The following is a 72,089-nucleotide window of genomic DNA, read 5'->3' as shown; positions in this document are numbered from 1 at the left end:
CCTTTGTTAACCAAGTGAGCTTGATTAACACTAAACTTTTGCAAACTTCTCTTTGGTGCTTGAGTTCTTCTAAACTTGGCAAACATTGGAATGCTTCGTAGACACAAGAAACTATCTTCATCGCTCGAGTGAGCTTGGCATACACTGAATAGTAAAGCTATGACATTTTGTGTAACATTAAAGACAATATAAAAATTGATCAACAACATGATCTTCATCACTTGATCATGTCATTACATTATTGTAATTCAATAAAACCAACATTATTGTAATACAATCAAACCAACATTATAATCTCATATTCCAATGGATTCAAGTACCCATTGAATACCATACTTATCATATCTTTCATCATCACACTTTCTTCAAATCTCTTCATCAACCGAATGATCTGGTACTAGGCCATGTTAGGTACCCAAGTACAATGCAATCTTGAAATGCAATCAAATCTCTCTACAAATGGAGAAATATGGAAAACCTCATGGGAAAAATCCTCCCCCAAAAAGAGATATATTTACAATAGAGAAGAGAAGGATCATGTGATCCCCTTGGTGAGAAATCCCTCACCCCTAAGAGATCTCACAAATGAAGATACTTGACCTCCATGAAGGGCTTGGTGAAGATGTCAGCTACCTATTCAATACTACAATGCAATAATCTACTCATGAATCAGCTCTCGAATGTAGTGCATATGAACCTCTATATGTTTGGTCCACTAATGTTGGACTTGATGTTTCTAGATTTCAATAGCACTCTAGTTATCACAATGGATGACTATGGGTCTGGGTGGATGAAATCCAAACTCCTTCAAAATCTATTGTAGCCAAATAGCCTTTGTTGCTGCATTCATAGCTCCTCGATATTCAGCCTTAGTCGATGATAAAGAAATGGTGTTTTTATTTTTACTCTACCAAAAAATGGGGTCGGAACCAAGATGAAACACATATTTTAAAGTAGACTTGCGAGAATCAAGGTCCCCTGCATAGTTTGAGTCTGTATATCCCACTAATTAAAGTCTTGTACCAGCTGCATAATGTATCCCATGTGTATGTGTACCTTGGATGTAATGTAGGATGCGTTTGGATACCTTCCAGTGAAGTTCATGTGGCTCTTGCATGAAGCAAGAAACCATGCCAATTGCAAATGATATGTTAGGGCCTGTATGTGTCAGGTAGATAAGGCTTCCAACCAACTATCTATACAAAGCCACATCAACAAGTGGAGTGGAACACTTAGTTTCTAACTTAACACTTGAAAGAAAGGGAATAGGTGCAGCCTTGCAGTCACTCATGTGAAACTAAGCTAGAAGATCAAGAGCATACTTGGGTTGTGATAGTGTTATCCTTGATGAAGACTAATGTATCTCTATACCAAGGAAATAGTGTAGTAGACCCAAGTTTGTCATCGAAAAGTTTTCCTACAAAGTAGCCTTAACATTGTTGATGATGGATGTAGTGCTTCCTATAATGATCAAGTCATCCACATAAAGTACAAGGAGAAAATGTGAATCATCCCTCTAAAGAATGTAGACATTCATATTGGAATGACATCTGGTGGAGCCTTTGGAGAGTAGGAAGGAATCCATCTTAGCATACCAAGCTCTAGGAGCTTTTTTAAGTCCATAGATAGACTTCTTCAATTTGAAAACCAAGGTAGCATCCTATATGAATCCCTATGGTTGCTCCATATATATCTCCTCATATAGATCACTATTTAAAAATGTGCTCTTCACATCCATCTGATGAACAGCCCATCTCTAAGCTATTGCTATAGTTATGGTCAAATGAATGGAATTCATCTTTGCCATTGGTTCAAAGGTCTCAATGTAATCCATGCTTGGTACTTGAGAAAAACCTTTTGCAACAATTTGAGCCTTATGTTTATCAACACTTCCATCCACTGCAAATTTCGTCTGATAGATCCACTTACACCAAACCAATTTTCTTCCCTTAGGAAAAGAGACTGAGTCCCATGTATCATTTCTCATAAGAGAGTTACACTCTTCCTCCATTTCTCTATCCCATTCTAGAATACCCGATGCTTCTTTAAATGATTGTGGATCTAAAACAATAGAAATATAAGCATGTGTGAGTGAGTTGTGTGATCTTGTCCTTCTATTATCTAAAGGATTCCCTGCCAATGGTCCTGTTGCATCCCATGTCTGCTTGGCCCATCTAGGTCTAGTGGAAGATGTAGTAGGAGTATCCTCAATCTCAACTGGCTAATGCATCAGTGTTGGTCGGGGACGAACATCTTCCAAGTCACTATTTTCACTATCACTCTCTCTAATGAAGGAGGAAGAAGGAGGAGTTGAAGAAGAAAATATTGGATAACTTTCTTCAAAATGTACACTCCTCTCATAGAATATATCATGTGTCTCTAGATCAATTAACTTGTAGGCTTTATGTGAGTCTGCATATCTGACAAAAATGCAAGGTTTGCTTTGAGCTTCTAATGCCTTGCATTTCTGTAGAGGAATTTTTGCCCATGTTGGACAACCAAAGACTTTGAAGTGCTTAACCATAGGTTTCCTACTAGTCCATGCTTCAAAAGGAGTTTCACCATCCAAAGCTTTATGAGGACTTCTATTTTGAATATAGTTAGCACAATCCATAGCTTCAACCCAAAAGACTTGATCAAGAGACTTGTTTAGTAGCATGCAAGTGGTCATCTCTTTGAGAGTTATATTTTTCCTTTCATCAACACCATTATGTTGTGGTGTATATGGTAGTGAATGTTGAAGGTCAATTCCCTCTTGAATGCAAAAGTCTATTAGTCTTGTGTTCACAAACTCCCCCCCATTAGTTGTTCGAAGAACTTTGATGAATTTCCCTGATTGATTTTCCACTTGAGCCTTGAAGCTGAGAAATTTTTCAAACACTTCACTCTTGTGAGCCATGAAGAAAACCCAAGTAAAGTGAGACTAGTCATCTATGAAGGTGAGGATAGAGTGAGACTTGCCAAATGTTGGCACTAGAAATGGTCCCACCACATCACTATGAACTAATTCAAGAACACATTGTGCTCTCCAAGACTTCCCCTTTTCATACACTTTTTTGGATGTTTCCCAAGTGAGCAACATGAAAAAACACCTTCTAAAAACTAAATGTGAGGTAGACCATTGACCATTTTCTTGCTACTAAGCTTCTGAAGATATCTGTAGTTGAGATGTCCAAATCTCTCATGCCATAGTTTACTTTCTGCATTTGAATATAATAATAAGGCTTGTGCATTTGATTTTGGAACAAAGGAGGAGAAAGTGTAAAGCCTTGAATCATGATTGGCTTCACCAATTGCAATCATTGAGTCATCCTTGATGTTTTTCACTACTACTGAATCTAGAAGAAATTCAACTTTATTTCCACCTCCATAGTGAGTCATTTGGTAGACTAAAAGAAGATTAGAGGTAAGGTTAGGAACATATAGGACATCCTTGAATGTTCCATTTTTCATCTCAACTTCACCTATACCTTCAACTTCCACCTTAGTATCATCACCTACAAAGATGTGTGGTACCTCTAAATGTGTCATGGAAGAAAAATCTTGCTTTGATGCACCCATATGATGTGTGGCACCTAAATCAATGATTCATTCTTCCTAACTAACAATTTTTGTGAGTAAAGCATGCCCTTTGCCCTTAGAATCTGAAGATGAACATCCTTTATCCTTATAAGCATTAAGTAGTGGAACATTGTGTTTCTTCATGATGTTCTTCAAATCATCAATTTGCTTATGCAAATATTGATGTTCATCATGACCCATCTTTTTACAATAGGCACATTTTTTCTTCTCCTAATTAGTGTCCTCCTTCTTTTTTGTATTTGAGGAAGACTTGCCTTGTTGTTGATTTGATGTTGGTGTTGTCTTTTTTGTATCCTCTTGTTTTTTGTTCTTCCACTTCTTCTTCTTGCCCTTTCCTTTGTTTGAACTTTGACTAGCTGAATTTTGAGAACCCTCATTATTAGCCACCAATGCCTTGGACTTTGATGACTTGAGAATCCCCATTATTTGTAACTTAGCTTTTTCTTCTTCTAACAGTTGAGCATAATCATCAAATTAAATTTTCATATAGGCATCCCCTAATGTAGTATTTGTGGTGTTGTAAGAAGAAACAAATGTGGAGTACTTAGATGGTAGCTTATTATGAATGAGATAGATCAACCTGTCATCTTCCATAGGACTATCACAATCATCTAGCTTTTTTCTTAATTCATTCACCTTAATAATAAAATCATGTATAGAATCAAAGGTTTTAGGATCTAGGGGGACAAGCTCATCTTCAATTTTGTAAACATCCTCCTCAAACAATTTACCATATAGGTTTTTGAGGGCATCCCAAGCTTCCTTGGATGTATTATACTTCATGGTTTGATAGATAATCTTATCTTCAACTCCCATCCTAATATCACTTAGGGCTTTCCTATCTACCTATTCCCAAGCAGTAATATCACTTTTAGATACTTGATCACTTGTTGGTTTAGGAAGAGAACCATCTACATATTGAGAAACTTCATTATGCATTAATTGACACCACATTTTAATAGACCATGTAGCATAGTTATGTGGTGTTAATATTGGAAACTTAAGATTTCCCATAATACAAGAAATGAAAGATAATAGTAGAAAAAGAGGAACACAACACCAAGAGACATCCCCCCTGCTTACCCAATCAAGAAACCCCCCCAAAATGAAAGATTTTGGCACTTTATACTTAGTGTGATTACAATAGCCACTTGCCAATTTTGGCTTTAGTGGTCTTCTGTTTTTTTTTTTACAACCTTCTTTTGAAGTCCAAATCTAAAACTAAGCAGTCTATAACAATTTTGAAGAAATACAATGCAAAGAAAAGACCTAATTCTGAAAGTGATATTTCTGTCCACACAAGCCTATAATCTAATTGTAGATATTGGAAGTAGAGAAAAAAAATTATGCACTTTCAAAAAAGATAGAACCTGATTTGGAGTCCAAATGAGCCAGTACAAAGCAATTGAATTCACTAGTACATTTGGGCTCATTTTTTGACCTTTATTGGTCAAAATTTTGACCCAATTTTTGACCAAACTTCTACTAAATTTGACCAACACATTGGTCAAAAATTCAACCAACCTACTAGTTGGTCAAAATTTTGACCAATACGTTGGTCGAAAACTTTTGAAATTGCTAGCACATTTTTTGCCAAGCATTGGTCAAAATTTTGACCAATGCTTGGTAGAAAACTGCAGGGCATTGGTCAAAATTTTGACGAATGCTTGGTAGAAAACTACAAGGCATTGTTCAAAATTTTGACCAATGCTTGGTAGAAAACTGTTGGGAATTGGTCAAAATTTTGACCAATGCTTGGTAGAAAACTGTTAGGCATTGGTCAAAATTTTGACCAATGTTTGGTCAAAAAAATGTTGAGGCTCATAGTTATTGAGGTTCACTTCAGCAATGGCCCTTCCTATGAAATTTCCATCTAAAACCTTTCTAATGAGATAATGTGTTATGAGCTCTTCATCAGTGGGATGGAACGTGAATCCAGGAGGCAGTTGTGCATCACCCATATCATGAACCATGATATGGGTGATGCACAACTGCCTCCTGGATTCATGTTACATCCCACTGATGAAGAGCTCATAACACATTATCTCATTAGAAAAGTTTTAGACGGCAATTTCACAGGAAGGACCATTGCTGAAGTGGACCTCAACAACTATGAGCCTCAAGGAGGGTTCAATTCCCTCCTTTATTATTCTAGTTAAGAAAGAATTTACTAACTACAAACTAATGCATGCATCAAAATGACAAACTTTCTGATAATGAAATTAATTTTTCAGCTTTGACATGTCATCTCGCCAAGTCACCTCACCAAGTCAGCTCACCCACATGTCCCACGAAGTCCCCAAGTCCACTCGCCAAGTTGACAATTCAAGTGCGCTCACCAAGTTAACTCTTTAAGTTTTCTCACCAAGCCCATCCCCTAGGTCAACTCTCGAGGTCATCTCGCCAAGTCACTCCCACCTAATCAACTCAATGAGTTGACTCTTTCAGTCCGCTCACCAAGTCATGTTACCAAGTCAATTGTTCGAGTATGCTCACAAAATTGACTCTTTAAGTTCACTCATCAAGTCACCCCACCAAAGCGCCTCATCAAGGTCAATCTTTAAGTCTGCTCACCAAGTTAGCTTGCCAAGTCACCACACCAAGTCGACTCACCATCTTGCCTCACCAAGTGGACTAGCTAAGTTGGCTCGCGAACTTGCCCCACCAAGTCGATTGTTCAAGTATGCTCGCCAAGTTGACTCTTTGATTTCGGTCATCAAGTCACCCCACAAAAGTGCCTCATCAAGGTCAATCTTTAGGTCCGCTCATCGAGCTTGCTCACCAAGTTAGCTCACCATGTCACATCTCTAAGTGGCCTTGCTAAGTCGGCTCGCCAACTTACCCCACCAAGTTGCCACTTTAAGCCCATTAACCATGTTAGATCGTTCGGCCGGCTCCCCAAGTTAGCTCGCCAAGCTGATAATTGAAGTATACTCACCAAGTCAACTCTCTAAGTTCTCTCACCAAGTCCGCCCCCTAGGCCAACTCTCCAGGTCATCTTGTAGTGCCTGCCCCTGGTTCACATTTTGTTACTATTGCTGAACTCTTTTAGAACTAGTTTTATGTTGTTGGTTAGCAGCATTCTTTTGAGATTATCAAATATTGTGCTATGGATTCAGTTTATTATGTGATGAGATTACTTAGACTCTACATTTCATGTATGTATGATGATTATTTTTAGTGTTCACAATTATTAATGATGATTATTACATTGCTTTCAATTATTAATGATGATTAGTAAGATGATTTATTATCATATGTGCTTTCTTATGGACACTTACCCCATACTTGCATGTGTATGGTGTGCGTGTTTGCCTTGCGTGTTTGCTTTTGTATGGCATGTCTGATGTGGTTAAGGAAGGGAGTCGTAGTCACCTGCTAGTCGGGATCTACATGATGCACCACTTCCTACCATTGTCTGTTTAGTTTAGTATTTATTGTGTTTGTACATGCATAATTTTTATGCAGGTTGCAGGTACCGGGTATCGACTTTCCTGAATTGCCAGGATGAGCGTACCCTATCACATTATCTCAATGATAAGAGAGGGGAGATAAATTCTCAAGTCCAAATCCCAACCCTTTGAGCCATTTGTCCTAATTAGAAAATTAGGACAAGTATTTGAGTTGAATACCCACCGAATGTGTCGGATGACATATTTTGTGATTTTTAACCCTTTAGATTTATTTTGTATGATTTGTTCTATGATGGGTTTTCATATTTTATCTTGGAGGTCTATGGTGAATTTTTCATTAATTAAGTCTTAATAAATAGATTTAATTAATAAATTATTTATTTGAAAAAATTAATAAAATATCATGATCTTTGATATTTTGATTGTAATTAATTAAATGTGAATTATTGGGAAAAAAGAATTAAATAAAAGAAAATTAGAAATTAAAATTAATAATAATTATAAAATAATAATAAAGTAATAAATAAAATAATAATAATAAAAGTTATAAAAATTAAAATGAAAGTTATAAAATTTAAATAGAGATTATTTAAAAAGTAAATTGGAGTTATAAGCTTGCATGGGAATTAACATGTGTCAACAACACAGGGGTTAGTGCATCAATTAAGCACAAGGTGTCTACAACTCTATGACTCATCAAAAAGGTTGGAAAAGACCCATGCTTAGTTGGTGACACCTTTCAGCGGTTTCAAAAAGCATTCCAAAAGTTTCTTGAGAGCTCTTTATATTCAGGCATTCATAGAAGCTTCAAAGCTTACATGCATGAGAGAAGATTCATATGCTCATTTATTTTCTACTTGCTTCTATGCTCCTTCTAGCACTTCTAATCACTTGGAGGATTCGATCGGCTTGGATTCTTGGAAGAATTGCGAATGATGGAGAAGGAAGGGATTTTCTATGGACTTCTGAGGCATGGCAAATTAGCATCAGTGTCCAGGTGCACTCGTGATATTCTCATATTTCCTTTGCACTCTTTCTCTTCTTGTCTTCATCATATCTGTTATATGTGTCTGAATACTCTCTGTATTTGAAATTGGAATCTAGATATTTTATTTGGATGAGAAGAAAACAATAGAAAAACCTTACTTCCAAATGAGAAAGAAATTAGATTTTAATTGGATTTGGGTTCGAATTTATATTAAATTAGAAAGACAAGATTTGGAATTAAAATAGAAATTCTAAGTTAAAAATTCGAATGATTAGATGTAATCTTTCTATCAATTATATTTTTAAATGCATATGAACAAACCATTTTATGGTTAAATTTAGAGAATAATTATTTTAACAGAAAATTCTTAATTCATCACAAATTGTCCTGTCGCTGGCCCTTGGATAGACCCGAACTTAGTCATTCATAACTTTTTATCGTGATCGAATTTATTCGATCGCTCTGGTCAAAATTGGCGCAACTTGGCCCTCTCCAACATATTTAAATTTCAGCCCGATCCAACGGTTCATTAGGGAGATATGACCGTCATACTCGGACTGTTTTATTCAAGGACAGATATTTCTCCATTTATCATAACTAAGAGTTCTTTATGCTTAAACTTCACAAAAATAATATATCAAAGCATGGAATGAATTAAAGATATTATTGAAATCTTCCCTTATTAGAATCTTATTAATATGCATTAATTTTATATGATTTATTGTCTAATCTAATTAAATCAAATTTAATTAAGATTAATTAATAGTAGAAGAAGTGTAATTAATTATTAGTCAATCTAAGTAAATGGATGAGAGAAAATTAAAAGAAAAGAGATTTTAATATAGTTTATATAGTGAACTTTTTATAATGTATATTGAATACTATTTAATATATATTAAACAATTTTAGAGTTGTTTAATGAAGATGATAATGCTAAGAATTTGAAAATTATTCATGTTAAAATCTACAATGAGTCTTATTAGTTTGTGATAAGGATCTTTTCAAACAACGTTTATATAGACAAAATATTATTAGAACAATTAAAAAATGGAGTCTAATGGTTGATTTTAATATTGATTAAATAATTGTAAGATGATAATCTATATTATGTTGATTTAAATTTAGAAACTCTGAATGATATTGGATTAAGACTGAATTATTATGTTATTGGTTAATACGTTTGAATACCTTAATGGAGTTAAGAGTTAGCCAAATATTAACTAATGAGTTTATGGAAGGATTCTATAGATCGAGTATGTATAGTTTGAGTTAATTATTTATTAATGTTTGTAAGGACTAGCAAACTATTAATAAATAATGGTTTAAATAGATATCAACAAATTTGATTAGAGTTAATCTAGTGGAGATTATTTATTGATTGAAGTTTGGTAAAAGATAATAATTTTTGAAGTTGGATTATAATTAATTTTTAATCAATTGATATTCATTGAGTTGATATTATAACTATGATATTAATAATTAAGTTGTGCGATAGAGTCTTATTTGAAAAGATTAATGATAATACGAATTTGTTAAGGGAATGTTGGTATTCTTTGAAAGATGACGAATATGGTCATTTAAGATTTTCAATAATTATTATTGAATTATTAATATGATCTTTTGAGTATTGAATTATAGTTGACTTTTATCATACAGAATTATAGTTAGTTATTAGTCAACTGATATTAATTGGAACGTTGCTATGATTATGTAATTATTAATTAAATCAATCAATGAGAGTTAATTAGATTTAATTAATAATTAAGTTAAGTAATGAAGATTTAATTGATATAATTCTTTTAATAAGATTGTAGAAATATTGATATCAAGTTGATAGGTCTTATTCTTATGACTTGAATGATGACCTTAGATATTTAATGGTGAAGACTTAGTAATATTTAATTGAGGACTATTAGAATATGGACCTATGTTAATTGATTGATGTAATTGATCATTTTAATAAAGTTATAATCTCTTATTCGAAGAATGATAATTGGTCCTCTTATAATATAACGAATAATGATCCTAAAAAAGTTGAAAGGTTAATCAATTAGAATACGGATCATGGTTAAATATAAAGGAAAATTTAATTAAGGTCAATGATGATCAGTTTAGTGAATATTTATTCTTAAGTTATTCTTAGAATGTAATTCTTAATAATGGAAGGGTAATGCTATCGGGGAACAATTGGGTTGACTTGTAGGTCAAATGTTGAAACTTAAAACACTTAAAAGTATACTTGCAAACAGAAAACTAGAAACCCCTACACATTATTCAACTATGTGAATTTAGTAAACCAAAATATGTGTTTGCATCGTGTATTTTATATGCTTCTTATTTTGGGTTTTGGGTTGACTAGTGTTGACCAGTCCTAAGTTGTTACCAGAGGCTCGGGGGTTATGAGATGTGTTGGCATGTTGATCTTATTTGGTCTCGATCTTTATAAGCCCAACCATGGTAATGTGATCATATGCTTTATGAAATGTTTGTATTTGTTCATCAGTCTTCATGTGTGAAGCTGAGATGTATGTGTACGAGACACTTAAGCTAATCATTTTTGAGTCATCGATCAGTTATCCTTGGATTATTTTCTAGTCGCCATGATGGGGCTGAAATGTTGATTTATTTCTTGATGATGTCATATTGTGACATGTTTGACTCAACCATTTTGGAGTCTTCGATCAGTATGATTTTGAGATATTCTTGGTTGCTTGTTGAGAACCAATAGATACTTATGATTATCAGTGATGCCTTCAGTTGCCAATAGAGAACTGTTGTGGTCATGATTTTCTATGGATGTTTTTCAGATGCTCATGGAGATTTGATGATTCTTATCTTGGAGATTTGATGATTCTTATTATGGATATTTGATGTTTTTATCATGGATATTTGATAATTCTTTTTATGGATTATCTTTTGGATTTTCTTTAGAGTCGCTTGTACAGGACTGTGGTGATTTATGATTCCATGAGCTTAGGGTAGGTAATCTACTTGTAGTGTCAAAAAGTGGCTTGCAATGGGGGTCGGGGCCCTAAGTGGCTGCCAGGGTAACTCATTGTAAGTTTTGTTAATAAGTGATAACATTTACACACTAAATGGGGATTAAATGAACCTAAAAAGATAGTTGTTTTGATGTTCTCGCCCATGCCTTGAGTGCTTGTACAGGCTAGGATGGGAGTAGTGAGAATGCATGGTTGCAACCGTGCATTCCGCAGTATGCCTCATCAGTATGAGAGGATACTAGTGGCCGCATGAGATCAGTATGAACCCGTGGAGTTTAGCTAACTGCCAGGGTAACTTGTACGTGATAAATGCGATGACACTTTCCCGCTTGTAGAGTAGGTTTTCTACATGTCTTTGTGTGCCTCTGGGAATTAGATGTTAGATTTTGTGTTTGGAACCTTTGAGTTAGTATACTTTTAGGATTTCTGGACTTATAGAGATTTGTGCTTCGTGAATTGATATCCTATTTGGGACTTGAGATTATCTCCTCAGCACTGTGGGAGTGGACCACTTAAGTTTCACGCGGTCGGGTGGTAGTGTATTTTCACTCTTATCATTTGAGATCCGTCTGAGACACCGTGGCTGGAGTATCCTTGGTTGGTATTTATTCTTCATTATGTTCTTGGAGCATTATGATAGATAATATACCTTATGATGGATGTATTTACTGGTATGTTTCTTATATTGATGATTTGCTTTACTTTGCATATGCTAGTTGATGATTTATTATGATTTACGTTGCATATTAGTAGAATGTTCTAGGAGTGACATTCCTACTATGTTAATACCGATGATCTCTTCGGTGCTTTCGAATGTTATGCACGGAGGGATGGCTAAGATCCACGATGGTCTAATGATGCTATTTACGGTTGGGAGGAACCGTGCACTTAGTTATTTATGTTTGTGATATATGGTTATCTTTTGTGATGGATGTTTATATCTTTTGTGAGGATGTATCATGTATGATATGTGGTTTCATTTATGTTATTGCATCATGGATTAATATTAGATGATGATGATGAACTTTATTTACTTGTATGTTTATTCTTTTAAGCTTTTCATACCCTGTGATATGTATAGTGGATGATTGAGCTAAACTAAAATATAATTACAAAAGGACACTTGTATATTGTTTAAGTACATTGGATGTATCATTGTTATTTCATAAGGATGGGATGTTAGATGAATAGTTAATTTAGATGTGATACAACGTTAAGGGATCTTTAAAGAATGTAGCCTGTTATGTATATATGTTATGTTTATTATTATTTGAATTATTGCTATTGCTTTCGCAAATGTTATGAATGGTTTTATCTTTCATGTTTAAAAAAAAAATTGTTTGGCAAACTTAGTAAAATTCTTTGGATCCCTTGGCGGGGCATTACACATCTCACCAAGTCACCCCCACTTGCCCCACCAACTTGCCACTTTAATTCGACTCGCCATGTCAACTCACCAAGCTGACTCCCCTAGTCAGCTAGCCAAGCTGACAATTCAAGTATGCTCACCAAGTTGACTCTTTATGTTCACTCACCAAGTCTGCCCCATAAGTTAGCTCACCAAGTCACCCCCACCTAGTCAGCTCAATGAGTCAACTCTTTAAGTCAGCTCACCAAGTCGACTCACCCAATGGTTTTACCACCTTGCCTCGGCAAGTTGGCTCAGTATGTGTGCTTGCCAAGTTGCCCCACTGAGTTTCTTCTCTAAGCCCACTCACCATCTCAGCTCACTTGTTCAGCTCACCAAGTCGATTGTTCAAGTACGCTTGCCAGGTGGGCTTGCCAAGTCACCCCACCAAGTCATGTCAACAAGTCAATTGTTCAAGTATGCTCGCCAAGTTGACTCTGAGTTTGCTCATCAAGTCACCTCGTTGAGTCACCTCAAAAAGTTGACTCCTTAAGTTTGCTCACCAAGTTAGCTCTCCAAGTCATCTCACCAAGTTGACTCACCATCTTGTCTCACGAAGTGGGGATCTCTACGTAGGCTCGCCAATTTGCCCCACCAAGTCACCCCTTTAAGGTCGCTAACAATGTCGACTTGCTAGGTCTATTCCCAAAGTCAACTCATCAAGTCAACTATTCAAGTATGCTCACCAAGTCACCTCACCAAGTTGACTCTTTAAGTTCACTCACCAAGTTCGCTTGCCATGTCGGCTCACTGAGTCACCCCTCCAAGTCGCTTGAAGCAAAGAAAAATTTGGTGTATTGTGCAATTCTAAATAATGCTATCATTTTATATTTATAAAAACACTTACTTGGAAAAATAACGAAGTGTTCTCCCCTTAGATTACATCCCATTTAACAAACCAAGAAAAATGCAATAGATATATTTATCAACAAAGAAATAACATCAACGAGAGTAACCATGCCATCTCTTAGCATTCTCAGTATTTCCATTGACACATAAAGAACTGGGCTACACTTCACAATGCCAAAACCTTGAGTAGAATTCATTGTGGGAAGAAGAAAGTTATGTTTCCTTGGCAGGTGTTAGCTAGCAATCATTTCATATAACATATTATAAAAGAATTCCTAAAGCTAACCACATTTTGAAATGAGATAACAACTGATATATATCATTTCAAACTCAATTTATTCCTATTTGTGCATAACATTAGCAGGTTAGTGTTATGCCAAGAGAATGGAATTTATGTATCCTCTTGACTCTAACAAAGACAAAGGGCCATTCTTGTCACTCTTTAGAGGTAAACCATAAACTCTGAAGAGACACTAAGCCAAAATTATTGGGCACACAAAGGTCAAAAAACATGGCAAATGTATAGGAAAAATAGAGTTAACTTTTATGAAAATGATAAATATCTCCTAGAAACAATTGAGAAAGGTTCAAAGCACATGCCTCCTCATACAACTTTAATAGAATTTTTGGACAAGATGTTATCACAGCAGACAAACACTTAGTTGCTGCCCTCTGAACCTTCCAGCTGATATCCTCATCATCGCTATATTCATTAGCACTCTCTCTACATCAATAGAATAGTATTCACATGTTGGTCATAAAATTCATAATTACATGAAAATAAAAGACACCATTGTGCAAAAATTAAATTTTCTCAAGCAAATAATTGTCTTAAGCAATTTTAACATACTCATCCTCCTCTCCATTACTCTCTTATGTATCTTCTTCCATATTATCAGTGTAGTTTGGATCATAGCTTATGTAGTCTAGAGAAAGTTCCAAAATCGTATCACAATAAACAGCCACATCTTTGGCACAACATAGGAAAAAACTATCCAATGCCTAAAAATTGCATCTTTAAGGTGATTATTTATAGATTTTTGAATAATCAGGGTTTTCTATTTGAAGAATGAAATTTGAAGATGCATTTCACAAAACATACATATACTTTCAATATAGATGATATGAACTTTTAAAATGGAACCATTAATGTTAACAAATAGTGTGAGATGAAAATACATAATTTCTCTACAAACAAACTCTTTTAACACCTGCAAGCTATATTCTCTTAGCTCCTCATCAGCTTCAAATGCACCTTTACAATAGTTAATAAGCAAGGGAACAGTTTCATTTAGATGCGGCCCAAACTTGTACCCAACAGCTCGACTGCAAGGGGAAAGGACATATATTAGAATAAGACTATAGCTTATATAGCTAAAGGCCATTGATGATACATTGATGAACACCTGGACTACAAGATTAAAAAATGGAAACAAAATATAGAATTGCATTTTTAAGTAACATAAAATTTCACAAATATTATATTGTTTTTATATTTTCTATATCAGTTACAATATTCAATTATTTTTCAAAAGGCCTTCACTTTTTTAGCTTCTAAAACCATTTTTCCCATAAGAACCAACCATTAACTACCCAACATGGCAATATATTATTAGTAAGTAGGAGATATTTTCCACAGCAAGTCAAATTATGATATTGCTATGCAGATTCAACTTTTTAGATTTGAAGTCAAACTCATTGACCCATGTTTCATGAGTAATAGTTCACAAGGACTCATCTCTCATGAGAATGAATGGAACATTTAGCACTCATTGCAATTAGATGATGCTCATAAGTGGTGGATAAGCTAATATTATAATTTATTAACTAGTTTCTATAGTAGAATCTATATGATTTCAAATGGACCACTAAATAGGATATTTAAAGATCAAAATTCAGATATGAATTGTTTGACCTTATACATGAGCAATAAATTAGACCTACCATACCATCTATCATCCAATGAAATACAACATACTCTACAGATAGGTATTTGGGTTTGGAGTCATAATCAAACCTCGGATCAATCATAAATCAAACCTAACTTGGGCATTAGAGCAAAACTCAGGTAAAGTCATCTTGAAGAGAAAATTGAAGGATGAGAATTTAGATCTGGGTTGTTTGAGCTTATAAATCTATCTTCAACAGCATATCAAACATATTAATTGAAATACAACCTACTACAACTGGGTGTTGGGTTTGGAGCCATAATCAGACCATAGATCAATCATAAGTAAGTCTGATTTCTGAGACCAGATCCATACCAGGCATAGGATTGGCTGGAGTAGCAAAGAAGAATCCATAATATTTATCTTAGAGGCTGGAAGTTGCATATCAGGCCTGTAGCAGCCACACGATGTAGCTCAAGAACTCAAATCAGACTTGTGGAATTCATAATAGTCATGTAGCAATTCATTTATAAGTCATCTATTGAAATGGGTATGTCATGTTATATGCAAATCATGCATTGTATTGTTTAGAATAGCAGTATTTTTCAATTTCCCTATATTTCCAGCAATTTCATTGCATAAACATCAAAACTCAAAAAATATCAGAACACATTCAAAATACCAAACAAAACAGAATATTGGAAAAATCCTAAAAACCCATAAAAGTCAAGGAAAACCCAAAAAAATCAGGATTAGTAGACATCGGATCAAAGGGGATCTTTGATCCTAACACCTTTATGTGTTTATTGAAAAACAATTTAGAAAGAACAACATAAAAAATTGTGTCCACATTGCACAAAGTTAGTTAATTGACCAAAAAATGCATCCAGTACTAGTAGATTATTATTGCAGTAACAAGAAATCAAGGAACTTGTTTTTGCAGAAAAACAATGTCTACAGAAATAACAAGTGCAAGCAGTCATTCTTGGAGGGTTGTCCCTAAATAAATAGCCCATCAAGGAAACTTAATGCTAAAAAAGCATACAATCGTTGCGATGTATTTCAACCAAAACAAAATGAGCTAATTTCAGAAATTGCAAACAAAATAAAAATTTGTATTAATACGCATCACTGATACATAATTACTTAAAACAAAGTTCTTTCATTATCCAACAAGATTTATCAAAGAATATTTTTAAAACATCATTTCTTTTTTTTGTTTTTCTGAACTGATTTGTTTTGAAATATTTTCATAGTGTGCATAAGGTATGCATCTTAGCTTGCATACTTCATAACATGTATTCACTACATTTTCTTCATTAAATTCAACTCTTACACCTCAACAACTCATTGGAATGGAATTGATTTATGTTCCACAAGTTGGGCAGGAACAAATTTAAATGTGTCATTGGCACAATCCTAAATCCAACTCGTTACACCAATACGCTATGTGTTTCTCAGTATTGCCTCAGAGACTGCAATTTATTGCGAGGATAGAAGCCTTAGAAAAGGACAGGCAAGAACCTAGAAGAGAAGAGGTTAGAGGAAGAAATCATGAAGTGAACCATGAAGAAGAAGAATTTGGTAATGCAAGACAAGAACATGAGGTAGCAGATATGAATAATATGCAGAGCCTCCCAATATCCCCTTAAGGAACCCTATTCAACTCGAGGATTCAACAACATCTTGGAATCCATTCAAGGAACTAGAGTTCAACTCAAGGATCAATAAGAAGTCTCTGACTTTAGGAAACCAACAAACACTCCTCTTGTATAGATTCACTCTCTGAATCATTTCAAGCAACCTGCCAATTCACCTTGCCTTTGTTCAACTTCCTTCTCCTTGGGAACACTCCTAATTCAACCTTCATTCCGTCAACTCTTGATCTTTATACTCAAGGACTCCCCTAATCCTTCTAATGATTCATCAACCCTCAAATAGCATAACTAAGGAGTTCCAACCCCTACCAAGCATCAGTTCTTCTCACACTTCAAAACTGCCTTTTCTAGGATTGTCCAATTACCCCTGTCCTGCAAGTAATCTAAACTTTTCTCTCAAACTTCACAAACAACCTAGCAACCTTTTCACCTTTTCAAATACCCTTTATTGAGTTCTAAAAACCCTATAAATCCCAGTCCTTCAACCTGTGACTGATGAACCCTTCTATGGCTGCTCCTATTTGCAATTAGGCCTAATTAGCCCTCCAATTCCAAAGCAACTACTCTTTGCACTCATACCCAACACTCCAAACCTTGAAAAAATCTTATAGAATCTACTCCACAACATGATTTCTAAATTTTTTTGTGCATTCATTCACCTCTAAGCATTCTTTCAATAAACCCTCCTTTTAAGGGCTTCTACCCTAGGGCTTTCTAGAAAAGTCCCTTAACAGACATTCAAACCATTTAGAAGGTTTAGACACTTTAAAATACACACCTTCAATTGTTTACAACACTTATCTAATCACTCCAACCCTCAGTTCTTTCTTTTCACCATATGGTGCTTCCCAAATGCACCCTCATTGTTTTTGTTCATCAGTCACACTGCTCCTTTCTATTCTTCTCTATCTTCTCAGAGACTTGCACTCATTTCATAGTAAACATACATATTAAACACATTTTAATCCTCTCCCACAAGTTACAGTGATAAACAAATAGTAGGAGAGGTATTATTTCATTTACTTTCAAAACTATTAAGTGACTGTCATGTCTTCTATGACAGACAGCAGAGAATTTGAAATAGTTTTGTTAAAAGAACTTGCCAAGATCTATAAACAAGATTGAAGCATACTTAGAAAATCATGACAGTCCTTCTAAGGAAAGAAAAGTAGTAGCTTTGAACACAAAGAAACTTATTATTCACCAAACTAAATCATAAAACAGTAGATTGTCTTTGTGACAATAAATTACAGAATTCCTTTTATTGTTTTCTCTTGGTACATTCACTTCCATTCGTTTACCACCTGTTGAGTCTTATACAAGAAATTTCTTTCCACATTTTTCCCACTAATCTAACTCCCAAAACTGACTCAAAGACCCTCTTTGGTTGCCAACTGTCCCTCATAACTGTCATATGACAGTAACAAACAGTTTTTTATAACTTTGGAACAACAATCATTATTTGTTTTGTGATCCTTTATGATTTTTCAAGACTAAGGACTTATGAAACTTTGTATATCATCCCTAAAGACTTATAAAAGATCTTTAAACACCTATGACCTTAATTAACCCCATTCAAGCCTAATTTGGCTTATGTTGCCAACATTGGCAATTTACAAGATCTTGCACTTTTAGTTCATTTTACACCATTTATAGCCTTATTACATTATGTAAACAATATTATTTATTTCCATCAACCTATAACTCTTCCTAGGACACTCTATCCCTTACATCACATTGATTGACTCTTGACACTTCACTTGTGCCATTTTGCCCATTCTTAGCAATACCTTACAATTTTGACAATTTCTTATTTCTTTTACAATTTGATGGCTTCAATAGCCATAATTCATCATCAAATTACTTGAAATGTCTTCATTAGGCATTGATTTCCCTTGGTACCTTCATGGTCTCCTTCATAGCTCCTGGTGTACCCTATACTTTCCTGTGTCCATTGGGTGCCCTTGCACCGAACTCCCTAACTTCAAATGTTTCCCAATCCCTGGGAAACTATGTACCTGCAAAACAAACATTAGAAAATGTATCTCCATGTCCTTGAAATGTCCTCTTCTTCTTCATGCACTTGTATTTTTCTTGTAGACACCTTGTGTCCTCTTGCCTCCTAAAACTCTTCAAGACTATTCTCTCCTTCTTCATATGCTAATCCATGTGTGAATCTACCTTCTCCAACATGTAATTCATCTACTCCCACATCCCTTTGTAATCTGCAACATGCACATTCTTTCTGCACCTTCTCTTTTTCTTTTTAGGTGTAGTACTCATCAACCAAATAAGTAGAATCAAGAAGCAATAACAGGCTCCTTCTAAAACACAACTCCCTAAACCTATATATTTTTTCAAACTCTAATATAAGAAACAATGGAATGTTATGACAATTGTCACTAATGGAGTCTATTTGCAAGGAGTAATTTTATAGAGATCAGGAGGAAATGAGTTATAACCATTTAAGACAACAATAGGATAAAAGTATAAACAATTTAAGATAAGATAACAATGCAAATCAATAAGAAAAAATAGTATAAACAAACCTGTACATCCAAATCCTAAGTTTGAAAGCTTCAATGAGCTCTTTATAGGTTGGTAGCATAGAGAAGTCTACATCCTTCCAGTTACGTATGAGAACGTCACTACAAGTGCAAAATGAAAAGCTCCAATTATTACACACTTTTCTCAGGAAAGTCCAAGATTGAATATAACTATTATCATGAAAAAATTTAAACCAATTCTACATTTTCTAACTTTTAAATTGGGAAATTTTTAAATCTTTTTTTAATGGAGACATTTCTGCTTAGGTTATTAGGAATTAGCAACATAATTGCAATGGTTAATTGATAAGAAACTATTGGTAGTTATCTACAAGTTAAACAATTTTCTTTTTTGGAGGACTGAATCTTGGTGGATGCCATTATCTCTTCTTACCATCATCTTCATCAAATGTGTTCAACCAAGTAAACTACAACCCTTTGGTAAATTAGAAATTTTAAGTAAACTCATTTACAATTTCTTATGTTTATAGGAAAGAGACATTAATAATAGTTATAGCTAACATCACACACATATATCTCTTAAGTAATATTCATATTAAACTATTTTTTGGGTATTATCTTTATGTTGACTTCAGCTTTTCAATATTAACAATGCACATTGTAGGAGTCTTTAGGTACACAGGTTAAGAAAAGGTCATTTCAAAGTGTCAAGCTATACATTGATCTCTATGGAGCCAATAACATTTCACCCAAAATCAAGTACTTGTGGACAAATGTCTCAATAATGGTGCACCAATATCCTAGTAGTAGTTCTCAAGTTTCCAAGAGTGGTGCACAAATGGATCAATCAAGAAGAAAAAAGATAAAACCACAAAAAAAAAAAAAAAAAAAAAAGATCAACTACGAGCACATATATGATCAAATATTGATACATAAAAGATTATCTAAGTGAATAGGTAGTGTATTTGACATTAAGTGAACCTTTATTGAACCAAGAGCCACCATTAATACCTTTCCTCAATTATTATTTTTTGAACTTAATGATGTTCTCTTCCATCTATATCTAATAGATCATAAAATTCTATTTGAAATGTTACTAATAAGATCTATATAATCCAAAAAATATTGATTAATTTTTATTAATGTTTATGAAAATAAAAATAAGTAGAAATTGAATGACCACCTGCACACAATCCAATTATATGGAATCCCTGTAATATTGGCATGAAGAGCTTTCTGCACATCCGCTCTATTGTACTATTTCTCAGCATAACTTTCAGTGCAAGGATCATAACCTCTCATAAGAAACTATTGAGTGAAATTGTAAAAAAATGTCATCTTTATGCTTCTAAAATGTATAAAATTATCATGAATTAAGTGTTATCTAAAATATCTAGATTTAAAACCAATCATACAATCATGTTTGATTGTTTTTAAATAACTTTAGAAACAATTCAGATCCATAAAAAACAACTAAAAAATTATAAACGAAGTTTCATAAAAGATGAGACTACAAATGTAAATATAATAATTGTATACCCTTTTCTTAAATCTTAAAGATGACCTTTTTCCATCTCCACTAGACTTGCCACAAGGAGGAGTATAAATACTATATTGATCAATGTTTCCCAACTCCTGATTCATTGCATAGTTGATGAAAGAGTTACAAGTAGCACCAATGTCTTCCAGTCTAAAATTGCAGTTTCTGATAATGGATTGATAAGTCTGATCAGATATCATGGCATGACTCCACCAGTAATTTTCAGTGCCCAAGTTGTCATAATAGTCATCTGTAATCACATTGCCAACCTGCAATCATGTTATATTCATATTTTTGTTTCACCTGATCTTTAGAATCTCCCTTATTCAACTAAGTAATGAGAATAAGGAAGCAGCAAAGAGTGTTTACCATGAATCCTTTGAGGTTTATGAAGGGCTTAATGAGTCTCTTGTTGTACTCATAGATTTTCTTTGCAAGTTGTGGGATTTAATGTCCTGCATAAATTGGAATTGAAATTGTATTTATCAATTGGTATGTAGTTTTTAGTGTTCATGTAGAATAGTTTTTGCAATATGGTTTGGATCATATTCAATGATTCATTATGAAAAGGAAGAACAATTTCAACAATGAATCACTATGGATGATCTAATTGAAAAATATATTTGAAAAAATCAATACAATAAAATATATTCTTGTATGCAAAAGACCAAGTAATCTAAATTGAATGATGGGCTAAGATAAATCTAAATGAACAATTTTATCAGCCAACATATGTAAACATTGTAAATTTGTGTGCAAAGGGCAATTGAATGATGGTTTAAGTAAAAGAGAACCTTCATATAAGCTCTCTCCTGTGATGTAAAATTCTCTATATTTGTATTGTGGGAACCTCACAAACCACTTGATCAAAAAAATCAATGAATCCTGTGCTGCGAGGGAAGAAATATGGTAATGATAAGATTGCATAACTTACTAGAGGATACTAATTAATGGTAAAAATAAAATATTTAGCTTACTAGTGCGTTCATCACTTGTATCTTGCATAACAAATGTGATGCCCTACATGCCATGAATATAGTCAAAGGGCCCATCAAAAGGAATTATAGTTTAGCATAGAGTCACTGATCCTGTAGCACAAGAATTGTATGACATCTTCATTTCTAAGTGAACCAATTTCATTTACAATAACCCTAGCCATATATATGCAAATATAGTGACTTTTCAATGACAAGTACTCTGTCAATGTTGTTCTATCAACCCTATTAAGATCCATTTCCCTTGTGTTTGTTGTATCAATGGATCTCCTGGTCTACAAAAATACACTATCAAATAAACTGTGTTCCCTGGCTTTAGATATCATCTTGTTCACTGATTTAGATGCAAATAGATGCCAAGTATTCAGAGAAGTAAAATTTTACCTAGTATGTCTTCTCAAAATCTTGTTTAATCTTGTTTGAGATCTCCACAAAGTAGGAGAAGGAACCTTGAAGTTGTTCTCTTGATTCTGTACACATATATCGTAGCTCTCTCACATTTGAGATGCAAATAAAACATGTTTATTTTGCAGCCATAATATTAGCTGAAAAAGATTCAAAATGTAAAAGCTTCCAAGCATTAATATTCACTGCATAGAGAACGTAGTAATTATAACAATAGGTTATTTAGGCCCAGGAATTTGGTAAAAATAAGAATACACTGCCACTAATTCAATAGTGTAAACACAATTCTATTTCTATTGTCAATAGAAGTAACCAAATAAAAAATTCAAACAGTTAGATACAAATGGTAGATAGACCATGAAATTGTAACAAGGAACTCTAACAAAATACTAACAATGTGCATATATGTAAATGAATTTTTTTTTAGACTACACCAATTGGGTAGCCCCCTATAAATTGTAGTAAACCAAATAAACTTTTTATGTGACTAGTGACACTAGTGCAAAATACTATCTAGTACCATGTGGGCTACAAAGAGATTGGACCTCATGTAATTAACCTTAACACCTCAGCAAAAAGGAGAAAAGCCCAAGGCCACCAAGTCATAGAACAAGACAGCAGTTGGGTGATAATCATTGTACGAAGGCTGACTTGATCTTAAAACAACATGCTGCCTCAAACATAAGCCATTGCATTTTATTAAAGGGTGGGCATTATTAAGACATCAACTTATAAATTAAATTGTTAAGGCAAGTTGCAACACTCCACTAAAAAGAAGCAACCTTAACTAATTGAAGTTAATGAATTGGCAGGTAGTATTTATGTTTATAGTGGTAGGCTAGGACATTTTCAGTTTAGTTAGTCAGCAAAAATTAGATCATTATCAAGGAAGGGAATAAACTGGTCAACGTAGGGATCAACTCACAACCACTGTCAAATAGGATACTACTGGCTGCACAGCCTTCTACATCATCTCTGCAAAGGAAATACTATGGATTGAACCCTGAATAAGAGATTCTCCTCTACCCGAGCAATGTCAGAGAAGGAGAATCTTGATCCACACTAGTTAACTAACTAATGATGAATTAAGTTGTAATGAAGGAGCATCAATTAATCACTTACTACAAAGATTCTAGAAGTGAGACACAACCTCTCACATTATGCTAGTCATCACAAGATCTTTCAAAGGGCTCAAATATTTGTTTTGTTATGTACTTCTCTATATCTGCAGTGCTTATTTACCTAGTGCACACAGGGTTATAGCTTGTTCCATTGGAAGGTTAAAGGCGCATGCATAAAGGAGGAAATAACTAGAACTGCATCAAGGTTGTGTGATTCAAAGACTATATCAAGAAAACAACAAATATTCTGAATCATATCAGGTTCAAAACCAAGTCAATTACATGATCATAAAGATGGAATAGGAACAATGATCTTACTTGATAAAGATCTAAAAATTATACTTTGTAGATCGCAAGAACTTAGATCCACTGCATATTTAATATTATATTGAAGAAGAAGATTGTATAGTTGCATTCCCAATTAAATCATGAATTAAGTTCTCTAAGATCATAGCATTGCATAGCAATCAATCCATTAGACCCTTCCATCAAAGCCCCCAAGTTCATAAGTATAATTCTTAGATTAAGAAGATAGAAAAAATCTTAGAAGAGACATTATAGTGGTACTGGAGCTAGTGAACTTGCCAGCTTTGGGTAATGTTGAAAAACTTGATTATGGCATCAAAAGACATCAAGCCATTGGCAAGATCACTATATGAAGCAAGCAACAAGCTTAGTACTCAATTACAATCAAGAGGTGATACGTTGAACACACTTAAATGGGTAGAATAATGCCTGATACACATTGAGGGGACATCTTCATCCTCTAAAGTGTTAGATATAGACCTGACTCCTATAGTAACCACCTTGACACAACAAAAAATTTTGAGGCATCGTGATGAGGAGATCAAATTGTTGGTTATCTCTTGTTTAAGAAAGGTAATGAGAATCTGGGTACCTCTAGTCCCCTATGACAAGGACACAATGAAAGATGCAATTGACTGTAGATAGTTTCAAAGAGCAAGGAGGGTTGGGGGGCGCCCATAATCTCAAAGAGCCTTTAGCTATTGGAAACTGTCGTCCGTCCTTGAGATTGTTGGGGGATGACTTAGCCATCCCAGGCCCTCCAAGGGATGGATAACAGTTTCTAGGAACGATGTTGACTATTTCTTAGTTTCTAGGATAGCTTTTGATTTTTTCGCATGACCGGGGATGATTTGCAAACATTTTCAATTGTTTCCCCATCCCTTAAATTGTTTCTCTTTCTAGTACTTGTGCATTTAGGGTGGAAATGTATTTTCGAGCAATGCTACATATACATTATTCCACAAAGTGTTCAAAGAATGTGTTAAAAAACTAAAACCTCATTTGAATATGGAAGAAAAAAGAATCAAGCTATAAAATGAATGGAAGGAACACGCTTAGTTATACATGCAAAAAATAAGGGTAATAACATACAAGATACAAGGGGAGGCATTGGTTTTTGACACTTCTAAAGAAATGGAAGCAATCATTTTTTCAAGTGCCTCTTCTATTAGAAAAGAATTGGCTACTTGGAATCATGAAGATTATGAGACAATTACTATTGCAAAGTAAAAGCATGAGGAATGAGCTTAAAATGATAAAGGTTTTCACATCTATTGTAGGTGGCAACTTCTTTCATTTCAACAAAAAAGCAGGTTTTTTGTACTACAAAATGGTCCTCTGAAGAAAAATGCATGTGAAATTCAAATTCCTTTAGAACCTAAAATTGCTCTTACTCCCTCTTAGCGATCATGGATTGAGAATGGAATTGAAGAGATTTAAATCTATTAAAGATAAATTAGGTCAAGATTATCTTGTACACTTTGAGAACATGGTATCCTCCCATCAGTCGATTGTTGTTGGTGAGAGGCGCATTCCCTCTGATGAAAGTAAGTCAAAATAGATGTTATATGACAGCTCAGATCACCTTGAGGCAAATAAAAAGGAATTTAGATAGTAGAAGGTAGGAAAAGACAATTATGGGTCCAAAAAGAGGGAATGAAAGGAGATAAGTAAACAAAAACACAAAATTTTCAAAAGATGATAGAGACAAGCATATGAGAGAACTCTTTGAGGAATCTATGGCAAGCAAAGAACCACAAAAACTAATGGATAGTGCTAAAGATGAGGAAATGACTCCACAACTACATGAATGATGAAAAGAGAGCTAATTATGCCAAGACGATAGCTTCTCAAGCGAGAGAAAACTTGCAAAACATCAAGCAAATGCATAGGTACTTGGATGGACAAGAGAGGAGTTCTCAAAATATGTATTGTGATTCAAATATTGCATCAAGAGTTTCACACACGCACGCACACTCATGTAGCCAAAAATTGCAAAAAAGGATATTGAAGATCTTGGAGAATGTCACACCTAAGGAAGAGAGTGTGAAGAGTTTGACAGTTGAAACTCATAAGACGTTGGATTTATACAAACAAGAAAAGGCTAAATTGATAAATAATCATCAAGCATTACAAGTAGCAGAAAATCAAAATATAGTCACCAAACATTTTAGAAAGCCAAAAAATGGGGGAAGAACTAAAGAAATCACAAGACTAAGCTACGCACATGACATGACCTTGAGGGGATACCCATTAATGGTAAAAATAAAATCTTTAGCTTACCAATGCGTTCATCACCCGTATCTTGCATAACAAATGTGATGCCCTGCATGCCATGAATATAGTCAAAGGGCCCATCAAAAGGAATTATAGTTTAGCATAGAGTCACTGATCCTATAGCACAAGAATGTGACAAGATTTTGCCCCGATCCTTGCAAACCACTCTCATCTAGCCTATAGGCAGACCAAGACACAACATGAGCTCCCTATGAACACCCACAACATCCTGAGCATCTGGCATGTGGAGTAACTGCATCACAGTATGCTATGAATGAATTCAAGTGTAGATATTCTAAATATTTTAGGAAAACTCAAGGAAACCCCTACACCATGCTCCAGGTCCAACTCCTTCCTGCGTGCTCCATGAATATTAATGAAATTGAAAATGATTTTTGATTTTGAAGTTAAGCCTGTGTTGGTCGAAATTTTGACCAACATGGGCTTAGATTTAAGAAAAATAAAAATTTTCCTTCTATAATCTGACCAACATTTACCTTTTTAATTGATGGTCAAAAATTGAGGTCAAATGTAGTAGTGGAAGTTGCAAAATGTAGGATTGGGTAGGTACAATCACTAAAAACTACAATTTCTAACAAATCTGTGAACCAAAACTAGAAAAGAATAGCACCACTAAAGAGTTGAGGAAATTCTACCCAAAATCAAAAAAAAATTTCATCGGTTTGGAGCCCAAATGACTGAGATGTAGCCTCCCAAAGTTAGACTCTCAAATCAAAAATGAAACTGGAGAGGGGTCTGATCAGCAAAACATAAGGTTAAATTTGACGTCCAAACAACCATCGCAATAGTTCTATTTGGCCTCTGAATGACGGTTAAATGATCATCAAATTGAATGATAGGGTCTGTTGACATCAGCAAAAAATTAGCCCTTGGCTGACGTGGTAGATGACATCTCAATGACGTTAACACTGTACGAATGGTACGACCTATCACTGAGGTGTCATTTGACGTGGAGTATAGTTGTGGAGCTAGCAGGTCCTAACATGGCAAGGCTAATTTGGCACCTATGTCAGATCGACACTTACATGGTTGTCCTTATTGTCTCCACATGGTGTATGCAGAGTAGATTGCATGGCTAGGGAATGTATGTCCACGTATTACAGGAGGAGAAATCATTGTAGGACTAGACAATGAAGACAGTGCTAGAGTATTTGAAATTGCCAACATATAGTGGCAGTCGACAAAAGAGAATGTCAACGAGGGGCTAGTCACAAGTGGGCTGGGAAATATAGTTAATGTCAGTGGGGAACCTTGGATAGTCTAACAATGTGGGGTTATTAGTCTCACATTCATCGTGGGTGGGAACAACAAGGTATATAAAAGCAATAATGTCAGAAGGTCACACAAAAGTGAAAGCCATCGTGCGTTTTGAAAGAAATGTGGTTGTTGTTGATGAATGCTCAGAGTTGTAATGTGCCAACCATAAATTAGAATATTCCCTATGAATATTCTCTGTAGGGGCCGAGGTTTCACCACCCGATTCTTGCAAAAAAAAATTCTTTGCAAGCCTAAATTTTTTTTGAAAAATTGCTCTGAAAATTCAAATTCAAAATTGCAAAGAAAAATTCAGATTTGGAAAATAAATTAACAAATCTAATAAATGACCATACCAAATTTGCAAATAGGGCCTTTGGATGTTAGTTTGCAAAACAAATTCCTCAAATTCAACTATTGCCCAATATAGGTGTATTTATAGTCAATTTTCACCAAATCGACACTCTAGACACAATGGTGAGGTTCGCTTTGGCTCTAGACACTCCCAATATCTATAGATACTCTGGATCTGGGTCGAGGTGTCCTCAGAGTGGTGAAGCAAGATCGGTCTCCAGTGGCTATGAAATGACGCCTCTATAGCGCTGATACCATGTAAGAATTTTCCTTAGGGCAAAATTCACCCAAGACCAAGAAGCACAATAACTAGCACAAATAGAGCAATAGAGTATGATCAAAATAACAATATGATATTCAATTCATTGTATAGTACACTAGAGGTGCCTATATGTAAAGGCCTCTATGATGCATCTAGAATGTCTAGGAGTTAGCAATATGATAAGTCTTACAACCAGGCACATGTCTACCAAGTGTGGGTTATCCTCCATTAAGCATAGGAGTTAGTCTGATGATGAGAAGATAAGCCTACAAAGGTGTAGCACATACAATTATGTTGTAGACACCATGTGCTAAAATAATAATGCAAACAACTGTGTTGTCAATATGACAACTCAATTGATTATGCAAACTCTAGTGTTGTAGACACCATGTGCTAAATTGGAGTTGCTTACTCTAGTGTTGTCAATATGAAAACTCATATGAGTATGCAAACTCTTAGTTGTCTAATCTAAGAAATAATAAAATAATGCATTTATCCTAAGTGTAAATAATAATTATTTACACTAACAAGAGGTAGGTCAGATAACTCAACATAAATACGTAAATACTAGAGTTGTAGGAATAGAATTAGTTATCTAAATGGAGCCTTAATAGTTTTATTCAACCAAAAGGTGCCAAAGGCTACAAAGATCAAGGTTACAGACTTCCATTATAGACATAGTTGAAAGGCTTAAGGCTTGAAATATTAATTCTCACCCTCTTCACCTTCTAGGGATATCCCTAGAAACACCACCATTTAGAATCTTGTTGGTGCTATTCTTATAGCCATTAGAAAGGCTTTCTTACATCTCTAATTGGGTAACCTTATAGCTAGATGCTACCCATTGGCCACTAGGGGGGGGTGGTGGGGGGTTGAATCAATTATTCAACAATTAAAACATTTATCAACCTTAAAAAATCTTATCCATTCAATCAAAATAAACAACAACCATAATAAGATGGACATAGACAATTACACCAGATATGTTAACTAGAAAAACCCTTGATCAAAGGGAAAACCTCAGTGGGAATGATGTTTGCAAGATGATGTACTAATATAAATATTTTGTATTAGAGGATGGACCATGTTAGGAGTCTATTAGAACATTTAGTACATATGAGTCCCTGTTAGGAGACTTTGAATCCCTGTTAGGAGATTCCAACCCTGTTAGGAGCTGTAGAAAATAGAAGGATCCACTATCCAAATAGTTTTTGGGGAAAGATCATCGAACTCATTGTCCAACGAATCTGTCAGTTATTCCTTGTAGAATAATTGTATATATTATACTTTAACTTCTTTCCTTTGTCCTGTCAACCGGACCAATCACTATCAGACCTTGTAGACTAGGTCACAAACCTCGGATCCAAGTATCCAACTTCAGATCACACAATAAACCCTTGGCAATGAAGTTTCCTTCACTTTCGCCCTGCTCTACTCAACTTGGCATTCCACTCTTTGCGTTTCTTACAATCATTTGAATTCATCCATACATCTACTCTTATGATAAAGGAAAATGTCCTTCCTTTATATCAAATCCATAAAACAATTCCCTGAATCGGTTGTTACACCTTCTAAATTAATTATTATAGGACCACATTAAGAACACATTACACTTAGCGATAACATTAATCTTTCTCCTTGCAACTTGCATATGTTTCCATACATGTAACATTATGATGAGTGAACTTAACCACATCATCATCAACATGTCTTCTTCACATCTTTAACTTTGGCTTCTCAAAATAAAAAATCTGCTAAGAGATATAACAAGTTTACCAGAACATGCCTCTGTAAACTCTATCTTAGAACACTCTTTGCCAAAACTTGCATAACTTCTTCTAGACTTAATATCATTTGCTTCTGAGATTAGCTACATAGACTAGACACTTAGTAGTATCTCCCTTTAACCTCACTACTGAATGTACTTCATGATCTGTCTGTACCAACTTGATCTTTCTGTTGTTCTTTTTTCAAATACCATAGAAAATTGCTATGTTGACATCAATGAAAAACACTTACATGAATGTAACATATCATCATAGCATTTTCATAAAGGTGTGGGTGGACTCCACAATAATTAGTGCAAGTTTCCTTATTTAGGACTTGTTATCTCATCATTGACAATGTTCAACTTATATACAACATTTAATATTTGTAACCATAAGATAGACTTTAAGAGAGGGAGGAAAAATGTCACAACCCACTTTGATTTACCTGAAAAGAAAAAAATGTGTTGGTTGCCACGTGGAATGATAACCACATTATTTATTTGTGTTTTAATTAAAATTGATGAGTAAAATATAAATTAAACTAAATACAATGTGCAGCTTTTAAAAATGGACTTAGAATGTGAAGAATACCAAAAATTGCTCTTTAATAAGTAAAATAATATCAAACTCAACCAAAAAAACCATGGGAACTAGCAAGGAAATTAAAGAGGCACAACCTCACTAGCGTGAGGGGAAAAAGGATTTTAAACTTTGGAGAAACTAAATCTTTGGGAGGGGGTGGAAAAAAGAGAAGGAGATATTAGGAGGCAGTTGGAAGGAAGCAGGGAGAAGCCGAATTGGAAGAACAAAGCTATTATACGTCCAGGTTCTTTCTATATTTGCAGCCTTGCATAACCAAGTGTGTAGATTTTAATGATTGTGAACTTCGTGGATTTGTAGAAGTAATCTAGGAAACTTGCCTGTAGGGATCTTGACTATGTCATATCTTGTATAGGATAAAGAAATCTTCAAATAGTTCTATTCATTGAAATTAGCTCTTAAATAGATGATACAAAGACACAGTGTTTTAGTCTGAGATTTAGAAATTTACGTGCTCTCTTGGAAGTGCATGGAAAAATGATCCTTGGGGTGGGTTTCACCACTTCTTTGTTGCTTGGTTGTGTTAGTTTAGAGGAGGTTTTACTATAACAAATTAGCCCTTGTTTGCAAATTTATGGTCAATTATTTTGTCATTATGAACCACACCTAAATAAATGGTAGCTCCTCTATGCATCATGTCTCAAATAGAACGCTTGTAACCATTACACAAATTGGAAGATGTGTTGTGAACTGTCAGGCATAGAAGCTATGTTGTTTTACTAAGGATTGAGACCTTAATGACTATGTATTCTACCATCATCCTACTGTGGGGACTGAACCTAGAACTGAGTTGCTCACGTTGTTGATCTTCTTTCTTGTTGTAGCCTTCCTTAGCATAGCTCGTGTCACATCTTCACTAAAAGTTGCATCTCTTCAGGCAATTCATGTTCCATCATTTCAACCATGCAATGTATTCTATACTCTCTTGCTAAATTTGTTCTCTCAAACCTAAGCATTTTAGACCTTGATTGTTTTATCGTTCCATTGTTTAAGTTATATCTTCAACCAAACCATGTACTAGGAGAAATAAACATAATGCACATTATTTATGAAATACTTTTCTTTAAGAGTGTATTGGTATTTATCTTTGATCATGTGTACCTTGTGCGCCATATAAGTTGGGTCGCATGTGAACACCAATGACATCATTTTAGTGCCAACTTTTTCCCATTTGCTTTTTATGGTGCCCACCCCTATGTTTGTACACTATTAAATGACTCTACATGCTGAAATTATGATTTAAAAGTTTCTCCCTTGTCTTATGCATTCTTGTAGTAATTAGCCCCAAGTTTAATCAAAAGAATTGATGTAGGTGCTTGAGATAACAACTTGCTAGTCTTGCTAGATCCTTAGCAAGTATCAACACTATAAATTGAGTACAAATTTTCCTCTAATTTAATGTCATATCACAAAGTAGGATATAAATAGTTTACCTATATCCTGAATAGATGAGAACCTTGTTACATTATCAGCCAAACAAAATAATCATTACAAACTATTAAGTCACTTTGAAGATCCTCTTCTTTATTGGTCCAAAATTAGCTTAGGCCAAAGGAGCTCCCAATCTCATTAAGATTCTTGTATCGTGTGTTGTCAGTTCATTTTTTTATGTACAAACTTCATATTTTGGTATTGCTATAGTTTAGGAAGTTGTGAAGTTGAGTGTGACAATCGTGTATAATCTATGATTATGACTCATTGCACTCCCAATTGTTTGTTTTTGAGAAACAATCTACTTCCAATGATTCTCTTCTTACACTCTTGTACAATGAAATTGGTCATATTTTGATCTTACTATGTACAAATTTTAAATTTTAAATAGAATCAACGATTCAATTAGTATTGTGAATCATTCTATTAGATGTGTATATACAGTGTGATGTTTAATTGTGTCTACATGAAAGAAATAGTTAAGCATTGTGTTTAATGTTTAATTCATTACTTTTATTTTGAAAATGGTTGACAATAACCAATTAGTAATATCCCAGTGTGGAAATCTATGCTTGAATAAGGTGTCATGTGTAAAAGTGTTATGTAGTTACACTTGGTATATTTTATCTATATGAAATTTGTAATGGCAGTAATTGAAATAATGATTACATAAACCATCAGCTTATGTGACAATGGAATGGTGAATTATAAAGAAGTTACTTCTTTCTTTAGAAATGTGTCTTCTGATTGGTCGACTGTGGATACAAAGGTTGAGATTTGTATGCATATTAGAAAAAGATATAAGCATGGCAAAGAGAAAACAATACAATTGTTCTTAGCGACCAAGTCATACTGTGAATGTCCATGCGTAAGTTTGTATGCAATAATACCTATTGTTTGAGTGCATTCATTTGTATTTAATAAATGTTCATGATTTTAGTAAACATGTAATAAATTGTATGACTATATGTAGATAGTTCATAAAGAATCTTGTTCAATTTTTAATATGTGAAGAATACAAATTTGGATCATGATGAGAGAACCATTGAGTGAAAATCCTTTGATTAACTTTTCTATGTATGAAACAACCTTAGATTTAGAAGACATGTTATTGAAGATGTCAATATTTTATATTGATGATAGAATGTGAATGTATCATGTAGCACGTACTTTATTACTCTCCTCCCAGTTTTGCTTGTTTAGACTTCCTTGATGTTGGGCTGGGTATCTTTCATATCAGGAAAGATTCCAGGGAAGCTTAATAGCTTCGTGGTAGGGTGGTAAAGCACTCCTACAACATTTTCTCCCTTGTGTTCTAAGATAGGTTCTAGAGCTTTTGTTGAAATGGTCAACATAATCGGTAAGTCGTGGTATTCTAGTAACGAAATTATAATTTCTTTTAGATTTGAGCATACATATGTATCATTTTTGTTAAGTTAATGATAGTTAATCAACTATTGTTAACTGGTCAATATTTCTCAACTTTGACTGGCGTTGAATTTTCCGCACTTTATGGAGATTGTTTACATGCCATTGGTTTTGCAGGGGCAGTCTTTATAACATATATTATTATTTAAATCTTAGTGGAAGATGAAAAGAAATTGTTTGGTAGACTATTTGATCAAGATTCTCTTCCAAATATTATTTAATATTCAAAAAAGAAGTATTTTTCTCAAAGGAGCTTCAACGAATGTTAAAATTCAGTCTATAATGTCTTTGTAAATGTTTCTTTTGGTCTGATCTTATTGTTCAGTGTATTATTCACTGTATGAGCTATTAGAACAATGGATTGCCATTATGTATATTATTCTTTCGCTTTATTCAATTTTTAAAAAAAAATTAAATAATTTAAATAATAATTAATTTGTTTTAGAAATCATTATTGAAATGGTGGTTCCTTTTTTAAACATTTTAATCCTGATATTCTTGTTCCCCGATCCATTTTACATCCACATCATTTCTCAAAATTCACTATATATTTTTTTAAGTTTTGGGATGGGAGAAAGTGACACACCAATTTGGAAGCTCTTACAATCCAACAAACTATAGGCTTGTAATCTTAATGGTGAGTCAAATCATATATCTAAAAATACTTTGTAAAATATAAAACTTATACTTTATCTACAATGTACTCCCTATAGGCCTAGTGTCCTAGTGTCCAAGGAAAAAGAGGGAAACGCCAAAATCAAAGTAGTTGGTAATTTTCCTCTTAAAGTCTATATGCCTGCCTTGGAAGACGTGGAAAGAAACTTGTGCTGAATTAGATAGAAAGTCGCTTTGTAAAATCAAGGAAAGGTACCCACTTGCTTTAAAAAGAGTTGTGAAATTTTGAAATAATGAAGACGACAACAATCCACTCATCAATGTCTTGACCAAGCAAAACCCGACAATTTTATCCAACCACAAACTTTGTCGTTATGCAGTCGGTGTGATTTTTACTTCAAAGTACTTTTTAGTTTATATTCTTAAAAAAATAATGTTGCAGAAAATTAAGGACGAGATATATTATATTATAATGATAAATTATGCATATGGAAGTCGAAACCATTGTTAAGGACTATGCATATGAAACCATTTTTTATGGTAAGAGAATATTAAAGAAAATTAAAGACTAAAGATATCATAGTGGTAAAATATGCATATGAGACTTTTTTAATGTTTACTTTTGCTTTAAAAAGTTGAAATGCATGTATATTCACATTAGACTCATTTTTTATTTTATTTTATTGAATATGAAGAGATACACAAAAAAATTAATTTTTACAATGAATGGCTAAAGACGAGCAGCCAACATCACTATCATTTAACACCATATAGCTACAAGGGTTCATTACATCATGACAAATAACAACCACAAAAAAATTAGTAGCTGGAAAGCATGTATGAACTCATTCTGTTATATTGACTAGAATTAGTTGGTTTCCTCTGCATATTTTTCTTGTGTGTGTGTGTGTGTGTTTTAAGTTCTTGTCATAGGAAGGAAACTATAGCATTTAATGCACTTCAACCTTTTAATTTATTTGTCCAATTAGAACAATTTATTATTCAAATATTTTTTGAGTTATAAAGTTTGCATATTTATTGCATGAAAAATAATTCAACACAAGATATTTATTACACTTTGATTGGTTGTTTTTGCTATTGTAGGGAGTTCAACTTTTTCATATGTTTGTCCAAAGAGAATAATTTATTGTTCAACTACTTTTTGGAACTATAAAGTTTTGAAAGAAAATGTAGCTCTAGACTTTTTGTTCAAATTTTTAACATTTTATTTTTCAGCATCTTTTTGGTGAGTATGTAGTTTTAACTTATGTTGACTTTTTCCATAATCTTGAAGAAATTATTTATCTAGCATGTTCATAAAATAAATCTATCGTTAATATTTGGTACCTACTATAACAAAATCTATAACATTTATTTTAATTCTTAAACAACAATTTACATGAATAATACTTCTTTTGATCAAACTCAACAAAACTCAAAACTACTATCTACAACACAAATCAAAACTACTAAACTACTATAGGCAGGAACTAGACACATTGTTTCCTTGTTTAATATGATCATATCTATGGGAAAGCTATTTTTATAAAATGTCAACATAACTTTGTAGTCATGAACTTGATTCCTAAAATTTTAATTTTTGTATTCAAATTTGTCAAAGGGTTGTAGCTTAATTGGTCAGGTTGATGGTATGTAAGTTTCAAACCTTGAGAGGTGCATTTGTTTAGGTTCTAACCTTGGTAAATTTAATGAAATAGATCCTCTTGCACTAGGATGCGTAGTCAAAGGAGGCTTGTAGTCTAGATGTATGCTTACTCAAATTATTGCAATCCACTATATCAAAATAGAGATGTTGAAATCTATGTATGATGGCATGTTTCCATTTAAAAAATTACATTCAAATTTGATTAAATTTCACTCATTCCACTCGATTGTGATTTAACTAATCACATGTTTTGCATAATTTGAAGATATATTATTGTGTTTACAAACATTTTTTATTATTCATTCAATCATATCCCAACTATTTCATATAGGTTCATCCCAAAAGCTTACAACGTGCATAAGAAGAACACTCTAAAATGGCATCTTAAAATGAATATGAGGTGTATCCTCATTCTAGGATGCTTTCTTGATTTCTTTTTTTATCTTTTACATACAATTATGGGAGGCAATCTAAGTCCCTTTGCCAAATAGAGGTAATATTCCCTATTAACGATTAAAGATAAGATAAGATAAGGTGGTTTTATAGTCCACAACACTATGCCATAGTTTTTGGGTTTACATATGGTGACAGTGATATGAGACTACCTCATACTCTTTTTCGAGAGGTGCTTGGCACTACGAACGAGGCGTACATACCCTACCCCCAGTGGGATTTGAACTTGTGACCTCTCTTTCAGGAGTACAAGTTCTCCACCACTAGGCCAACTCAGACTGTACAATTGCCTTACAACCCAAAGTTGCCTTTGGTGAGGCATAACAAATATATGTGAAGTCGCAATAGTGGTGGGGACCCAATTGCGTACTATTGTGAAACCTCCAATATTTTAGAAGTTAGCTCTTTGTGCTTCGGATGGAGAGAAGATTTGGAAAAAGATGAAATTGCAAGAGATGTTTCACTAGATTCAGAAACATTCCAAGGCTTTGAAGCATAGGTGTTTTCATAGTACAAACCACAATGCTTGTGCAGACCAACCATCATATACACTCATATGCTTATAGAAAGCTAAGTAAAGAATGCAATGACAATTTCATGAACAAAGAAGCAACCCGAACATAATCTATCTATAAATAAGCATCGCTAAAGCTAGATTGAAGTTTTAATGGCACATAAATTACAAAAAGTGAATCGAACCATAGAATAAACCAAAGGGCCAAATGCACAATTAACCTTATCCATAATTCTAGGACATGATCACAACTTAAGGCACAATATTAGTCTTTATGATTACATAGATGAAAAAATGATTACATCAAGTCTAGTTCTCCCAGAAAGGACTTACAAGGGAGAAGAGGGGCTCTAATGCTTTATTGGATAACCATCTTGTTCTCCTTCTCTTTTTCAAGGATTGGAATTCTTCTTTTCTTGTTTTACAATGAGGTGAGTATATATAGTGAGGCAGTGGCACCCTTTTGGTTGTTGATGTAATAAGGACCTAATTGTGGTTATTTTCTATGTTTTTATGTGTCTAATTATAAAGTGGAACTTTGGGAAAGGTTTTCATATGCAATGGACCCATTTTGTAAGGTCATTGTCCTAATTGGTACTTTATATGCCATCTTGTATACCTTGGTCAAAGGGGTTGGTAGATGTCTAGTAAGGGTAGCACATGATTATTAGGATGTTTTAGATCATTTTCAATCCATACATAATGTTTCCAAGTAGAATTTGATAAGGAAATGTGAATTTGTCAAGTGAGATGATTTTTTCCTAGTTTTATGTGTTATTTATATATGTGTACAATCTTCTATGAATCTTTGACATTGGATTCTTATCATGGTTGTGTAGAGGAGTAAAATAAATTTCTAAAGCTTTTAGTTTGAAGTCGTAACCTTATTTGTGTCAAGAGATCCAAGTATTTTTGTATCAATAGTCAAGAAACTCATACTAACCTAGGGTTTAAATGCTTCAATATAATTTGGGACACTTTCCACCATTGTAAAATTATGGTCCTTGGTGGAAAGTTGATGCAGGAGCATCATGGGTATAAGTTCAATCTTGCATCACTCAAAAAATCATTTCTATTTTGTCATTTACAATAAGGGTTGTTTCAGTACAAAGTTACTATTTATAGAAACTGACTTTTTTAGTAAGTGGGTCATATGATCTCGAAATGTTCTAATTTCACAAGTGGAGGTTCATCTTAGTCATATTAGCTTGTCAATAGAGTTGCATTGGCATACCATATTGATGAAGGGTCACACCACCCTACCAACTCATAACCAAGAATGCAACAATATGGAGACAAAGAGATGACAAAATGCTCCTCAAGCAATTTTATTATACTTGAAAATCCTTATAATATACTCCAAATGAGAGAACTCCAAATTCTTAAAATATGAGAGAGCTTCAAACTACCTTGTACACCAAGAGCTTCTACAAAAACTACACTTGAAGACTTCTACTTCCCAAACTTTCACCCAAGAACTTCTACTTCAAGAGCTACACTTTAAGAGCTTGCTTACAAATGTTCATATGGCTTGCTTAAATAGGCACTTCCAACCCAAGACATTACAAACACAACCAATGTGGGATAAAAGGTAAATGCAACTACCTTACAACAAATATTAAATTCCCACCCAAATACAACTAAGCACCACCATGTGGCCCAATTAGAAAATTGCATTTCCTTTATGGATCACAACAAATATTAAATGCATGATTTAAGGAACTTTCCACAAGCTTCTAAGATGCCACCTACACACTTCGATAAATGGAATGACAACCATTTCCTTCTTTTTTTCTATTTATGCCACCTATGCACCTTGAAAATAGAAACTCCTCTTTTCTTTTCTCCTTTTTTCCCTTTTTTCTCTAATTTTCTTTCTATTTTCGTCACTTTCTCTCTCCTCCACAATTTTTTTTTTTAATTTTTCCATGCAAGATGCTCCTGCATCAAACTCCCACGATAGATAGAAAAGTGTGTCCCACACTTTGACACCAAAAGAAAGATATACAACCATATTCATTTTCACCAAAGGTTTCCACCTCAACAGGGACAAGAAAATCAATCTGCACATCTTCCACATCTGCATCCATATGTCAAACACCAGAATCTCAACCATCCAATCAACATGCTCACTCCTAGGAACAAATTGAACATAATACTTCAATAGCAACCCCTCATCCACATCAGCAACTAGTGAATCCATACTAGCAATAACAAACTCTACATCAACAGCAACATGTAGATCTCCATCAACACATTCCAAACTCACAACACCAACAGTCTCATTGCTCACAACAAGATGCTTTGCAACATACAAGCCACCACCACCAACAATTGGATCATCCACGACCGAGTCAGACTCAACCAACTAATCATGAAAACCAATCTCCATCCCAGCATCAACAAGATTAGGAATATCCTCAAGCATAACCTCTAGTTGCTCTACAGGTTCTATATTAGGCTCCACAAACTGATCGACAAAATCAACTTCTTCCACCTCAACCTTGCCACGCCATCTTCTTTCTCGAACAAGTCGCTCAACTGGCCAGATAACCCTCTTCCAGATTGGTAGACTCCAGCTCCATCTATGAAATGCCTTCCTCATCCTGTCCTTATCTCAATCAGTCAAACTAGTTTCAAATTGAGCAACCTCCTTCTTAGTTTGATCAGCCAAACTAGCTTCTAACCGAACAGATATTTTAGAAAAATTCCTCTCCACTATATCATGGATATTCGCAATCATCTTAGGGTCCAATCCTCTCAGGACCATCTCCTAAGATCTTTGTAAACCCTCTGCAAAAAATCCTTCCCACGCTCTTTGTGACAACCTTGAATTGTTTACAAGTCATATCGCAACCTACCACCTTGCATGAACAATCAAGAAACACATCACAAGTCCAGGACCATGGATCTGTAATCCACAAAATCTCTACAATCATGCCTCAATAGGATCAATCTTCCATCTTCACATCCATTGATCCATTTGCAAGCTCTCTATAATTGCAAGTCAGAACCACGATCTGCCACTTCATAACACTACCAGATCAAGACTAACTCAAATCTACTTCTCCAACCCAAGTCCTAGTGCAAACTGCCTCAGCTTCAGCGATCTGTCTACACGCTCAGGAACTCCTGCTCTGATACCACTTGATGAAGGGCCACACCACCCTACCAACTCATAACCAAGAATGCAACAATATGGAGACAAAGAGATGACAAAATTCTCCCCAAGCAATTTTATTATACTTGAAAATCCTTACAATATACTCCAAATGAGAGAACTCCAAATTCTTACAATATGAGAGAACTTCCAAACCAAGAGCTTCCAACTACCTTGTACACCAAGAGCTTCTACAAGAACTACACTTGAAGACTTCTACTTACCAAACTTCCACCCAAGAACTTCTACTTCAAGAGCTACACCTTGAGAGCTTGCTTACAAATGTTCATATGGCTTGCTTAAGTAGGCACTTCCAACCCAAGACATTACAAACACAACCAATGTGGGATAAAAGGTAAATGCAACTACCTTACAAGAAATATTAAATTCCCACCCAAATACAACTAAGCACCACCATGTGGCCCAATTAGAAAATTACATTTCCTTTATGGATCACAACAAATATTAAATGCATGATTTAAGAAACTTTCCACAAGCTTCTAAGATGCCACCTACACACTTCGATAAATGGAATGACAACCATTTTCTTCTTCTTTTCTATTTACACCACCTATGCACCTTAACAAGAGAAATTCCTCTTTGCTTTTCTCCTTTTTCCCCTTTTTTTCTTCTCTAATTTTCTTTCTATTTTTGTCACTTTCTCTCTCCTCCACATTTTTTCAAAAAAAAATTCCCATGCAAGATGCTCCTGCATCACATATGTACTGTAGAAGTTCTTGAGGTTTTTGGGTATGAAACCATTGAGCTCAAACTTAAGGTTCTTAGAGGCTCCAAAGCGAGGTTGAACCTGGATTGACTAGTGCTTGTGGCTAACAAGCATTGTAGTTCAGAAGTTGATGATTTCAAACAATACTTATTGTTGAAAATTGAAGCTTGTATGCAAAAATTATGGCCTCTGGAAGTTGAGGTATCTAAAAATATGGTTATGGTTAACCCTATGCAATAAAAAGGAAAGTAATATTTAATCAAGGTTTCGTCAGCCTCAAGAGTTAGGGCTAATTTCAATGAAAATTTGTGCATATAAGGAAAACTTGTTTTGATATCTAGGCAGTTATGGGTGTTAGTTTGTGGCTCTGTGTTGAAGAATATTGTAAAGAAATCACCCATGTGGTTTTTCATATTGTATTTACGAAATTTTGTAATTCCACATTTTTGGAGATAATAAGAAGCCCATTTTTTGTTCTTGCAAAGATTTTGTTGTTCTCTATTTATGTGTGTATTTGTGGTACTATTAAGGGGAGTACCCTTCATCAAGTGGTATCAGAGCAGGAGTTCCTAATGTGTACATAGATCGTCGACTATGAGGAAGTTTTTACTAGGACCATGGTTTGGGATGAGTGTGTAGATAGATCACTAATTATGAGGCAGTTTGCATTAGGGTTTTAGAAAAAGCACAAAAATGCCTACACGAAGGGAAATAGGTGGAAGAGATGGAGGTGTTACACCTAAGGGTTTCAAAGCCCTTGAGAGACAACTACAAGAATTGCAAGAACAAGTGCGCAGAGGGATAAACCTTGTTGTAAGATATGAAAGTGAGGATGAAATAGAAGAAGGAAAAATTGATCAAGAAGGAGAAAATAAAGTTCTAAACCTAGAAGAGGAAAGGCTTTTTAGGGTCATGTCCAAGATTGGAAAAGGACCTAAGTTTGAGGTTCCTTAATTTTTGATAAATCTTAACCCAAAGGAATTGATCGATTGGATCAATGAATTAGAAGAATACTTTGAGTGTGAAGATATTGAGGATCCTGATAGGGTCAATTTTGTGAAGGCCAAACTAAAGGGTCATGCAAAGATCTGGTGACAGGAGATTTATTTGGAGAGAAATAGAAGAAAGAAGAATAAAATCACAAGGTGGGATAGGATGATAAACAAATTAAAGTAACAATTCATTCCCTTGGGTTATGAGCTTGATCTGCTAAAGAAAATACAAGGGTTAAAGAATGTGGTAAGATTTATTCAAGACTATAGGGAAGAGTTCTATCGAGTTCTTATCATAACAAGCCATGCAAAACTAACAAGGAGAAAGTTTCTCGTTATCTTAATACATTGAGGCAAAGCATTCATGAGGAATTGAGTTTGGTCCAAATGAATGGTATTGAAGAGATGTATTATTTTTTCCTAAGAGTTGAGGAAAATAAGAACAAGAAGTTTGATAAAAAAGAATACTCATAGAGGTTGTGGTGGAAGATTTGTTGAGCGGGCTTATGGAGGCCAAAATGAAGATCTGAAGAAGAAGGATGAGGCTAGTGGTAGCAGTCAAAACCATAGGAAAACAAATCCAATTATTTCCATGATTAGAATAATAGAGATTAGAGAGGAAGAGGAAGAGGAAAAGGATCTAGAAGAGGAGGTTTTTGTGGAACATGTTTTCACTAAAGAGAAGAAGGGCATAAGGCATTTGAATGTCCCCAGTGCTAAGGAAGGATAGATAGGATAACTAGAGGCCAGATCAGGGTTATGCATGTTAATGAAGATGCCAAACCATCATATTCTGAAGATGCAAAAAGAGGAGAAATCCTTGTTAAAAGAATAGTCTTGCTGAGTGGTGAGAATGAGCCTAATCAAAGGAGGATATTGTTTTGCACAAGGTGCAAGTGTGAAACTAAGTGTTATTATGTGATCATTGATGGTGAAAGCACTGACAATTTGGTATTAGAAAAGATGGTCTCAAAGCTCAAACTCAAGAGGTAAAAAAACCTACATCCATATTGTATTTCCTAGGTGTAGGATGACCACAAGGTCATGATCAATGAATAGTGCCAAGTGAAGTTCAAGATTAGAAGCTACCAAGATGAGGTACTATGTGATATCATACCTATGGACATATACCTGACGTAAGGAGGGATATGAATAGCTAGGGCCAAAGGCATGCGTAACTATCCAACCACCTTGTTGAGTAAACACAATGGAAGAAAACACACAGAGAACAACACCAAGGAGAGAAACAAAAAAATACTTTTATTGATTCATCAAATTATCAACATAAATGCCTAGCTATAAGGCCTTTTGGGTTACAGCCAGATACAAAATACAACTTCAAGATCCATGATCCAACTTCAAATTCACTTTCCCAAAAACATCTGCTCTGAGGTCTCTAAGTCCTTAACTCCCTTGACTCCATTGTCTAAACTAAACAAAACACCCTTATTTATACTTGCCAAAATGGCTTACAAAGGATTCTAGATCATTACATAATAAAAAGAATGACCTTAAAATATTTTGCACTCATCACAAGATAATATCCTATCATTAAATTCATGATCCAAATTTAATACATAAGTCGGCTCACACTAAGAATCAATCATGAAAAACTCAGTCAAAGAAGGAATCAAGCATCAGTAAATATCAAGTTCACTCGACACATGAAGGAACACTCGGCCAACACTACATAGCTCGGCTAATACTGGATGACTCAGAAGCAACTGGAACTCAATAGTAACTGGAACTTGGCAATAACTGGCACTCGACAGTAACTAGCAGGATGAACAAAAAATGAGCAGGATTACAAGGCAACCCAGGATGCTCTTGCATCAAAAAACTAAGGTTAAAAGAAATGATTCTCCTAAATTATTGAGATGTCACAACCTGAGTTGAATCCAACTCAGATTGAAAATCCATGTAGCATCTTCAACTAGTTTGTTCTTCCAGTTCACCAAATATTCATAGTAATATTTTCCTCTTATGCTTTTACCAACTCTCTGATCCAAAATATGTTCAACCTCTTCAATCTAATTCTTAGGATAACATCTAATACAAAAACTTCATCATATGACTTGTGATATTTATGCAAATCAACAACATTGAATATAGGAGACATATCCATGTCATCAAGTAACTCAACTTCATAAGCATTACCACTGTCAAACTTCCTCAAGATCTTACAAGGTCCAAACTTCTTCATTTTCAACTTACTATATGTTCCAATAGGAAATCTTCATTTCTTCAAATGAACCATCACCTCATCAGCAACTTCAAAAGCATCTTGTCTCCTAGACTTATCAGCATTCTCCTTATACCTTTGATTACTTTATTCTAACTTCAACTTCACTTCCTCATGCAAAAACTTCATAAAACTAGCAAATTCTTCCCCTTCAAGACTTCTCTTCCCTTCACTAGAAACATCCCTCAAATTTGATATTTCTCTAGGTTGTATTCCAGTAATAATCTCAAAAGGTGTTTTTCATGTACTCCTATTCATAAAATTATTATGTGTAAACTTAGCTTATGCCAATATTATGTCCCAATTACTCAGCTTATCTCCAACTAAACATCTCAACAAATTACCCAAGCTTCTATTCACAAAATCTATTTGACCATCTGTTTGTGGATGAAATGTAGAACTAAACTTCAACTCAGTTCCATCTTCTTCCACAAAGTCCTCCAAAAATAACCAACAAACTTATTGTCTCTATTAGAAATAATACTTTTTGGTAATCCCATGCAATCTAACAATCTCTTTGAAGAAAATCTCAGCAGCATGCACAACATCTAATGTCTTCTTGCATGGTATGAAATGTGTCATTTTAGAAAATCTATCCATAACAATAAATATGGAATCATAACCTCTTATTGTATTAGGTAACCCAAGAACAAAATCCATACTAATGTCACTCCAAGGTTTCTCAAAAACAAAATTAGGTATATATAATCCAGTATTCTGAATTGTTGAAAGAAATGGTTGATTTGAGAGAGTCTAAGTCTATATGTTGTACTAGTAGTATTTGTTGACCCTATGGCAAGACATATTGTCAATTAGTGACAAAACACTTAAATCATCCAAGAAGGTTGGTTAATACTATAATCGAGCTTTCCATAAGACAACATGCTTCAGTGTATCTCAAGCAAATCAAGGATATCCAATGTAAACCAAGCTCTACCATATGAACCAAGTACAAAGTATAAACTAAGTTATCAGTGCTACCAATGTGAACCGAGTTCAAAGTACTCACTGAGTTCCTAGTATGAATCGAGCTTCCAATTCAAGTCAGTATGCTCCAATGTCACCCGAGTGCCCCAATGTTACCTGAGCATCCAATATTACCTGAGTGCCAAAGTATCATCGAGCTCACTATATTGCCCAAGCATTAGCATAACAAAAAAGTGTATGGCCCAAGCATCAATATTTAGCCAACTTGAAGGTATAATTTGGTTATTATGAAGATATATCTCGTGTGAGCTAACTTGGTATGGAGATAATGTTTGATAGATATATAAGGAGGGAAAGTTAGTTTGTCTAATATGGAATATGAAGAAAAGTGAGAAATGAATAAGTAAACAAGTTACAAGCGAATATGGAGCTGATTGAGTAAGCAGGCTACCTAGTAGTATAAAGGGAAAAGTAGAGACTTATCCATCACAATTAGGTGATCATATTCAAAGGATCTATTTCAGCAAACAGAGTTGCAAAGAAAAGATCAACCTACCGATTCATCCTAATAGGTGCATCGATCAAATCCTCTAACTAGGTAGACATGGCAGTCCTTTGTTGAATCTCCTATTAGAGTAAATACTTCATTGTATTATAAAATCCTTTCACAAGGTGGATCTAATAGTCCTTCATACTCCTAACAAAGTAGATCATCAGAAGTGATCAATTTTAAGCGCTAACAAGTCAACTTTATTTTTGTAGTAGTGAAGCATTGTGGGTGCCATCCCCACCCCAATTTTACCGTCTCCTTGGAGGGTTTTTGTAGTATCCCTTGCTAAAAATGACTGATTTTAGCTCAAGGAATATTGTCAAAAACTTGTATGCTTCCTTTCAATGCTAAGAAATTTAGAATGTTCTCCAATGATATTACAATGCCTCTTACAATAAACTAATATGCTAGGGTAGTTCTTTTGGTATTTTCAATGCGTATACATGGAAATTAGATATGGAATGCATACCTACAACCAACTGACATTTTGACAAACAATTGACATACAACTAGTATGATGATCATATATGCTATGGACCTTTCATCAAACAAATGGTATGCAACATGTATCTTCTTTATTGAATTCATTGTCATGTACAATGTTGCTATGAGTTTGCCAAGACAAATGGGCTTACAATAATGACTACAATAATGCCAAATTCTGACTCTAAATTATCACAGCAAAATCATATGCCTAAAAATTACAAAGTTAACTACTAATAGTTGCAAGAGGAACCTAATAATAGTGATGCCCAAGAATGGAGATGAATCAAACATAAATACTATAATGCAACATCATTATTGCATACTGTAGTAGCCAACAATAAATGTATTCTCCAATTTAAGTACAAATAGAACTCTTGAACTAAAGCTCTCCTGATTACCAAATTTAGTGGATATTTTAGCACCTCAAATGGATGCAACACTAAAGAGTTGATGTTCTCTAATGGCTAACTGAAATCAGAAACCTTAGTTTCTTCTCCCAAGTTCTTATCAAATGCAATTCACAATAATTGGATGATTAACAATGAAGCTCTCCCCTCTAATTATTATTTTCCTTCACCCTTATAGAAGGAAATAAAATATTATTTAATTGCATTCTCTAGAAGCTTCCCCCTTTCCAATACAATAATTAATTGTATTTTTAGAAAATGCACTCTCTAAAAGCTTCTCCCTTGCAAAACAATAATTAATTGTGCTTGTAGAAAATTAAGTTAATTAAATATAAAGTCACCTTTTAATTTTAATTTTTTAATGACTTCATAAGAAATTAATTTAATCAATTTCTCCTTATTTCTTCACTTAGCCTTTGGAGAATGTAAAGGCTAAGAACTCCACTAAGATGCTAAAAGATGGGGACATTATAGTTCTTGGGTTACCAAGTATTGTGTCAAAGTGTTATGGAGTTGATTTCTTTATTGTGTTATGTTCATCCATGATAGTAGATTAGATAATCTAATAAAGTAAAACAAAAGTATTCTAAGTGTGAAAAGTTCAAGTGGTTCTTGATTCACCGCCCTCCCCACCCCCCTTCGTCGTGCTTGTTTGTCATTACATTTATAACAGTATTAGCACCTAAGAAGAATGGAAAATGGAGGATGTGTACAGATTTTTGAGATATCAACATCACAATCAAGTACAGATTTCCATTGCTACGGATGGATGATATTATGGACTATTTAAAGGGAGTTGTTATTTCACAAAGATAGATCTAAAGAGTGGGTACTATCACATTTGAATCAAAGAAGGAGATGAATGGAAGATGACCTTCAAGATAAAGGAAGGATTGCATGAGTGGTTAGTCATGTCTTTTGGGCTAACCAATGCACTGAACATTTTCATGTAGCTCGTGAATGAGTTACTAAAGGAATGTATGAGTAAGTTTGTCATTGTTTACCTAGATGATATTTGGATCTTTAGTAATACACTAGAGGAGCATATAATGCATATTCATAAGGTGTTTGAGAAGTTGAGGGAATATTTTTTTTGAAAAATCTAAAGAAGTGTTGTTTTGTGAAGGAGTTAATGTAACTAGGATTTGTAGTTTTAGTAGAAGGTCTAAAAATAGACCTTGAGAAAGTGAAAGGCTATCCTTGAATGGCCTACTCCAAGGAGTGCAATAGAGGTAAGATATTTTTGTGGTTTGGCTAGCTTTTATAGAAATTTTATCAGAGGGTTTAGTAGTACTTGTGAACCCTTGACTAAAATAATGATAGGGAATAGAAAAGAGTTCAAGTGGACTGTATGAGTAGATAAGAGTTTCAATTTGTTGAAATGGAAAGTTACATAACAACTTGTATTAGCACTTCCATATTTTAATAAGGTGTTTCAAGTAGACTATAATGTTAGTGGTAATGCAGTAGGAGCTATTTTCAACTAAGAAGGTAGACCTATTGCTTATTTCAGTGAGAAGTTGCATGATACCAAAAGAAATTATTATATCTATGATCGGGAATTTTATGCTATAGTTCAAGAATTGAAGAAATGGAGAAGCTATATTCTTCCTAAGGATTTTTTTGTGTATATTTATCATCAAGCTTTGTAATATTTGAATAGTTAAGGAAAATTGTATCAACAACATTTTAAATGGGTTGAGTTTTGGTAGAGTTATATATACTTTTTGAAACACAGGAGTGGGAAGTCTAATAAAGTTATAGATGATCTTAGTAGAAGATAACTTTTTCATGTAGAGGTATTGGAGTCAATAAGGTTTTTATAGGTGTGTTTTGAATCCATATGTGAAAAACTATACATATGGGGCAAAACATGACAATCTCATATGTGACAAAGATCATAGATATTTCTTTTCAATTCATATGGAAGGGAGATTGACTAAGGAACATTATAATAAGGAGATGGAACATAATGAGGGAAAAAATGATGATAATGTTTATAAGAGATATACATTGAACTACATGACCAAAATCAGGTTTTTGACAGAGGAGAGAATTTGAATTCATTTTGGGGGCCTAGGTCCACCAAATAAAGTGTGAATTTGTCTTCTGAAATAAGATTTGTAGTGACTTTATAGCCCAAAATATAATTGGATTCTTGCTATGCCCACAAAGAGAATACATCCCTAGGGAGAGCTTGTTGGAGCTTTAACAAATTTGGAGTTCCATATAATGATAAAGCCCTATATTATAGCCTCCTAAACTTTATCCCCAATAGTTGATGAGATGATGAAGCAAATAACATGGGACACAACCTTAGATTACTTTAAGGTTAAAGTTGAAGAAGTAAGGAGGGAAGCTTAATGACAGGAACAATCAGGATTCTATGAGCGAAGGTTTCAAAAATGTTGGAATTTCCTCCTACTATAAAGATGATGTTGATTGAAGATGAAAATGATCAAAATTTGAAAGTCTAAAAAAGACCCAATTTAGACAATATGATTTCCAAGCTGTAGTCAAAATCTTAGCTTTTCATGGGGTGTTTTGGGTGGTTGATCAAACCGAAATCCAAAAGATAGGTAGTTGTTATTTAATTATTTGATTAGTTTTTTTCAAAGGGGTTTTTATTAGGGTAGTGTCTTTTCACCCTAAAGAGGTGTGAAAGAAATTCAACTACATATATGAGTGGTTTGAAATTTAAGGAATAAACATAATATCACAATGTAAATCATCTTTGTACGTAGATATTTCAATATTAATATAAAGCCAGAATTTTGTCTTTCTATCAAAGTTGTGGTTTAATTATTTAATTTCATTAGTCCTTTGTGATTTCTATCCCCAGAAGTAGAAGCTATTTGAATCATCATATGGAGAAGTTATTTATGATTATAGTACAACTTAATTATTAGATTTCATATAACTGTGCATATTAATTCTATCTCATAGGTCTTTTCCCAGTGAAAGTTAAATTTGCTAAGATTAATTGTAGTGTGATTTAATAATCAAAGGTGTAGAAGATCATATCAATTGACATATCCATTCAAGGAGTGTAAGTAAAAATTATCTCCCAAAGTTATACATAGTCCTGATCAAGGAAGAATTTGGCTTTGTTGTCCAACAGGAAGATGACATTGTTCTATTATTATATATTGAAGTCTCTAGATCTAAAAGAGAACCATAATCATAAACAACAATCAACTTGTAAAGCATTCAATATTCTTAATACAAGTTCAATAATTAGAGGGTAGGTTATAATTATGAAGCACACAATTCAATCTTTCGAGACATCATTGTCATCTTGAGAGATTACACAAAAGTTCACATACAAATATAATACAATCTACTATAAAAAGCTTTAACTAGGAGACAATATTAAAGTATAGGCCTACCCACCTTGGTTCTGCAAAGCCTAAAAAGTAGGGAAAAGGATCGTAATCAATCATTCATGTTAGTTGGTTAAATCTCTTAGAAGATTTGAGCATTGAGTTTTGCATACTCATATTATTTCCCAATTTGCTGATTTGAGAACCAACACATGGGTCAATGAGTTTGACTCAAGAAAAACATAGTTTGATCCTGATAGCATTATCACAATTTGACTTGTTGTGAAAGATACTTGCTACATAAGAATTGATGAGCTTAAGGTACTTTCTAATAAATGATTCAGAAGGCACTACACTTGTTGATAGGTTTTGCAAATGGGATTGCAAGAAAAGTAGGTTTAATCATAGAGAAAACTCCATAATTAAGTGCACTCAAGCTATATTACTAGGATGGAAACTTCCTAAGAAGCCCTAATGCTTCACCTCTTTGAGAATCACCTAGATGAAATGAGTGCTAAATGTTCCATTTATTCTCATGAGAAATTGGTTCATGTGAACCACTACTCAAACTACACAATTGAATCCTAATAGTAATATCACACTTTGACTTGCTGTGAAAAATATCTCCTACTTATCAATTGATAAGCTTAAGGGGTTTTCTGATGAATATTTCATAAAGCACAACACTTGTGGAAGGTTTTGCAAATGAGGTTGCAAGCAAAAGGGAATAACCATGAAGGAAACGTTGTGGTTAAGTGCATTTGAGTTGGAGTAGTCCTGGGATGGGTGACCTCAGAAGTCTTGGTGCTTCACATTTATGACCATCATCTAGATGCAATGAGTGCTAAGTGTTTCATTCATTCTCATGAGAGATGGGTTCATGTTAGCTTCTACTCATGAAACATGGATCAATGAGTTTGATACAAAGAACTACTCAATTGAATCATTATAGCAATATCACAAATTGACTTGATGTGAAAAATATATGTTACTTGTTAATAATGAACATTTAAAAAGTTCTTGAAGAGCTAAGGCCCCAACATTATAGGGGATGAGATATGGGATCGCATCCTAATGAATTGACGAAAATGGATACCCTTCAGCCTATAATTCTTATCCGAAAAGATTCAGCCTAAAGCTCAAACCCCTATAAAGGAGAGCTAAAACTATATAAACAAAAAAAACTTCCATATAAAAAATAATAATAAACACTGAGAATATATATTAAAGTATATCATATTACCTACTGAACTGCTGAATTCTTTACTAATAAAATTGTCCTTCTTTATTAGATAGAATCTATTTCCAAAGACCCAAAAAAAATCAACTTGAAATTTTTTTTTTTTTAAATTAATATTTTGAGGAAATTGTTCAAGACAAGCCCGATGTATTTTATTCATCTGTTCTGCTAACCTCGGTCTTTTGTACTGCTTACCGCCTTTTCAAGCATAAAAAGCGTATTTTATCAACCCAAAACACCCATTAGAATTTCAGCGAAGACAATGCTTTAAAAATTGCACGGAGTCATTTAATTGTTAACCACCCACCAGAAGTGTGTATATATATATAAATGGATAGAACAGAATAGTTATAGATGTGTGTGGAATCGAATATAAACATAGTAAAGAATGAATTTCAGATTCTATGGTAAAAATACTGTGAGCATTTATGTATTGTACGTGAACGTATACTATGTCTTCCAACTCTCTCTTTCTTTTCCCTCTCAGACAAGTTGGTTGTGCTGAAACGACTGTAAAAATGCCTCTAGTTTGAAAGCCGGTTCCTTTATTAGATGGTATGAGTTTTTCACAGTATGATTATCAGAATTTAAATGTGATTATAATATATGCTTGTTTTTTTCATAGATGGATTATAATAATAGAAACTGTGTATGCTTGTGTATGTGCAAATCGACATTTTAGATGGCACTCGGTGATCCATTATCATAAAACTGGAGAAAAATGAATTGTACATAGATTAATATAAAATCTTACTGTTACTGAGCATCCCATTATACTGTTCAGACCAAAGCAATAGTCATGAGAGTTTTTATGAGTCAATTTTTCATTTTTAAAAGCAAATGGAACTGTGTCGTCTGTCATTCCTGTGTTACCTTTTCATTGTTTGCTAAAATGTGCCATCCAATTGGGATGTCTTACTTTTTATTCTGCCTTCTTTTCCTGATGCAGACGCATATGTTATCCATTACAACTTATTGAATCAAGAACTGTTATCATAATACACTAAACGTTCCCATAATGGCTATATGGAAAACATCTAATAGTTGTCTGGGTTGACTTGGTACATTTAGAACTTTTAAATCATTTTTTAATATATCTTTGTAGGTGAGTGAAGAGCTTATAATTAAGGTTTCAATTTTTTAGGTACTCAGCAGATTTCTCTTAATCATAATTGCAGGAGGCAAAGAGGTTTCAATTTTTTGGGTACTCGGCAGATTTTTTTTATAGATCGTAATTGTAGAAGGCAAAGAGGTCAAAAAGTGTCAGTTCAAAACATTCACCAGTACCTACTATGTTCATGCTCCAATAGTCGCTCACTCAGAAAACACGAGTACTTGTGAATTCTCTTCCCTGCTAAATCTGCATTATTTCTTTCATGCTTCTCTTTGATGCTCTCTCATCCTCATGTTCACAGAGTAGGAGTGTGATCCCAATGTGAAAAAAATACTGACAATCTAATCCAGAAGCACTTATGAAAAAAAAAAAAACTTACCTATGATTAAATGTCCTATAGTGTTAATGAAATATGACACAAATCTCAATTATTAGTACATGTGTGATGGGCTATTAGCATAAGTGTTGTATTTTTTTTGGTTTCCTTAAGGAATGATAATTGAAGGTAACTATGACAAAACTATCACAGTTATTAGACCCCAGGTCTCTCTCCCTACTTTAAGACAAATTTGGGAAATTCTATTGCAACTTCTCTTCTCCTACTTGTTAACAAATTTGAGAAAAAATGGAGGAAATGTCCAATGCACAAGGGCATATTTCTTTCTTGCTTTTCTTTGATGCTCTCTTCATCCTCACTACTGCGGAGTAGGAGTGTGATCCCAACATTGATGTGAAAAAATTACATACAATCTAATCCAGAAGCACTTTGAAAAAAAATACTTGCTTATGATTATATGTCCTAGTAATGTTAATGAAATGTGACAATAGTAATGCACAAATCTCAACTATTAGTACATGTGTGATGGGCTATTAGTATTAGTGTCGTATTTTGTATTTTGTTGCCGATCCTTTAAGACCGATAAGTGAAGGTAATTATAACAAAACTATCACAGTTATTAGACTCCAGGTCTCTCTCCCTACTTTATAACAAATTTGGGAAATTCTATTACAATATCTCTTCTACTTCTTGTTAACAAATTCAAGAAAAAATGGAAGAAATATCCAAAATGCACAAAGACATCTGTTATGTTTTTTTTTATTGGAAAAAAAAAAGCAAATTACAATAGGAAGAATAACAGTTGAAACTTCGAACTACAAGATATAAAAAAATAAATTTATAATACATAAAATAGACAACCTTGTAGAACAGCATTAGCATCAGCTGAGCCTTGAACCAAAGCAGGAGATACACGAGACTGTATAGACAAGGGCTGAACATACATATGAAAGACAAATTACATTCCAGAAGTATTTTTCCAATATTCTACATTGAGCGACTATATGTAGCTGCTCTCTTCCCCTATTTGTTAACAAATTTGGAAAAAAAGGAGATGTCCAATACACAAAGGCGTCTGCCATATTCACATCACATCAATGCAGAACAGTCCATGTGTTGGGGGCGCCGCCCACAGCTGGATTTAGCATTCATGGCCAATTGCAAGGTTCCTCTTTTGTTGACGTCTGCCAGAATTTGTCCCATTGGAAGAAAAGTGGAAATAGAGACAAATGAGACCTACTGTTTGGTACGCAGCAGAATCCCAAACAACAATCTGTAAATCCATTATGAGATGCTATACGGCACGGCATGCATGATTTTGGAATTGCAATCCATTTCCAGAAAGTATGATGCCATAGAAAATAAGCCCAAAGAAAAACAGTGATCATCCATGTAAATCAAGATTAGGCAGGCCATTGCCATAAAAACAGGGATTTGTTGGCTGAAAGTTGTTGTTTTCCCCAACAAAAGAGAATTTATTAGAAGAAATTTGCTTTCCCCAACAAAAGTACTTGATTTTTTCCCCCACGAATTGTAAGTGAAATGACAGATTTCTATTTACAGAAGAGAGTTCATTAGAAGAAATGCACAAGATCGGTAAGTAGTATGGATTACAATTAATGGAAATGGGTAAGACTTGAGTGTCATGGTATGTGCAAAAAACTGTGGACCTTGTGCAACGGCCGTGGTGTGGAGATATTGCCATGGCAGGAGGCAGTTGCAAATGGGCCGAGTTTCTCGAAGTATTCAACGGAGAGCAGAGACAGAGAAAGCTGAACTTGGTCTGCAGTCCAGACGACATTGTTGTCCAAATCTTTATTGTTGTTGTTATTGGAATTGGATGCAGCAGATTTATGTCTTGTGCAGATAGGATGCAACCACTTGGCATACAAGCGCCTGAATCCACCGAGAACATTGACCACACTTTTGAGGCGGCCAATACAAATCCCTGAAGCAGGCCAATGTCTTGTGCAGATCACTTCCCACAAATTGTCATCCATGGCTGCCATGTACCACCGTTTACTCACACAAGACGCCACAGCCAGACTATGGGCGTCCAAATGCTTGAAGATCTCATTCATGGCGTCCACGTTATCAACCACCTGATCACAATTCGTTTTCTTCATCGTTTCCAAATCATGGGCCATGGCAAAAGATCATGCAAAGCCCGCCCAAGAAGCGCAAGATGATGGCCCAATGTGTAGAGAAAGAATGAATACCTAAGAAGATGATGCAACGAAAGTCAAGAATGCTTATGCAAAGATAGAAAGCAAGAATGCCCTAAATGATGCAGAGAAAGAAAGTCCAATGATCGATATAAGCAAGCACGCATGTTCAAGATGATATAATGAAAGAATGCAAGAAAGCCCTAGATGATGCAGAGAAAGAAAATCTAATGATCAATGACCAATATGATGATAGAAAGACATCGAGAATGTTCAAGGTGATGAAAAGAAAGAAAACAAGAATGCCCTAGATGACGCAAAGAAAGAAAGTCCAATGATCAATATGATTAAGGAAAGAAGGCAAGAATGTTCGAGGTGAAGAATGCCCATGATGATGCAAAGAAAGAAAGCCCATTATGTAAGGAAAGAAAGCACGAATTCCCAATGTGATGGCTTTAGTCTCATATGTATAGTGAACAAGAAAGAAGGAAAGAAGATCCAAGATCAATATAGAGTGGCACTGAAACTCAAATGGAGCATTTAAAATGAGCTTGAAGGATCACCCAAATTCCTCAATGGACCAGCATCAAACACCTTTAATGGAGGCAACGAAACAAAGCAAGAATTCTCGGAAGTATTTGATAAAGCACCCAAATCCTCTAATGGAGGCGGAGAAAGAAAGCAAATATGCCAAAGATGATACAAGGAAAGAGAATACAATAGAGAAAGAAAACCTATAATGCCCAAGAAGATGCAAAGCAAGGATACCCAACACTGAAGTTGATGATAAGAATACCCAAGATGATGAGAAAGCGAGCAAGAATGATCAGGATGATAGAAAGAAAGAGAACCCAATATGCAGAGAAAGAAACCAAGGATGACCAAGATGATGAAAGGAAAGAAAGCCCAAAATGATGAGAAAGAGGGCAAGAATGATTTATGATGATGGAAAGAAAGAGAACCCAATATCCAGAGAAAGAAATCAAGGATGCCCAAGATGGTGGAAGGAAAGAAAGCCCAAGACAATGAGAAAGATGGCTACAATGATTAAGATGAAAGAAAGAAAGAGAACCCAATATGCAGAAAAAGAAATCAAGGATGCCCAAGCTGATGAAAAGAAAGAAATCGATACAGAGAGTTCCTCAATCTCAACAGGATCATATAAAAGGAGCACCCTAATCCTTCAATGGAGGCAAAGAAAGAAAGAAAGGCGGCCCAAAATGGGTGGGAACATAGCTAGGGCAATGAGGGAAGCGAGAACAAGGGAAAGGGAAAGTTCCTTTCTTTTACTCGTTCTTGTGTCGGCACAAGTGGTCAGCAGATTGGACGGGCAAAGGAGGAGGCTGCCCACAAACAAAAACAAAATGGGCAAGTCAAAGTTTTATCTGTGGAGAGAAATCCAGGGCTCACAAGATGACACACGGCAACTACCAACCTCTGCTGCTACCGACTTGTCGTTTAACTCCTCCATTAACTCCCCTCACATGACTCCAGTTGGGAGAGAGAGCAGTCGACATGTGTATGTTGTGGTATTGTACGCAATTTAACGTACGTCTAATCAAAGTGAGGAAATTTTGCATATGAGATGGAACGTATGTCTAATCAACTACCTGTCTTTTGCAGGAAAGCGTATCGTCTAAAATTAATACAATACGGGCCAGGCAAACACTGCCCTCTTTCCAAGGCTTTTTCACCCGGAGATCACGCGTCCAAATTTGAAATTCGACCCACCCTCTTCGACCAGTCGGCTCCATTTATTATCCTTTTTCTTATAAATTGCTGGTATCATTAGTTGTCTATGCTGGTATCATTAGTTGTCTAGTATTTTGTAATGTTTGGGAAAAATCATCATTGGTCTTTTAAGTTTGGTGATTAAAGTAATGCTTTGACTAGTGGATGAGGTTATAATCATCTTTTTATGTTAACTTTTTTAATTTTTTAATATCAAATCCAAGGTGTTGAAGTAACTTGGAATAAGGTTTAAGAATATTTAAGACTTTTTTGATAACTTTACAATGATAATATAAGGGAGAGGAGCAAATAGGGGAAACAACCTAGTAGCCATTCGGACTAACTTCGTGCACCTACATTTCCTAATCCGTACATCAAATTTTGTCAATTTTTTTTGGTGAACCTTCGTAGGTGAGTGAAGCACTTAAAGCTAACCTTTTGGCTTTTCCACATTTAGGAAGCTCTTGGTAGAACTCGTAGAGTGTAAGGTGGTCTAAAAGTACTATTTTAAAATGTTCGCCCAATACCCACCACTTAGACCCCCAATAGTTGTTATAGTACTTTTTGAACAAGTGGACCAATCAACAATCAAGAAAACTAGAAAATGAAAAAAAGTGAATGACTATTGGTGTTCATGGTGACTTGTCTTGGCATGTTTGTAGCCTAATAGGTGTGGTGTTAGTGGATTTGTCAAGAGCCCACACTTGACCACCTCGAGCCTAATATGTGTAATGATCATTTGAAAAGTAAAGAAAAATAAATAGGGTTAATATAATGGTATTATATGAACCAATTAGCGAGAGTATTAGTTTAAAATATGGATGAAATAAAATGTTAAGTTTATTTATTGCTGAGCAATCAATTCGTATGTCTCACTAACAGATTCTTGCATGTGTTATAGTGGGTTGCTTGGTACAAATATGCCACTTGTGTTGACCTAAACACAAAACATGTACAATCATATAAATATAATCATATTGTGGGTTGCTCAGCACAAAAATGTCAGTTTTGTTGACCTAAACACAAAGCATGTCCAGTCACATAAATATCATCATTTTACCCTTAAATGAGGCTTGTCATTTCAACCACAAACTACAATACAATCAAAACATTGCAACATGGAAGTTCATTGACCCAAAACTTGTACACATATGTCATTACAATGCAAATATTAAGACCTCTAGTGCCTATGTAGATGTGACCACCCTAAACTATTAGACAAGACCTTGTTTCATCACTCCAACTACCTCGTTGCTTCATTCCACCTCAAGTGTACATCTTGTGGTTACTTCAACATTAAACCACCTACATTTTCAAAAACAACTTGTGTAAGATCACCAATAAACATTCAAAGGCAATCAAATATGAAATAAAAGGCATCAAAATTCAAATTGATAGGAGTACACAAATTAAAGATTCTAAACCAACACAACAATCTTTCAACATACAAGTCAACTTCAAACCAACTCATTCATCTTATTCAATACCCAATGACAAGTAAAAGGAAATAGATGACAGTGTACAAAAATCAAAGTTAATCTTTCAGGTATGTATGCATTTATTATTGCTTTCTATTATTTATATATTATCTTTGTTTTTTATAAAGAAAATAGGTTTTGAAGGGTCCCTGAAAACCTTTACAATGCAAGAGATTAAAACATTAAAAGACCAAGCTAACAGAAAATGGAGCAGAAAAAGGACAACAACCAAAAAGTCCAACGAGAAAAGCCATCAACAAAAGAACAACCTAATACAACACAAAAGAGACAAACAAAACTAGGAAAATAGAACTAGGAAAGCCTCATTGTTGTACCAGAGATTTCTTCTTCTTTCTGGCTCTAGTCCTTCTCCTTGGGCCATCTATCTCAGCTCCAGCACCCCCTTCTTCTACAATGATCATCTCCTTTTCCATTCACATGCCTTCCAATATTCTAATTAGAGCCTTGAGGTTTTCATTGGAGGCTTTCAGGATATGGTAGCTCTGGTTAGCTATGCCCCACAGAGTAACTTGAGAGGCATCCACTTTATTTGTAAGATCCAACACTTTAGCTTCAAGGCCATAGAAGGCACCAAGGTCCACATATTGGTTGGAGTCATTACTCTCCCCCTCCCATGTGGTCTTCTTTCCTTCTAGCAAACTCATTCTTTCGTTAATCTCAACAATCTAGTGGAAAAACCATTTAATGGACCTAAAGTTGTCCATCACGTTGTTATTAGCACTGTTGAGAACATTGATGTTGTCTTCCTTGCTAAAGTTACTCATAATCAATATTGCGAGGTTGATGAGCTTCTGGGATTCCACCCTCCCTTTCAGGTCCTCATGAATTTGTAGGTTGATAGTTTCTCTGGCTATGCTCGTGCGAATTTTATCCATGTTCATGTTCATATTTTTCTAAGTTTCCACCCTTCCTTTAATAAAGGCAGTAACCGTCACTGTTTTATCTTTCATCAGATCTTCCACGGAGTTGGTGGGACTCTCATACTCCTACTAGTCTCCCAGGGCAAGATTGTTGATAGGGTTGTGTTCGTTGTCCTCTACATATTCTATAGTCTCCTCTTGAATTGGATGCTTCTTTTCTTTGGGCTTCTTTCTCATAGCCTCTTCCTCCCCTTCTGTTTCCATCTCCTCACCTTCCTCCTCTTCATTCCCAGATGACGACTCCCTTCTTTTCTTCTTCTGGGGTTTCTTGGTATTTTCATACTTCCTTTGTCTCTTAGCCAAGCTTGTCTTCCTTGCAGTGTATAGAACCTCCATATCTATGTCCATATCATCCTTGCTAGAATTGAGATCATCTTCAGACTTAATAGGGTTACCCAGAGGAATTTTGGTAACCCTTTTTTGTAGTTGAACTCTGGAAGCTTTCTCTTTGGAAATTTTCTTCTTACTCTTGCTCAGTTCAGAGTCCTCATCAATGTCACGGCCATCATTGTCCTCCTCATCTGAGGAATCTTCAAACTCATTAGAATCATCTCCTTCACCCTTAGCAAGCCTGGTCTCAATGAACTTCCCTACATTGTTAGCTTTAATGTCCTCATAAATAAGAAGCATGAGGCCATTATGAAGAAGGGGATCGGTAATACTTCGGTCTCTAACCCCATTAATGTTATTGTTCAACGAGGAGTATAGATAAAAAGGAATTGAAATTTATATTATCTTTGTTGTTTTATATTGTTTTCCATTATTTCTCTATTATCTTTGTTCTTCAATTCATTTCCATTAATCTATCACTTCTATTGTTTTCTTCATGTTCATTTTTCATAATCCTTATTGGTTGTTTCACATCCTCACATTATATTTGAATTCCTTAACATTCAATTCACTTGTACTTTATATTTGTTCTATATCATCCTTATTGTCCAATTCATGTTCAGATATCTATCCTTTCTATTGTTTCTTTCATTATTGTTTTGCTAACAATTTTCTATACCCTTACTGGTTGTTTCACATCCTAATGGTTTGTTTGGATTCCTTGACATTCAATCCACTTTTACTTTTCTATTGTTTCAATATTATCCTCATTATTCAATGCATGTCCAGTTGTCTATTCTTTCTTTTTTTGTTAGAAAGGTGTGTTTTGTTAATTCAAATTTTTAATAAACATGCAACTATAATTCACATTATCTGATAGTAACCTTTTCCTAGTTTACCGATATCTTGTAATAGTAAAATAATAGAGTAAATAATAATAAACCATAACAATAGATTGTTTTGCTTCTTCCATCTTTCTATGTAAACCATTTTACTTTTGACTAAATTTAGTGAATTTGGCTATAACACAATAAGCTTGATCTTCTCTGTCATCATCTAAAGTCTTTACATGTTAATCAATTCTTTGCTTTTTGATAACACATAGTTCTCTAATGATTTTCTTTTGTTCCGAAGAGACTCATACATGTCACATGTACTATTTAGATTCCTCCAAGCCTTTGTACCAATTAACTTTGTAGATTTCCTTTAGATTGATAGCATTATATTTATTTGACAACTCTCTTCTTTTTTGATAGAATACTACTATTCTTCGATAAGATATAATTGCTTACCTATTATCTTTACCTCTTCACCTATTAAACTAACTTAATCTTCCCATACAGTTCTTTGACATCAATGAAAAAAAATTCTTTAAAGTCATTATTATCATCATATGCCAACATTGTTTCCTTTGTATTCATTTCACTTGTGGTTTTCTCTACCTTTATTAGTTGTTTCACATCCTCAAGTTTGTTCATATTTCTTAACATTCAACTCACTTTTAGTTTTCTCTTATTTCTCTATTTTCTTGTCAACAAATTTATTTCCAACTATCTATTCTTAATGAAATTTCCCCCTTCTTCATTTAATTTTTCAATTTTTTAAACCCTTACTAGTTGTTGCTCATCCTTATGTTTTTTTTGGATTTTTGCGCTATCAATTTAATTTTACTTTTCTATTATTTTTCTATTATCATTGTTGTTCAATTAAATTCCATGGATCTATCCTTTTCTACTATTTTCTTCTTGTTCATTTCTACTTCAAATACTTGCATGTTTACAAACTTCACCTACTTTTTATATTGTTTCCTTCATGTCCTTGTTGTTTTGCATCCTTGTAGTTTGTTTGGATTCCTTCATATTCAATTCACTTTGAGTTTTCTATTATTTTCGTATTTCACTTGTTCATGAATTCATTTTCTATTATCTTTCCTTTCTACTATTTCTATTTTTTTCATTAATATTTTGCGTACTTGCATATTTAAAAGTTTAACCTATTGTTTCTTGTATTGTTTCTTTCTTATTTGTTTAATTTGTAGTTTTCATATCCTTCACTTCTTGTTTTAATCCTCACAATGTGTTTTGATTCCTTGGCATTCAATTATATAACAAATTTTCTAAGGAAATGAAAGAATATGCCAAGATCTAGAAGCTCAATGAATAACAAAAATAAGATAGACAAAATGATATAATAAATTAATTGAATTAATTCAATAATGATCAATAATCAAATGATAATTGATGTGTATAATATAGATTTTCCTGAATCCAAAGACAATGCATGAAAACTAGGAGATAAGCATGAGATGACTTATCATTCACCCTAGGTGGCATCATGTGTCCACCAAAGGTGGATCATCTTCTATTGTGCAAGGAAGTATGTGTAACAATGTGAGGATGGTATTGTGATAAGTACACTAAAGGTGGATCTAATGAGGATGGATGTAAAACAAGCTCCAAAGAATTGAATGTCCCCCTTAAAGACAAGGAGATCTCCACCAAGATTATCCAAGATGAATTTAGAATTTGTTCAATGGGTTTTGAACAAAATTCCTCCTCTTAGGAAGAAACAATGGCATAGGTGTAAAGGGGATGCCTCCATAATCTCCAGGAAGAAACCTTAAGATGTATGGTGTCTTTGAAAGTTTTTCAACTATCATCATGTCAAGGTTGTCCCTTCTAAATCTATTAAAGAGAACAAGTTAGGATCTAATGAGGATGGGCCTATAATAGGTTCCAAAGACTCAAATGTCTCCCTTGAAGATAAAGAGACATCATCCAACTATTGTACATAAGGATCAACAAGCACATCAACCTCAAAAGACTATTCATGTAGATAATGGACACGAGGGTGAGTGTGTTCCCTCACAGTAACTAAATAAGAACCATCCTCGACAAAGAGAGGATATATTTCATTGGTTATGTCTCACATATCTACAATGTTGGACTCAAAAAATAAACCAACAATATCTATTAGGTAGTCATCCCCTAATGTTGTATTTAGAAGACAAGATGTACCCAATTATATTAAACTAATCTTAGAGCAGGGTTTAAGAATATTCAAGTATTTGGATTATTCTATAATGATAATGGAGGGGAGAGGAGCTAATATACATGCGTAATATGATAGGTGTGATTCTAGTGGACTTGTCAGGGGCCCACACTTGTCCAATTGGACTCTGATACATGGAATTGACTATTTAAAAAGTGAGACAAAAAAACGTTGATTAACATAATGTGTAATATGAACCAATTAATGAGAAAAATATTTTTTAAATATGTATGAAAAAAATATTAAGTTCCTTGCTTCATTATCATCATCATATGCCAACAATGTGTCCTTCATAATCATTTTACTTATGATTTTCTATACCTTTATCAATTGTTTCACATCCTCACAGTTTGTTTGGATTTCTTAACATTCAACTCACTTTCACTTTTATCTCATTTCTATATTTTTTATGTTGACAAATTTATTTCCAACTATCTATTCTGTATAAAATTTCCCTCTTATTCATTTAATTATTTAATTTTCTAAACCCTTACTAGTTGTTGCTCATCCTTATGCTTTGTTTGAATTTCTTGGCATTCACTTCAGCTTTACTTTCCTATTATTTTTATAATATCAATGTTGTTCAATTAATTTATAGGGATCTATCCTTTCTAATATTTTCTTCTTTATCATTTCTATTTTAGATACTTGCATATTTACAAACTTTGCCTACATTTTATATTTTTTCCTTTGTGTCTATTTCATTTCAAATTTTTATACCTTGTTGTTTTACATCCTCATAGTTTGTTTGGATTCCTTCGTATCAATTCACTTTGAGTTGTTTATTATTTCTATATTTCACTTGTTGATCAATTCATTTATAATTATCTTTCCTTTCTACAGTTTCTTTTTGTTCATTAATATTTCATGTACTTGCATATTTACAATTTTAACCTACTCTTTCTTGTATTGTTTACTTCTTATTTGTTTTATTTTTAGTTTTCCTATTCTTCACTTCTTGTTTTAATCCTCCCAGTGTGTTATGATTCCTTGACATTCAATTATATAACAAATTTTCTAAGGAAATGAAAGAATATGCCAAGCTCTAGAAGCTCAATGAATATCACAAACAAGAGAGATAAAATGATACAAAAAATTAATTGAATTAATTCAATAATGATCAATAACCAAATGATAATGGGTGTGTATAATGTAGATGTTCCTAAATATAGAGGCAATGCAAGAAAAATAGGAGATAAGCATGAGATGACTTACCACTCACCCTAGCTGACATCATGTGTCCACTAGAGGTGGATTATCCTCTAGTGTGCAAGGATGTATGTACAACAATGTGAGGATGGTAATGTGATAAGTACACTAAAGGTGGATCTAATGAGGATAGATGTAGAACATTCTCCAAAGACTCGAATGTCTCCCCTAAAGATAAAGAGACCTCCACCAAGATGATCCAATATGAATGTAGAAGTTGTTCCATGAGTGTTGAAAAATATTCCTCCTCTTCGGGAGAAACAATGTCATGGGTGTAAGGGGATGCATCCCTAATCTATAGGAAGAAACCTTAAGATGTATGGTGTATTTCAAAGTTACTCATCTATCATCATGTCAAGGCTTCCCCTTCTAAAACTATTGAAAAGAAAAATTTAGGATCTAACGAGGATGGATGTATAACATGTTACAAAGACTCAAATGTCTCCACTAAAGGTAAAGAGACATCATCCAACTTTTGTACATAAGGATCCATAATCACATCAACCTCAAAAGATTAATCATGTAGATAATGGACACGAGGGTGAGAGTTTTCCCTCATAACGATTAAGTAAGAATCATCCTCATCAAAGAGATGGTATATGCCATTGGTTATGTCTCACATATCTACAATGTTGGAATCCACAAATAAACCAACAACGTCTATTAGGAAGTCATCCCTTGATGTTGTATCTAGAAGACAAGATGTACCCAATTGTATTCAATTAAACTTAAAATAGGGATTAAAAATATTCAAGTATTTGGATTATTATATAATGGTAATAGAGGGGAAAGGAACTAATATACACGTGTAGTCTAATAGGTGTGATGCTAGTGGACTTGTCAAGGGCCCGCACTTGAACACCTAGACCCTCATACATGGCAATGAATATTTGAAAAGTAAAATGAAAAATCTCTAATTAATATAATGTGTAATATAAACTAATTAATGAGAAAATTAGTTTTTAAAATATGCATGAAATAAAATATTAAGTTTCTTTACTATTAGAAAATCAATTCATCCATCTCATTGGTAGATTCTTATGTGTGTTGTAGTGGGTCGCTTAGTACAAAAATGTGAATTATGTTGATTCAAACATAAAATATGTTCAATCAGATAAATATCATCATTTTTCCCTTAAATGAGGCTTACAACTTCAACCACAAATTATGATACAATCAAAACACTGTGACATGGAAGTCCATCAACCTAAGATAGGTTCACAAATGCCATTGAAATGAAAGTATTAAGACCTTTGGTGCCTATGTAGATGTAATAACCCTAAACTATTAGACAAGACCTTGTTCTTGTAATACTCCAAAATTGGCTCATTGCCATGATCACCAATTTCGGTCTATCTTAATCAATCCTAAGTCCTATGTCACTAGGCAATTCTTATTTTGCTACTCACTACTTGACTTAATTGTCAAATGCAGAAAACCCTAATCTGCATTCATCATACGTATTATTTAATTCCTATAGTATTTATCCATATTAGTCGCATTGAACCTATTTGATTTAAATTTAATTTAATCTAAAGTGTTTATACTTTATTAAATTAAATTATCACCTAAGACTAATGTACTAAGGGATTAAATTTATTTAATTTAATAAGTGTGCTTATTTTAATTAATTGAATATGATTATTCAATTAAATGGAAAATGCATTTATGAGATCATATCTCACTTATTAAATTAAATAATATATTCAAAATCTTCTCTTCAGTTCTAAATGGAAACTTTGAGTGACCTACTTCTCAAAATTAGAATCAATCCAGTTAACTTACTCTCTCACTCATGGCAAGTTCAATTAACTGCTCATCACACTCAAATCAGAAACAATTCACTTCACTTGCACAAGGAAGTTTCCATCTTAACTAAATCTTTACTTCAATCCTGACCGTCGATCTGAGTTGATCTCACCTGTTGATGGATTCCAGGAAATCTATTTAAGGGACTCATAATTCCTCATTAAAGAGGAGGAACTTGAATAGATGTTGAATTGCTACTGCATTTTGCACTCACATAGCTCATTGCCATCTTTCATTCATTTCTTAGCTTAATTTCATATAGTTTTAGAAATGCATACATTTAGCATAATTTGCTTTACATGTTCTTAGATTAAAATGCATATCTCATTCTAAAATACTATGCACATTCATTTAGATTAATTGCATTTCTTTAAATCCTTCGTTCTTATAGGGTCTGGTTGCTTACACCTCGAATATGAGGATATCTAATAAGCAAAATCCCTTTAGATAGGAGGCAACAGGTCGAACTGTCTAGTGTCTTGGATGAACAATTCAATGTTCATTCCAGGATGATTTCACAGGTAATGACCACGTTGAAGTGTGTGTGTTAAATAGAGGCCACATTCCATGCATATAGTTCCTATCATTCCAACCACCTTATTTCTTCATTCCACCTCAAGCACACATAGTATGGTCACTTCAACATTAAACTGCCTATATTTTCATATGCAATATAAGGCCACCAATAAACATTCAAGGGCGGTCAAATATGAAATGAAAAGCAACAAGGATGAAACCTTGTAACTAAAGCATTAAAAAAATTAAAATTAAAATGATAAGAGTGGACAAATTAAAGACATCAGACCAACACAACAAGAACATACAAGTCAACTCCAAACAAACTCATTTATCCCATTACACACCCAATGATGGGCAAAAAGAAAATAGAAAACAATGAAAAAAATGTAAAGTTAAATTTTCATATATGTATGCATTTATATAATTACTTTCTATCATTTCTATATTATCTTTGTTGTTTAATATGTTGGAAGTCTAATGGGAAAGTAAGCTATTAGGAACTATACTGCAATTAGCCAAAAATGGGTGATGCCAGTTCATCACTACAATAGAAAAAATAGTATCCAAAATTTTCTTTATTATTTCAAGAACTTGGCATTCGATCTCCAATATGGAAGCTAAGTTCACTATATTATTTTCAATAGATAAATTTTGATAACTCTGAATCAGATACTTCACAATCTTCAAATATCTTTTCATTACCTCCAAATGAGGTGTCAAGAAAGTTTGAATTATTGTAATCGATGCCCTTATTTTAAATTCTTCTTGTATCAATTTAGATTGATTGCCTTTTGAAAATCTTAACTTTGAAAAATGTACTGAACTTGAACTTTCATCCAAGGCCGGTGTGTTTCCACTCTGTTGTAGATCAACATCAATCTTTTCTATTTGATCTCTTATTCCTTCATAAATTATGGGACATGACATAGCTTCATAAACAATGTATTTACATTTTGAAATATCTTTTCAAAATTATTTGCAAGAGTAGAAAGTTCAACTTGTTTGACTACAATTTCTTTTGCAACTTTCTTCATCACCTTGTTCTCAAATTTCCTCTCTGACCTTTACATTAGTTTTCTCATATCTATATCAAGGTCATTTAACTTGTCCACAATTTTAACTATTTGTTCAATGATAGGGGCATGTTCATTCAAGTTTTCAACATTAATAGTTTCAAGAAATGCATCCTTGATTTCATGTAGTACCTGCTTATGTTGATGTTTTCTTCACATTTCCTCTTTCTTAGCCTTTCTTGCTAGCAACTCAATTAATGTTTTCATTTGATCATAAGTTAAATTGTGTTTTTCCCAATTAGGTATCACAATCACTTCTTCAAGTGTAACAGATTTACTTTGAATTCCTATTGGAGACTTTCTTTTCTTTTTCTTTATTCTCTTCCCCTTTTAGTCTAGGATGTTGGAGCTCGATAGTGCCTGATGTAGACCTTTAGTTTGTACATCTATGTTCGGTCTTTGTATATCCTTAGTATGTATATGCTCAACATTTATTTTTGCTCCTTAGTAGTAGTCACATATTGTTTAGGTGCATGATCCTTTTCATTTTCAACATCAATAGTCAGTTCACTTGTGGAACCTAGTTGCACAACCTCCTTTGTTCCCTCAATATGAGGTCATGAGGCACTTGGTCTCTCACCTCTAGTGGACTTATGCACTTGATCATTCTGGCTCTTTTCATTCTTTTCCTCTTCAATATTCTCATTGGAATTTCGCTGATTGACATTTTTTTGTTTTGTTTTAGTACTTGTACATTTTTGCCTTCATTGGTTGACACATTCTATTACTTAGCATGACCATCATTTCCTCCAACTTGTGCTTGATCTTAACTATCTGTAACAACAAGAATAATAGAGGTAACAGATGTAGATTCTACATATTGTGTGGACTCCTATGCACAAATCTTGGAGTAGTCTTTTACTTTCACGATCATAGGATTAAGGTTCGTCGATGTCTCACAGGATGGCATTTGTATTGACTCGATCTGTACATGATATTCACTTTTTTTTTTTGGGCTTAGCTGCAGCATTTTCCTCACTCAACACATTTATGTATATACTCATTTATGGTTCATCATCTATTACAACTGTTTCAGTTTTTCCTTCACATTATTGTACCGTATTGTGAATTGTGTCAACAAGATCTTTTATAGCATTATTAATATGTTTTGTGTTGTACAATTTTACATGTTCCTTCTCATCCTTTTCTTCCTCATTTTTCTATTCATCATCAATAATTAGTCCATATACCTTGTTCCATATCAATTCTCTATCCTCTACAACATTTTCCACTTTACTCTTCAAAATCAAGAAAGCCCTCCTCTTAGGAACAAATCTCTTATTGTACTTCATAGAACTTTTGAAATTTGTTTCTTATTCAATTCAAGAATCACATAGGCAAGAGCTATTGGAAGAATGAATGTTGTTGATACTTCCATGGGGGAGTATTATAGAAACATGATTATATCATTATTATGATGATATGTTATATTCATGACAATGTTTGTCATTAATGTCAACAGAGTAGTTTTTTGTGGTATTTGACAGAAGAGCAATGGAAAGATCAAGTTGGTATGAATAGATCATTGAGTACTTTCATTAAGTGAGGTCAAAAGGAGATATTACTAAGTGTCTAGCATATGCAACTAATCTTAGAAGCACAAGATATTATGTCTAGAAGAAGTTATGCAAGTTTTGGTGAAGACTGTTTTGAGACAGAGTTTACAGTGGCATGTTCTGGTAAAATTGTTATATCTCTTAGTGTATTTGGTATTCTATGAAGCTGAAGTTAAAGATGTGAAGGAGACATTCCAAAGATGATGTAGCTATGCTCATTCATTATAATATTGCATGTATGGAAAGTTATTCGAGTTATAATGAAGATTAATTGTATTGCTAAGTGTAACATGTTCTTAACGAGGTCCTATAAAATTAATTAAGAAGGTGTAATAGATGACTTAGAGAATTGTTTTAGTGATTCTCTATAAAGGAAGGACATTTTCCTTTATCGTGATGATGTGTGAATGAGAAGTGAGGAGATGTACAAATGATTACAAAGAGCAAAATGAGAAGATAAGCATAGCAGAGTGAATGTGAAGAAAACTTTGTTGCCAAGGTTTCATTGTGTGAGCTGAAGTATGATACTTGGATCTAAGGTTTGTGACCTAGTCTACAAGGTTAGAGAATGATTGTTCCAGTTGACAAGATAGAGGAAAGAAGTTAAAGTATTGTACATACAATTATTCTACAAGGAATATTTGAAAGATTAGTTGGACAGTGAGTTCGATGATCTTGCCAGAGAAGCTGTTTGGACAGTGGGTCCTTTTGTCTTCTACAACTATGAACATGGTTGGCACAACTCCTAATAGGGTTGTAATCTTCTAACAAGGATTCAAAGTCTCCTATTAGGGACTCATATGTACTAAATGTTGTAATAGACTCCTAATAGGGTCCGTCCTCTAACAAGAAATCTTTATATTAGTACATCATCTTGTGGGCATCATTCCCATCAAGGTTTTCCCTCTAATCAAGGGTTTCCCTAGTTAATATATCTGGTGTGATTATGTATGTGCATCTTTGTATAATTGCTATTTACTTTGGTTGAATGGTTAAGATTATTTAAGGTGGATAAATATTTTAATTATTGGATAACTGATTCACCCAACACCCCCCCCCCCCCACCTCTTAATTATCTTGGTGGACTATTACTTCTAACAATTGGTATCAGAGCATCAGGTCCTTAAAGATAAATTTTAACAACTTTGGGAGATCCATGGAAAATATATTCAGAAAGGATAGTTTAAAGTTTGATGGAACAAATTATGATAGTTGGAAGGAAAAGATGAAGGCACATCTATTGTGTATGGGTCTAGGATATTGGATCTTGACAAAATTAGAAAAGACAATCATTGTTGAGAAAGATTTAGAAACTTCTACCAAGGAAGAAAGGGACCTTTTCATGTGTGACATGAGAGCTAGAGAAGCACTATTGTCTACACTTCCTAAAATTGAGTACAACTAGGTAAAGTCACTTATTACTTCTCATAAAATTTGGAAGGATTTGGAAATAGTTTTGAAGGAAATGAACATTATAAGAAATTGAGGTTACAAAGTTGGATTTGTGAATTTCAAGATGCTAAGATGATGGAAGATGAATCTATAAGAACATGTTTAGGTAGGATATCAAAAATTACTACAAGTATTAGATCTCAAGCAGGAACCAAGCAAGATGATGAGGTGATATGGAAGATATTGAAGAGCTTAACACCTTTATTTAACCAACAATTTAAATGATATAGTTGTTGATCTCTTGTACCAAAAATTTCACAAAGGAAATATTACTTGGGAGACTTGAAGTAGTTGAGAATGAGCTTAGATAGTCTAGAGAATTGACCAGAACTGAAACAACTCTTAGTGCCCCAAATATTTGACCTAGTTTATCGAGGAGCACAAGTGTTAGAGGAGGCTTTGCTAGTAGTAGTAGATCTGATGAGGATAGAAAGATAGATGAAGGAGTAGCCTTTCTGGTAAGAAGAGAAAAAGATGGTAAGAAAATCTTTAAATGTTGGACTTGTAATGAATTTGGTCATTATGCATCTAATTTTCCTAAAAGAGAGAAAAAGTATAGAGGAAATTTCAAACCTAGAAGAGATAGAGAGTGTTTGTATGCAAATAAAGAAGATGATTATGATCAACAAGCAGTAAATGCTAGTGATAATGAAATAGGATTTGTAGCTATTAAAGATGAAAGTCCAGAGAAAATGTCTTTGGTATCATAGGTTGAAAAGAAATTTGATTGGATAATTGACAGTGGTTGTTCACAACATATGAATGGTGATATGAACAAGTTTGTTGACTTCAAAAGTGATGATGGAGGCATTGTCAGGGTTGGAAACAATGCAGGGTGTCATGTTAAAGGTATTGGATCTATAACTCTTGATGGTAAGACTGACACTGAGGATGTATATTTTGTTGATGGTTTGAAGCACAATATTTTCAGTGTTGGACAACTAGTGGATAAAGGTTATCTGTTACAGCTCATAGAGAAGACATGCATGATCGAAGACAAATACGGAAAGGTAATTGGAACAGGAACTAGATCTAGAGGTAATGTATTTCAATTGAACCCTACTGAAATGACATGTTTGGTTGCGAAGGTAGATGATAATTGGTTATGGCATAAGAGATTTTTTCATATAAACTTTGACAACATTGTGAAGACTAGTAGTATGATTGTAGTTAGAGATTTTCCTAAGATTGTAAAACCTACTAACACAATTTGCAAGGAGTGTGTATTAGCAAAGCACAACAGAACTTTTTTTCCTAGCAAAAAGTTTACTACTACAACAAAATTGGAGATTATACATACAAATCTTAGTGGTCCTATGAAGACTAAAGGATTCTATGGTGAAAGGTATTTCATGATTTTAGTTGATGACTTTTCTAGAATGATGTGGGTTGCATTTCTTAAAGAAAAATATGAGGCATTTGATAAGTTCATGATATTCAAGAATAGAGTTGAGAATGAATCAGGTATGAAGATTAAATGTTTAAGATCAAATAGAGGAGGAAACTTTACATCAAATGAGTTTAACATGTTTTGTGAAACTAATGGGATCAAAAGAAAATTATCAGCTCTGAGAACCCCTGAACAAAATGGCATCATAGAGAGAAGAAATAGGCCAATAACAGAAGCAACAAGAGCTATAGTATCTGAGAATGATGTATCCGAGATGTTTTGGAGAGAAGCTGTGAATACAAAATTCTATGCTATGAATAGAGTGCAAGTCAGGAAAGATACAAACAAGACCCCTTATGAACTATGGTTTGGTCACTCACCTATAGTTAAGTATTTTAGAAGTTTTGGTAGTAAATGTTATATCAAAATAGATAAAGATATTGGTAAGTTTGATGCTAGAAGTGATGAAGGTATTTTTCTTGGTTATTCATTGAAAAGAAAGGCCTATAGATGATATAATATAAGAACTAAGACTATTATGGAAAGTGCAAATGTAAGAGTTGATGAGAAATTCATGATACAAGAAAGAATAGTTGACTACAATTAAGATGATGAGAATATTGTTACTAAACCAATGAATGATAAAGTATTATTTGAGACTAACAATGATTTTCAAAATGAAGGAGAGCTAAGGCAAGAAGAAATCTTAGAACCTTCAATAGAGCTAAGATTTGAGATGAAAACTCCTACTTTAGGTAAGAATATGAGAAAGAATCATCCACCAAAACAAATCATCAGAAGTAGAGATAAAGGTATGATAACAAGAAGTAGAATCAATGAAGAACTATGTTTGATATCTCAAGTTGAACCAAAGAATGTAGATGAATCATGTAAGGATGACTATCAAAAGCAAGCTATGAAAGAAGAATTGGATCAAGTAATAAAGAATGGGACATGGGAATTGGTTCCCAGACCAATAGACAAGAATGTGATAGGAGCAAAATGGGTATTTAGAAACAAGATGAATGAACAAGGTGAAGTTGTAAGGAAAAAAGAAAGATCGGTATGCAAACATTACTCACAACAAGAAGGAATAGACTATGATGAGACCTATGCTCCAGTGGCAAGAATAGAAGTAGTAAGATTATTCTTAGCATATGCAGAATATAAGAAATTCAAAGTATATCAGATGGATGTCAAGTCAACATTTCTCAATAGAGAACTTGAAGAAGAGGTATACATAGAACAACTTGAAGGTTGTCCTTTAATAGATGACAAGGACATAGTATTAATACTGAAGAAACCATTGTATGGCTTGAAGCAAGCACCCAAAACTTGGTATGCAAGATTGGACAAGCATTTGACAAAGCTTGGATATAACAAAGGTATGACAAATAGTAATCTATATTGGAAATAAATTGATGATGGATTGATGATTTTGGTAATATTTGTTGATGATATCATGTTTGAAGGAAATGATGATGAAAATTATAAGTTTGCAGAAGAAATGAAGAAGGAATTTAAAATGAGCATAATAGGAGAAATGAAATATTTTCTAGGATTACAAATTGTG

At 34.0% G+C, this 72,089-nt stretch overlaps 1 protein-coding gene and 1 pseudogene across 1 annotated transcript; both read right to left on the bottom strand.

The window, feature by feature from the left end:
- Positions 1-18,705: 18,705 nt before the first annotated feature.
- LOC149553967 (serine carboxypeptidase 24-like) lies at positions 18,706-53,097 on the bottom strand (annotated as a pseudogene).
- On the bottom strand, positions 52,638-55,339 carry LOC149553966 (F-box protein GID2-like). The gene has a single exon (XM_089789304.1). It carries the CDS (start codon positions 53,957-53,959, stop codon positions 53,456-53,458), a length of 504 nt encoding a protein of 167 aa, XP_089645430.1. The 5' UTR covers positions 53,960-55,339; the 3' UTR covers positions 52,638-53,455.
- Positions 55,340-72,089: the final 16,750 nt, after the last annotated feature.

This window comes from Cupressus sempervirens, chromosome 6, assembly GCF_028749045.1.
Source record: "Cupressus sempervirens isolate cs-2001-9-10 chromosome 6, ASM2874904v1, whole genome shotgun sequence".
Classification (NCBI taxonomy): Eukaryota; Viridiplantae; Streptophyta; class Pinopsida; order Cupressales; family Cupressaceae; genus Cupressus; species Cupressus sempervirens.
The sequence above is the reverse complement of the archived record's forward strand: the minus strand, read 5'-3'. Positions and strand labels throughout refer to the sequence as shown.

Excerpts from the sequence above, each read along its gene's own strand:
- LOC149553966 (XM_089789304.1), bottom strand. The coding sequence starts at position 53,959 with ATGGCCCATGATTTGGAAACGATGAAGAAAACGAATTGTGATCAGGTG.